We start from the raw sequence: 72,089 nt of genomic DNA, 5'->3' as shown, positions 1-72,089 counted from the left end.
ATTCCTAATTTTGGTACCCTGCAACTTTCTTCTTTTTCTCAAAAATTGTGCTAATTTGAAAGGACATGGCTCCAACAGACGCATTAAACTATTTTTTTCGCAATGAGCTAGATCACGCATTTCATTCGCTAATCAATCAATTCAAAAAGTTTACTGAAGTTGATGAAAGCAACTTTGAATAATGAACTCAACAAGTATTAAAATAAATTGTTCAAAAGTTCAGTCTCACTATCGGTCCCGAAACATAACTGACACTCAGTATATTTCTAATTTACAATTATAACCAAAAAAATAAACTCGCCCTGCCAGGTGAACGGCTCACGACCATCTCGCCCGGGTTATTTTTGCCCGGAATTTTGCTCCCTCGCGTGCCTTCCCAGAAACAACTGTGCCAACTTTTTGGAGTAACATTCGGGCAGCCTTTCTCGTCTTTTCCATCTCAGCTTCCCCATCTCTCTCCCTCTCTGGAAAGTTCCTGGAAATAACCCAACACACTGTCCGATGCCGGGGTGGAAAATAACATTGGGAGCTGCAACCGAACGTAAGATACACTCCGGATCCGTTTTTTTTCTCTCGTCTTCTTATTGTTGCTTGCCTCCTCTTGTTTCACTCGCTTTCAAAATGAGCAATCACGCATTCCCGAGTGAGAAGCAGTAAAAAAAAACTTCTGCTTCCCTCCGTCGGATGGGAAGAAGGGAGCCCTGGTCACCGCACCCCTGCTCAAAGGTATCGTCCACCAACCAACCAACCATCGAACCACCCATCTTTCGTCAGGCCTGGCTGGCTTTGGTATCAGTTTTTCCGTAGCCTTCAGCGGCCATAGCTAGGCTGAGTGGATCGATTTTGCTACCGCTGCTGCTGCTGTTGCTACCACTCCACCTCTTGCCCACTGGCAGCATCCGTTTCGGGATGGAATGATCCATTTCCAACAGGCTGCTGCTGCTGATGCGATGGTGGCCGTCCGGGATGGCAGAATCGATATACTCACGAACTGAATTGAATATTCATTTTGGTATCGTTCATGCCGCTCGGAGTATTTATTTGATAGGGCTGCTTTTTTTCGTTATCAGTGATTACAGTGTATAGAATTGACACTCATTGATTCTGCGTGTACTGTATATGCTGGCGATTGACGGCAGTTTACTCAATTTTACTGAACGTTCATTTATCACAATTTAACCCGATTCAATAAGATAACTTGCATGCATATTCCCTTTCGTATTTTTTTTTCTTTAAATGAAAAACTGACACGAAGATTATTTTAATCAAATTAGCAAACAAGTGCCCAGCAACACACAAAAATTTTGACTAAAAAGCTAGCAGGTACAGACTTTATTCTTAATTCATGATTATTTCACCCACCTGAATAACACTTAAACATTCTATCTCTTATAGTTTTTGAAATATATGACATTCCAGACTCCTGAAAAACTAATGTCTTACTCGTAACATTTGTGTGTGTAAATGCTCGGGATTGACATGTTTTTGACATGTTTCTAAAAATAATAAAAATAATTACTGAATTCTCTCGATTGATATGCGTTACAACATGTCAATCGAGAGAATCCAGTCATTTCTTTTAAGTTTGTTTGATATTTGAATTTTAACAATTTCCTAAGTTTTATTCTCTGGTCTATTTCTTCAGGTCTTATCATTTTTTAATTAATTCTTTTTCTAAAAAAGTTGAAAAAAATACAAAATTACAAAAAAATCCAACTCAACAACCATAAGACCTAAAAAATTTTACTCAGAGAATAAAATGTAGGAAAATGTTTAAGTTCACATTAAAAAAAATATCAAACTAATCAAACAAACTAAAAAGTTTCTCAAAAATGTATTTTTTTTTTTTATTCCGATAAAATTATATGAATTGCAAATACAATATCCAACAAGCCATCTCATATGTTTTTCTTAGAAAAATTACTACGAATATTCAATTCACAGCATCTCTGATTTTTCTTTATTTAGAAACTTTTCAAGAACCTGTCAATCCCGAGTACCAAACACTCCTTCATCGAAACCTGCTCTTTCTTTTGCGACCCTTCGCTAATCTATCTTTCTTTTTTTTTCCTGTGAGATTTCGAGGATTCTAAGAAGGAAGAAGGAAGAAGGAAGAAGGAAGAAGGAAGAAGGAAGAAGGAAGAAGGAAGAAGGAAGAAGGAAGAAGGAAGAAGGAAGAAGGAAGAAGGAAGAAGGAAGAAGGAAGAAGGAAGAAGGAAGAAGGAAGAAGGAAGAAGGAAGAAGGAAGAAGGAAGAAGGAAGAAGGAAGAAGGAAGAAGGAAGAAGGAAGAAGGAAGAAGGAAGAAGGAAGAAGGAAGAAGGAAGAAGGAAGAAGGAAGAAGGAAGAAGGAAGAAGGAAGAAGGAAGAAGGAAGAAGGAAGAAGGAAGAAGGAAGAAGGAAGAAGGAAGAAGGAAGAAGGAAGAAGGAAGAAGGAAGAAGGAAGAAGGAAGAAGGAAGAAGGAAGAAGGAAGAAGGAAGAAGGAAGAAGGAAGAAGGAAGAAGGAAGAAGGAAGAAGGAAGAAGGAAGAAGGAAGAAGGAAGAAGGAAGAAGGAAGAAGGAAGAAGGAAGAAGGAAGAAGGAAGAAGGAAGAAGGAAGAAGGAAGAATGAGGAATGAGGAATGAGGAATGAGGAATGAGGAATGAGGAATGAGGAATGAGGAATGAGGAATGAGGAATGAGGAATGAGGAATGAGGAATGAGGAATGAGGAATGAGGAATGAGGAATGAGGAATGAGGAATGAGGAATGAGGAATGAGGAATGAGGAATGAGGAATGAGGAATGAGGAATGAGGAATGAGGAATGAGGAATGAGGAATGAGGAATGAGGAATGAGGAATGAGGAATGAGGAATGAGGAATGAGGAATGAGGAATGAGGAATGAGGAATGAGGAATGAGGAATGAGGAATGAGGAATGAGGAATGAGGAATGAGGAATGAGGAATGAGGAATGAGGAATGAGGAATGAGGAATGAGGAATGAGGAATGAGGAATGAGGAATGAGGAATGAGGAATGAGGAATGAGGAATGAGGAATGAGGAATGAGGAATGAGGAATGAGGAATGAGGAATGAGGAATGAGGAATGAGGAATGAGGAATGAGGAATGAGGAATGAGGAATGAGGAATGAGGAATGAGGAATGAGGAATGAGGAATGAGGAATGAGGAATGAGGAATGAGGAATGAGGAATGAGGAATGAGGAATGAGGAATGAGGAATGAGGAATGAGGAATGAGGAATGAGGAATGAGGAATGAGGAATGAGGAATGAGGAATGAGGAATGAGGAATGAGGAATGAGGAATGAGGAATGAGGAATGAGGAATGAGGAATGAGGAATGAGGAATGAGGAATGAGGAATGAGGAATGAGGAATGAGGAATGAGGAATGAGGAATGAGGAATGAAGAATGAGGAATGATGAATGAGGATTCAATAATAAATGCCTTCATCAAAAATTAAAAAAAAACATTTTTTTAAAAGTCAATTGATTTTTTTTGTTGCTGTGACTCACAAGTTGTACGCTTTTCTTGCTGTTTAAGAGGTTCATATGAGACTTTTTCCAAACTTCTGGATTTTTTCCGTGGCTTTAAAACATGTGGCGATGGCTTCAAGTAAGCTTTTCTTTCTTTGGAAAATTCTTCTTAATGATTTTTGGAGATGGTATCCTTAATTTTTGTTTTGATATCCTGCAGTAGTTAGCCGGAAAGTACTACTTGATCCTGGGTTAACTGGAGTATTTTTTATATGTGGCTTAGGGTAAATTTTCGATTTTGAGTTTTTTCGCGATTCGGCACCAGAAAACCCTTAAGAATCGATTGAGACCCATCCAAGGTCCCTAAGTTGAAAGTTTCGCCCGTGAGATGGATTTTTGTACTAGGTCAATTCAAAAAGTTTATTTAAAAAAATTAACAAAGCAATTTATAATATTTTTATTCCGTGCGCTCAAACTAGTTTACTAGTGTGACAACATACCAGAGAAGAGATTTCATCCAACATGAAACCTTGAGAACAGATGTTTTCGTAGTTTAAACCTTGAACGCGTTTTTCTCGGAAGCTTGTTTTTTACCCTAAGCCTCCTTTTTCCCAGACGATCACATATGTTCATTTATAACCAAATTCGTCTGTAGATTTTGATTCCATAGCCTTGAACCAAACATAAAAATTGTTCTTTTTAACGCAGATTTCACTTTTGGAAAACGAATAGAAGTCGGATCGGCGGAATAAATGCTGTCAGATCAGACGTAATAGATAAAAAAAAATATGAAGACAGATGACAGATGAAGGAAAACAGCGGCTAGCGACGGATAACACTCTTTTTTTCCATTAATCAATCATTTTCACGTTAAAGTGGTGCCTGCGTGCAACGTGTACTAAATTTTAAGTTGGTAGATGTACGATGGCCAATTCTATATAATTCAAATGATGTTGCGAAGAAGATACCGTCGTCGAATTATGTAAAGGGTCTTTCAGATTAAACGCTCACGCAAAAAAAATCGTATAGCTCCTTATAGATTTTTTTTCGCTCCGCCGATGGCATTCCCCACTTCGGGACGATAATATTCGGCTACTCGTTCAGTCTTATCGGATGATTTGTAGTGTCAAGATATACAATTTACATGAACGTGTATTTTGAGTGATATCGTATTACACGAGCAACCGAAGCCTTAATGAAACTTTGTCCTCTTATGGTAAGAATTCTTTTGGGGGTACGTGAAGGACCGTTGCTTTGTTAATGAGCCACAAAATTTGAAGGAACGCAAAGAAGAAATAACTCGGATTTTCAACTGCATCGAAGTCGTAATGTTGTGCATGAAGAATTTTGTTCACCGTTCGAAACGCGTTTTCGAAAAAGGGGTGGGCACATCCTAAATTTCCTAATATAAGCTTTTTTTTCGTTTTTTAAAAATAAAAATCCGTTCACTTTTGTAGAAGTTATTAAAATTTGTGGCGTGAGCGTTTAATCTGAAAGACCCTGTATTTTAATGTCCAGTCTTCCAAGATCCAAAGTAGAAGATTCTGTAACTATTCTGTTTATGTAGTAATCTAAAATTCAATGTAGTCTAAATAAAATTGAATGTAATGTAGTTTCGTTGAACAAAAGTAGTGTAGCAAGAATTTGTTAAAATTAATTTATTAAATGTAGTCGCTCGTTTTGAAGTTTCGTATTCGTGAATAAATTTGCGCATAAATTTTAATTGTCGCGAAAGTTGTAGTGGAATATTTAGTTGTTCAAACAAGAAACACCCACAAAAACATATGCTCCATCCTTTAGAGGAACTTTTGGTTTCTCAATTCATTATAGGAATGAGAAAGCTGCTCACCACTGGACTATTCTGAACCAACCATAGATTACTGTCCTTCCTAGACCCAGAGATTGGCGCTCATGATTACTCGCTTACAAATATGGCGCGATATTTGAGCGGAACCAACGTCTACCTTTTTTCACGTTAAGTGTATTTCCTTAATCAGTTCTGCGTAACTCAAGAGGCTCGCAAGTCAATTTTGTCTAACATTGAGAACATTAGTATTGTAAACTGTTCTACAATCTTAATGCTCTCAATGTCGAACATCGTGCTAATATCAGTGACCTCAAAAAAACCAATATTCACAAATATTTAAACAAACAGATCGGTCGACAAATCTGTCCCTTAGAAAAAAATAACATTTCAAAATTTCAGCTGTTATGCAAGAAAAATGTAACATTCATTCTGTTTTCCATCAATCAAAGGTGCTCCCGACCTTCAGGAAGATCTGAGGCACGGTAAGTTTCAAAAGATCCATATTGGGCATCAATTTGCAATTGATTTTTCAGCCACTTATGTGCGACATGTTGTTTGGTGGAGAAAGTATTATTACTAACATCGATGACTTAGTGGTGGTAGATGGATAAAAGGAGCAGAATGATGCAGGTTTGGAAGAATAACTTTCAAATCTTCGTGAAATCAATGCAACACTCAACAACACACAACACACAACGATAGCTTTAATGTAAATCGTTACTTTATTCTCTCGATAATAGTATGAATTTTGACTGTAACTGAAATTAAATCCTATTTTGGAAATAAAAATCTATTACAAAAGTCACATATTTCGATGAGTCTGTACAATTCAGCAGCCATTCCTTCGAAACCCAAAACATCCCAACTGACAGCACTGCCCTTCTCGTATTGACGATAAGCTTTCCTCCCACCAAGGAGGGATGGTAACCAATGTTAACACACGCAACACCGGACTGAAATCAACAGTCGGCTGCAACCCCATGGACAACCGGTTATAACGAGTCGGGACTGTCGTCCGATGGAACGAGTTCGGGAGCTGAGGTCCACTGTTTGATTATAGCCACCCACGTATCCCATCCCATTCGAAACTCACACGCAACCCGGACGTACGAACGTAACGAGCAGCGTTTGGGGAGAAGTATCGGGAAATCCATTCCCAATCTGGGACTGATTGAGAACAGCAAGAGCACGTACGCACAACAGCTCTCGGCATCGATTCTGTGTAAACACAAACGAACACACACATATATTTTTGAATACGCGACACATAGCCTTGATGATGACGATGATTCTCTGTCAGGAAACCAATGTACAAGGCCACCCGAAAAAGCAACCCGTCCCAATGCTCTGATTCCCAGCAGCCAGGATCCCCGATTGAATGTGGTTCAACCCGGGGGTGAAAGTGGATGGCAGAGGGTGGCTGATATACCTGTGAACATTACCCCAAAAAATGGAACGCCAGGCAGGAGGATTGCACTCCATCCAGGGCTCGGCTCTGTGGCGGGAGAAAAATTAGCGAGACAAATAATACCGGGATGTTGGGGATCCGAGGCGGGGAGCGAAGGAGCGTGTGTGTGTGTGTGCACCGGTGTATTGGCGGAAAATTATGTGAAACATAAAAGCCCATTGGTAATGGTACTTCACCACCATTGCTGCCACTGATGAGCATGTGATGGGGTTGTGATGAGTCTGATCAACATATATCTCGTGTCATGTTGCCTGTCAGAATAAATGAATAATTTATGGATTTTCATTCCGTTTTGTCTCTTTTTTGTCACTTCGCAGGCAGCTTTTGCTGTCCGAAAAATAAACATCCGCCAATGTGGGCGACAGGGATTGCAACATTGAGTCTAAGCAGAGATGGCGTGGATGTGATGGATCGGAGTGCTGAAAGGTGATAAGGTGAACCCCTCTTTGTGCGGTGGAATCTGGTTACAAGGCCATTCTGGATCCACTTCATATTTTCCAATCTTCTTTATGGGGGTTTCGTGTTCTTCAGCCAAACAACATATTAACTCAGATGAGAGTTGTCTTGAAAACCAGTGAATATATGAACGATTTTCGGTGGTTCAGTTCGCTTCGATTGAAAAAGATGGCAGCGTTTCGCTCCATCCTCAAACAGTATTTATTAGAAAGATGCTAAAATTCCTAGAGTTATTACTCTTTAATTAAAAATTTGGTGGCACTGGAAAAGGTCGATTGTTTGCGTGGTTTTTTCGCAACTCTCGGAATCTTTCAAAAATTGATCTTTCACGTCCTCTAGAACATCAAAGACAAATGGAGAACGCTTTGTATAATGTAGCCTCCTCTGTCATTCAGTTTAATGCTCGAATATAATCTTCTATAAATAACTAACCTCGGGGCGCTGGTTGACTAACTAACCCACGTACCCAAGCAATTACCAATTACTACGCCAAGAATTCACTATCGAACACTAGGCGTCATGACACCGTCATACCCACCCTCACCCCACTAGAATTTGGCGAAAGATAAAAGGTAGCGCCACGCTCCGATTGCGCCACTACCAGCAGCGGACTGAATTCAAGCCGAGCGGAAATATAAAACCTTTGAAGTGAGAATGTTAATTAAATCAGAGTCAGCATGATGTCATATCAACAAATGGCGCCCGTCAGTGGAAGAGATGAGTGCCCGTCGTTATGTTGGTTCTCCTTGACGATGCGCTCGAAAGTTGATTCCGGTGCAATTACACCTCATTAGGCAGATAAAATTGGGCACCATCGAGAGGTATATGACGAAGTAATTACAACCACCACCGCCACCAGTAGCAGCAGAAACAACATTCGCTGAGATGAGAAGCGAGATTTTAATCAAACCATTGATAACATGAATCCATTATTGAATGTTGGTCCATTCAACGGCACGAATTTTAGGGAGCCGGGTGGCCGAGTGGCTGAAATTGAAGGGTGCTTACTGATGTTCTGGAAGCCGTTTTACGGCCTGTCGACGGTGATTAATGGGAAAAACGTTCGATCAATGATGTCGATGCTGTTCACGTTCAATCCGGGGCGGGCTGTCTTTGACACCTTCATTAATAGTGTTTCGCCTTCCGCCGCACTGCGCTTCAAAGATCCGATGACTGAGATGTAGCCCAAGCAAACCGTGGTGGTATGAGGGGGCATGTTTGCGCTGAAAATAGACCTTTTTGGAGTGTTGGAAACAAATCATGTACAGCAACAGTGTTTCAAGTGGCCCGAATGTGCGAGGAAGTCTTCGAAGATTGTCTTAATGTATTCTAATATGACCGTAATCTTTACAAATCTCCAAAAAAAAAACGGGAGGCGGTGTTCTATTAATCTATCTACAGTCGATCGCAAAATTGAGTATACAACTCGTGCTGGTTTGTTATTGTTGAGGTTTTCGGGGTTAAAAAATAAATAATTAAAAGCGACTTATATTCATCGTAAAATCGATCCATTTTACTACATTTCTACTTCATGTTTAAAATACAAACAAAAAATCTCCAATTAAGACGCTGCAAAATTGAGTGTACAGTTCAAGTTTGTCTTAAAACGAAAATTAAAATCAATATTTCTGAACGTTAATGGAGTCCAGCACTTTCTTAAAGCACCGAGGCGAGATTTCTGGTCACTGTAGACGGAAGTACCTCCAGTTTGTCAGTTTGCTTCGGGTCATTATTCTGTTGAAAGTAGTAATCACGAGGGAGACCGAATTTCGGAACGGGAAACTGCAGGTTACGTTCCAGGAAGATCAATTAAGCCATCTTGTCCATCGCCGAATCGATAAACATCATGGTTCCAGTTCCAGAAGCCGTCAATGTACCATGCATCATCTGACTACCGCCACCGTGTTTTACTGGGATAACCAAATGCTGAATCTGAAGCACCGATCCTGGTTTCCTCCACGCCATCTGTCTCCCATTCGATTCAAAGATATTGGTTTTCGGCTCATTTGTATAAAAAATCTTGTTCCAGAACTCCTTAGTTCTGTTTACATATGCCTTAGCAAACTGTAGTGGTTTTTTTCATATTCACCTTTGAGATGTAATACACGGTTAACATGGCCTCTCAGATTATTCCAGTATGCTGCTCTCCGGACAGTGTCTGCGCAGACAGGTCTTCCAATGATGCCGGCTACTTTGGTAGTCAATTTAGGAATGTTGGCTTTAGGGTTCTTTCGCAATGTTCGAACAATTACCCGTTCATCAGCAGCAGATAGGATCCGTTTGCGTTCTATACCGACAGATTTTCCATGGTTCCTTGGTACTTCCACTTGTTTATGATTTTCTTTGCTGTAGAGTGGGTTTTTCCGACAGCAGCTGCTATTTCCTGCGAAGTACGTGTAATAAAATCTATTTCTTTCCTCTAACTTGCCATTTTGATAAAAAAAAAAATCAAAAATCAATAAAAAACAACAACAATGCCCAAGCAATGGTTAAGTGTTGACTCCAGGGTCCGAAATCTTCGACGGTGAAAAATGAAGACCGACTCTACTCCCAGTACAAATCTGCCTCTTCACTCAACTGACTTCAATCCACATTTCCATTTCCCCCTGACACTAATTTTGTACCGCCGTATGCAATCTTATTGTACGTCCATATAAAGAGGAACGAAAACATGATTCTTGATGCAAAAAAGTAGTTACCCCATCAATGGACGGTTTATTTTCTACCCATCGTGAACTCAAACCAACGAACTTAGACATTTATCAAGTATGCTATAAAGGTCCTCGCGTTAGTATTGGTTAGTATTAGGCGTGCAAAATAGCGCACACGCAACACGCTATTTTATACGTGTGAGTAATTCTCATGTACGATACAAAAAAAACCTAGCTCACCTGTAGCGTTTGTCAAACCACGGTGAACTCAAACATCGATGCATGCATAAAGATACATATGGGAAAGAGAGAGAGGAACGAATTCGTTTTGGGGGAAGTCACTTCAAAATGCAATGAGGACAATTGGACTGGGAAGAATGAAATGATATAGTCGAGTCGGTAGAGGGAGATAGCGACTAAACGACCGACTGACTGTTCAGTCGTTTTGGCGGAGAAACAGTGTGAAGAAGCCAAAAGCCATTACTAACTGACTACGGATATAGTCAGTCGGTTAGTCAGCCGACTATCCTCAGTTGATTATGACTAGGCCGAGCCCTGGTTGACACCAATCACTGACGAAAAAAAGACGGGTGGGTAATGTCGGGGACATAACCGGAGTGACGTAGGACTATACAAAGGGGACAGCTTTTTCTAAATATATATTTTAAATATATTGTTTTATTTTCTTCTCCTACGTGAATACCTACTTATCTACCTGAAATATGGATTAGTTTACTGTTTACTCTTTATGAACATGTTGGGAGCTCTGAAAAGAACCTTTGGTGTTGAGTTTTTGCGTTTTTTTACAAACTTTCTCATTTTTTTCTCACTGTCTTATAGTTGATTCTTGATTTTTTCTGAAAGCTTTGTACTTATTAAATGTTCAACGCCGGGCATCTTTTGGCGTATGCACATATCGTACAATCAAAATGATGGCTGTGATAGGGAATGCATAGGTGGTCATCAGCTCATTCACTATCATATATTTCACTATTGAGCACATTACCGTACCTTAAACTGTGGTTTCGGAGACGAATAAATTGTAATTATTATTATATCTCCGCAAACAAAGTAAATAAAAATGAAAAAGAACTGAGGTTTTGGAGACGAACTCTACGATCTGTCGAGAAATAAACGAGCTATAAGCGTTCTGAGAAATCAACAGTAAATACAGGGACGAATGACCTTCGGATTGAAGTCCTTTAAAATAAGAACAGAGCAGCAGGAAATACATAGCTCATCATATTGCTCCTTAGTTATGTTTCTATACAATGCAGATGTAACGTCCGTCAATTTTCAACATCAGTTATCAACCAAAGAAAGCAGTTCTTGCTACCGAGAAAATTCGTTAAGGCCATCCTGCATACAATTTGAAGCCATTTTTTTGGTTTGAAAAACTGAATGATCAATTCAAAAGACCCCAGCCACCAATATGTTCAAAAACAAGCATAAACAAAATAATTCAGTTCATATTATATGTCATACTATGTCACTTTAGAATGCATTGGTATTGTGAATAACTTTTAATAACTCTTCTTTCAATGGTTTAATGGCCCTGAAAAGCGCCGTGTTTTACGGTGGCTGGTTTTGCCACCAAAGCAGTCTGTATCTGTATCTTCTACATGCTGCCGTTTTGCGATTGCGTTTGCCGCTCGCCACTCGCTGCAACTGCCTGTTGTTGTCTTAATGTCCACCGAACCGAATGTGGTCTGTTCTGAATGCGGGTTTTCTTATCGTCGCGAGCAGCTTTGCCAGCCAACTCGATCACTTCGGCGGCCGAAACTATATAACGCCGGCTAGGTGGACTGGTGCACTGGTACTAACGCGCTCGGCCTAGCTACCCTTGCGGAGCAATTGGCAGACCAACACGGTTCTAGCGGGATTTGGCCTTTCCCTTCACTTTTCCTCCTTTTCCATGTCCAGACATGGCTGCTTGTGTTGGTTTGTTGATGTGGTGTGGTGCAAAACGATGTGGTGTACGGTTTGGATGAGCATGATCGTTACGGAAGGAAGGAAGGTCTTGTATTATAGAGACTTTAAACTTTTGCAGTTCATTCGTCTCTAGCCTTGAGAAAGGCCCTTTGAAAACTCTACTCTACTCTACTTCAGCGCTACCACCTCCGCCCTCTTGCCTTGAGAAAGGCACTCGATCCCTCGCCGTCCAGCTCGTACAGCAACGATGTTGTCCAGTCGGTGTCCACACAAAGAATGATCGTTACGGCAGCGGAGCGGGGATTTTTAAGCTGACTGGCTGGCTTGAGAATTAGGCATGTGTGAGACTGCGACCAATGTTTCGTTCATATTTTTTCTTTTTCTTTTCCAATCGTGCTTCATTGTATTTCGTTTCTGCTCTGGTTGCCCGTTTTGGTCGGTAAGATTTGAGGAGCACAAAATTGACCAATCAAAAATGGGCACATAGTGCATTTGGACAATGCTTGATATTTCACAATTATTCAATTATTTATCTCATGAAAAATGAAATGTTATTTGTTATGATAGATGCGTAGATATATTTCTTATCAATTGATGCAAAAACTTATAAGCTTATAGTTATAAGCGTTCCAAATCTTGCATTTTTCCTACTTATTCAGTGCCTAGATTTTCATTTCACCCCCTATATTTTCCGGTTAGACGTACTCCTACGTCAAAAAGAACACTAACTCGCAACGATCTTACTTGCAAGGCTAATTTGTTCGGAGACATTTAAGGTGTACACTCAATTTTGCGATGCCTAGAATAGAGATTGTTTTCAATTTTTAGGAATAAACAATTAGGAAAAAAAATTTCTCGGAATTTTTTGCACGTACAACTAGTTAAATGTGTGAGTAATAAATATGCATCAAAAGAACCTCGAAAAAACACTCTATGCCAAATATTAGCTCAATCGGACGCAAAGCTTTCAAAGTTTGAGTTTTTGAAAAATCGAAAAATCACCCAAAAAAATTTTTTGATGCCAAATGTCTTAAAATTGCATGAAACAAGATCGAGATCGAAATTTTTTTTTGTCAAAAATCAACACTCTAGGCCTTTTTTGGAATACGAAACGAAGCTTATGGTTTAGAGTGGCAATAAAAATAGTTATCTCGATATTTCATTCGGAACTTGCTGCGAAATGTTTATTTGCACACAAAATAATAGCTCATTCGAACATCATTTATTAGTGTCACAGACGTTAAAATTTGAGTTTTTTGAAAAACGAAAGATCACCGAAAATCGGGGTTATCAAAAAAATATGTTGGTGTCAAATGTATTAAAATTCCATTACTCGTCGAGATTGACTGTTATGACGAAAAAAAAATTTTGTATGTAAAAAAAAATTATTTTGGCACTTGGTCCTTTTTCCGTCTGAAAAGTCGATTTTCGACAAAAAAAAATTGAGATAACCAAGAGTGTCGATTTTTGACGAATTTTTTTTTTTCGATATGACACTAGATCTCATGCAATTTTAAGAATTGGCATCAAATTTTTTTTTCGAAAACCCCGATTTCCTTTACTCCTCCCTTGGGTAATTTTCAATATTCAAAAAAAGTCGAACTTTGACCGCTTTACGCCAATCTCCCTTAAATCCGATTGAGCTAATATGTGGCATAGGGTGCTTTTTCGAGGTGGTAAATATTTTGTATAGGGTTTTGAAATTTCAGGGTCGATTTTTTCCCATACATTCATTGGCACCCTACGGTATATAAAGGGTGTGTCACATCAAATTGCATCACGGAAAAAACGCTGTAGAAATTCGCCCAGTACACCGATCCTTTTGAAAATTATAGACAATAAAATAAAAACTATTAAACAACTTTTGGCATTTTCTTTTTATTCATACTTCGAGCCCAAGCCAGTATGCTCGCATCTTCCTCTTTACCCCGTCCATAAGGTTCTGTACAACGTCAGGTTGTAGTTTTTTTTGAACAGAAATCCATTTTCTCTTGAAGTCCGCCTCCGATTTGACAACTTTTGGGTTCTTCCGGAGGACCTGCTTCATAATCGCCCAATATTTCTCTATTGGGCGAAGCTCCGGCGAAGCTTTGAATAGTGGCACGAAGCGAGATCCGGCCAGAAGATGGTCGGGCCCTCGTGCTGCTTCAATAGTGGTAGTAAGCGCTTCTGTAGGCACTCCTTAAGGTAAACCTGCCCGTTTACCGTGCCGGTCATCACGAAGGGGGCGCTCCGCTTTCCGCAAGAGCAGATCGCTTGCCACACCATGTACTTTTTGGCAAACTTGGATAGTTTCTGCTTGCGAATCTCCTCCGGAACGCTGAATTTTTCCTCTGTGGAGAAGAACAACAGGCCCGGCAGCTGACGAAAGTCCGCTTTGACGTAGGTTTCGTCGTCCATTACCAGGCAATGCGGCTTCGTCAGCATTTCGGTGTACAGCTTCCGGGCTCGCGTCTTCCTCACCATGTTTTGCCTTTCGTCGCGGTTAGGAGCCTTCTGAACCTTGTATGTACGCAGGCCCTCCCGCTGCTTGGTCCGCTGGACGAATGAACTTGACAAATTCAGCTTATTGGCGACATCCCGGACCGAACTTCTCGGATCACGTCTAAGCTGCTTAACTACGCGCTTGTGATCTTTTTCACTGACGGAGCATCCATTTTTGTCGTTCTTCACCTTCCGGTCGATGGTTAGGTTCTCGAAGTATCGTTTTAGTACTCTGCTGACCGTGGATTGGACGATTCCCAGCATCTTACCGATGTCCCGATGTGACAACTCCGGATTCTCGAAATGAGTACGCAGTATTAATTCACGACGCTCTTTTTCGTTCGACGACATTTTTCCAAATTTACGAAAAATTGACAGTGAAGCATGGCCAACGTGATCTATACACTCTTATCTGATTATAAGCGAAAGCTGAAGATATAATTCCTAAAAATTAAATTTCTACAGCGTTTTCTCCGTGATGCAATTTGATGTGACACACCCTTTACATAAAAATAGATTTCTGTCTGTCTGTCTGATTCTTATGGACTCGGAAACTACTAAACCGATCGACATGAAAATTGGTATGTAGGGGTTTTTGGGGTCGGGGATGGTTCTTATTATAGTTCGAGACCCCTCCCTACTCTCAAAGGGGGGGCTGCCATACAAATGCAATACAAATTTCTACATTACTTGAGATTGAATCGAGCAAATGTAACCAAATTTGGCATGTGGAGGTTTTAGAGTGGAATAAATGATTCTATGGTGATTAGATACTCCTCCCCCCTCTCCTGGGGGGGGAGGTGGCTGCTATACAAATGATACACAAATTTTTGCATCACTCGAGAACTAATCAAGCAAATGAAACCAAATTTGACATGTGAAGGTTTTAGGAGACAAAAAACGTTTCTTGAGTGGTTTGACATGTGCTGAGGAACTCGAGAACTAATCAATCAAATCAAATCAAATTTGGCATAAAGAGGTTTTAGGGATCGATAAACGTTTCTATGGTGATTCGAAGTTCTTCCCCTCTCTCTGAGGGGAGACTGCCATACAAATGCAACACAAATTTCTGCATAACTCGAGAACTGATAAAGCAAATGGAGCCAAATTTGGGATGTGAGAGTTTTTGTGTACGAGAAATGTTTTTATGAAAAATTCAATTCGCATGTGTTCTACAACTACATATTGACAAGCGTTGTTAGTCCATTTGATGTTTGCGGTAACGAAATTGATCTTCGTTCGAAAGTGGAAATGGATTTTAATGTGATGAAACGCACTCCTATATCGTCTTCCATCTATATATAAAAAAATGAATCACCAAATTTGTTGATAAGAGCAAAAATCGAGAAAGGAATTGTCCAATTTAGGTCTTTCTTCATTCTATCATATTTTCTGTATCAAACATTTATTCCATGTAACGGAGAAACATGTTATTTGTAAGTGGATGAAAAATCTTGCACGAGAATTGTGTCTGAAAATAATTTGACATTATAATGTAGAGTTTTGGTGAAAGTACTGAAAATAATTTTAAAGGGTAGATTAGAAGATCAATCAATGAACAATTGGATGTGATAATGAAAAATAATTTTTGGGCGGGACGAAGTTTGTCGGGTCAGCTAGTTCATTATTAATTTCAGAACATATTTAGAATTCGAAGAGTTTGAGTTCAAGGAATCCAGAAAACACGGGACGATGGACCGTTTCCAAACATACATTGCCCTGGAACGTAAACTTAAGAATTTGACTAGAGCAAAGAAACGTGGGTACTGACGAGAGTACGTCAATAGCCTATCGAGACAGACCGCTATGACCACTCTTTGGGAAACGGCTAGGAAAATGCAGGGTCGAAGCCACAGTAACGAAATGAGGAGTACTCGGATCGTTGGACCTACAGTTTTGCGAGAATGGTTTGTCCAGATTTCGTTCCAGCGCAAAATATCGTACGTGACATTTCGCTTCAAAGCGCATATTTTACAATGGTAGAGTTTTCATTTGCCCTTCTTTCGTGTAACAACTCTGCTCCTGGAGTGGTTAAGATAAAGTTCAATATATTGAAGAATCTTCCCGATTCTGTCAAAAGACGTATGCTGAACTTGTTCAACAAATTTCTAGAGCTAAACATTGTTCCGCGCGTCTAGAGACAAGTTAGAGTTATAGCCATACGAGAAAGCGGACTCGTTAGCTAAGCTCGAGGCCTTGGAAGGCACCATTTTTGAGCGACAAATAACCTATCATGATTTTTTTGTACTCCTCGTAGTTATGTACTCTCCAATTGGCAACACAATTGCAGTGAAGATAATATGGGTCGCTGGTTACATACAATTATTCCCATGCGTTTGTCGATGCATGATTCAAGGGATTGAATGTAGGTCGGGACTTCATTAGCGTAATGTCCCGCCTCATGTCTAATCATTACTTGTTAGATGCACATCTGTATCGCATTGGGATCGTTGATAGTAATATTTGCGTTTGTGGTGATGGTTATCATGACATCGAGCATGTGGTCTGGTCCTGTAGAAACTTTCATTCTGCCAGGGCTCACCTATCGGATTCACTCAGGACACTAGGAAGGCAATCTGACTTACCGGTTAGAGACATCTTAGCTAGTCGTGACCTCAACCTTATGCTTCCTCTTTACCAATTTATCAAAAGAAATGATATCTCTGTTTGATTCCTTCCCTCCTCATCAAACCAAACTACCCCACTTGCCCCATCCTAGTCCTAAATCCTAATCCTGTCCAATTAATCTAGTGTTAGATTTAGTTTTATTAAATTGTTAGTCTTAAGAAATTATATTTTAAGGTGAAATTTGTCTCTGTAAACATTAGATAATAATTGATTGAGTCTGATTAATAAACGTTTTGGGAAAAAAATCAATGATTTTGAAAATTAATTTATCTTTCTTCCAGTTGTTGGTGATAATAAGACTCTGCACTTTATTTATAATGAAATAGCCGGTCTTGGATTGAATCAAATAAATCATGTTTATAATCGACAGAAATGTTTATGTGATTTTTTGTTGACAAATATGACCGAAGATTTCTATGTGACTGAATCATTAACTCCATAATGGAAAAATTAGGCTTACCACACAGCTATCGAATGCTCTATATTTATAGATAACATCCGAAAACTATTTAATTATGAAGTCTCTGATTGCACTAAAGCAAACTACCAATCAATTAGGTGTAAGCTTAACTATATCAATTTGTTTAATTAGAAGTATTGAAACAGCAGTGACGACTTTTCACTCGACAATTTATCAAATTATAGAGAAGGAGATACCTACAAGACGAAAAAGAAAAAAAACATAAACCCTGAATATCCGGTTGGGTTTAATCATAACAAAAAAAAATAAAAAATAAAAAACAGAAGGTACATAAAATTTATAAGAAATACAATTCTCGAAAATGATTGAAACATTTGCAACCAGTTATCACGCATGCACGCATTAACTCATCCACTTTTATGGCTTTTCAATAAGTCATTGGAATCGGAAAGGTTCCCAAAAATGTGTAAACCTCCTTTTCTCGTACCAATAATTAAATCTGGCAATAGATCCGATGTAAGAAATTACCTGTGGAGTAGCAATTATTTCTTGCATTCCAAAACTCTTTGAAGCTAAAATAAACCAGCAACTCTTACAACAATTAGAAACAGGAATAACGAATAAGCAACAGATTTGTTCAAAGGACGTTCAACAACAACAAATTTGCTGGAAATTTCATCAATCACTTTGAATGCAATGGAGAATGGTAATCAAACTGAAGTGCTATACATTGACTTTAGTAAAGCTTTCAATCGTGTTGATATACCAATATTCCACCTTGTGTGTTCTTTACTTCTCTTTTCTCCGAAAAAAAGACGAAAAAACATATACATGTGGATTTTGTTTCAGTGTACTTTCCATCACAGAAAACGTTTGAACCACCTTTGGAATGTATGAGCTAAATGATGACGTTTAACTAACGAAATATCGAGTCAAGTTCTTTTCTCCACGCGGTCGTCCCGAGCCGGTACGTATTCTGCGCGGTCATCCAGATCCGCAAATAATTTTACTTCCTTTTTCTTTTGTTAAGATCTTTCTTAAGAAGACGATTTCGTACGGATAATGATATCAGTTGAATGGAAAACTCGCTCGCAATCTGTTTCGCAATTTTCGGAACTGATAGTCCCCCGGTGGAACTAGGACTATCTGTCAATTTGACCAGCTGTCTTTGAAGGACACCCCGATCGCTTAGCTGGTGAGATAGAACCACGTTTCTCGTACATCAGCACAATTCTAGTGACCGTATCTTTGTGAATCTTTTTGTGCTTTTTTTTGCAACAAATAACTTCCAATTTTGAACACGAAACTGAAATTTTGAGCACCAAAACTTCAAGAGCACTGAATGACAGCTAGACACAATGTTTGCATTCGAGAACGTTGCAGAGTACACACTGAAACTCTGTGGAACACACATAAATCGTAGCATCCGCTTGGGACTGGATGAACTTTTTTGCGTAATTTTTTACCCTTTTTCATAATTCATCACATCAAAAAAGAAAAGAGAAAATATGTTCAATGGCAATGCGATAAATAGACATAAATTGGAAAATTGTGGAGGAATTAACCTGATTTTCACCAGAAAAAATGAAAATTGTAAATTGGTAGAGGGTAAACTTCCACAGTTGAATTTGATCTTGTTGCATATTATGTGTCATATGCGGAGAGATATTTCCATATTTAATGACCATATGACTGAGAAATGCAAGTAATTTTTCCGTGATGTGATCATTTCTAAACAGATATTTGAAAAAAAAAATCGTTGAAAGCAAACATTTTATTGATCTCTCGTTTTGTTCGACCATCGATTAACTCTTTGGGGTCGGAGTTATTATCCCGTGAAAGAGATCCTCTTATCTTTTCACGCTAATATTTTTTTGTTTACACCGAGTACCGTTATCTATTATCTATAGAAACTGTGTAAAATTCGTGAATAGGTTTACTAGACATTAAAATTCGTCCAGAAAAAAATGTAAACTATGGTTGGCTGAGAGCAGACATACAACCGCGAAGGGTTAAATCATGAAGGTGGAAAAAGGTCCGGGTCCGAGATAATTCGAAGGATTTTTTCACACCGGGTTAGATGAAAGATCTCTATCTGCTCATGGTTTTAGGTATTCTGTTCAATTCTTTGTGATCTGATCCCTTTTTCGGTTGCACGAACTAGAAATCCGACACGATTTCAACTAAGTTTGGAAGACATTGTAGGGGTAGCGGGAGCAAATTGGTAATGGGGGGGGGGAAAGTGGTCACCTGCTTGTTTGGTAGTATAACTATTGACTATAGATGCCGTATTGATAGTCACCTTATGTTTGAAGAATTGAATGACTTTCGAGTCACCCATTCAGTAGAGCTGTCGCATGTCAAAATACAAATGAAAACAGAAGTTGCTCTCTCGATAGCCATTCAGTGCGCATGGTGTCTAAGGAATTTCTCGTAAAATTTAGTTTATTCAATCTGATATATTGGACAAATCATCAGTTTGGACGACTAATCACATATTCTAGGAAAAATGAACAGAAATTTTGTTTAATCTCAGCGATTAAATGGCATAGAAATTACATTGATGTTTGGGGGCAAAGTGGTCATAGGTGAATAACAATTTTCAATGTTCTGTTTACTAAAGCTGATATACCTCATTGCATTCTAATCTTGAAGAAGATCCTTTTATGGCTATGACCCGGGATAAATATGCCACTCCAACCAAACCAAGCCTAATTATACGGAACATTATGTGTTCCTTACTACGTTTTTGTATGCATGAGAACATTTAAATTGAGACTCTAGGTGAATAGGCCAAGCTTACTACTATTTTTTCATTTTTAAAGTAACACCGTTTACTATCTTGAAGAACAATTAGTTGAACTATAATATTATTTGAGAAACGGGAATTGAATCTGTATGTGGGCGCTGGAAATGGCCATATTCCTCAGGCTGACCACTATGCCCCCACTTTCCCTACAAGTAATACATCGATTATTTGCAAGCGGATGATCCACGAATTGATGGACATTTTTCTTGAGGCTAAGATTTATGCCAACAAATCAGCTACTCTTGATGAACCGAAAACCAACAAACGCGTCTAATGATACGCGGAGTCACCGACAGTTGCTGAAAAAAAGTCGCGTTGGTCATATGGATGATATTTTCTTTAAACTTTCAATGACACAACATTGACCACCAGACAACGCTATTCCACATAATTTTTGACCAAATTGCTGTGTTTTATATCATTTTTTATTCTAATGTTCTTGTTGAGGAACCTTGTACATTGCTATACTTTACAGAGCTTTTCATTCAATCATCATGAATATCAACAAACCATATGATGGTTATTCCATCATACCCGCAATTCGATGATGTGTTTCATTAACAAATTACACTATTACGAACGAGCGATGTATCCAGCCGAATTGAATTATTTATATGTCATCCTTTGCGCATTTCCAACAACAATGCCGCCTCCAATGACAGCGTTCCCTGGCGGCCGTTAGCCTCCTGAGAACGAGCTTCTCCGAGCGGAAATGCATGCCTTAATTACACCATTTGTCTTCCGACTAAAATGCAATTTCACAGGTCCCCAATAGTAACGATGTGCAGCATCTGAACACATATACAGTATGCCATCATCAGTACCTATAATAAACTAACGATCTTGTCTGCTTGTCGTTTTTTTCTCCTACCGTCTGTATTGCCACTCAACTATGGCTGCCACCGTCCGACTCTTCCCGTTGCGATACAATCCTTAATTTAATTTTTGATCATTTTCCTTCCATTCAAACTTGAGCATTCTGAAAGCGGACCGGACACTCGAGCCGGTCTGTGGGTCGAGACCACGGGCGTAAAATATTCTTGACAGCACAGCACCGACCGAAAGCAGATCAGACATATCGTGTTCACAGAATGTCACACTCATAAAGCACCGTTCTGGGCGGACAATTGTGTGAGAGCGGGAAAGCCCTTCCCAAATCCAGGGTCGAAGGGACAGTAGGAAACAGATGAAGCATTCCGTCAATTTAGCCCCAAAATAAATTCACCACAATATTGAACGAATGTTGGGGACTTTTCCAAGATACCGTGAACTGTCTGTTGAGTGAGAATACTTCTTCGGTCCAAGCGTCCAATGTAAACAAAACGATCATAATTAAAAACGAATCCTTCAGCTTCGCCCTCATTCCAGATAAAGTCTGGATAGAACCATGCTCATTTCGAGAGCACGGTCACGCCATTTCCTGGCAGAACTTTTGCGCCATGTCTGAATGATAAAAATTTCATTTGTTCCTGGCAGGCATTTCTCTTCATTTTGTTCTCCGGAGTAGCTCACCATCATACCGCTCCTCCCTTCACCCACTGGTCCACACTTTCGCAAACTGGCCCACATAGATCATGTCGCGCACACTTATTTTCCTGGCGGCAGCCCCAGCAGCAGCATGCCAACCATTCAATCCGCTACATTTCCAGTCATTTTCCACGCTCTGTGGCCCCTGAAGAATAGTGGAGATACTCTTGGAATCGTTTCCTCGAGCGCCCCCTACCGCTTGACAGCTGCACCGTCCCAGAGAAGGTAATTTGGTAATTTGTTGTAGAAACGTGATTTTAATGACATTCTTCCACTCGCAATCCTCCCCCTTACCACTCTCAGTGCTACTTGAATTGGCCCTCTTGTTCGCAATATTTCTTCATGTCTGTCTCTGCTGGTGCTCACAGACTCGTGCATCAACGCTTCGCGTTAAACTTCCGGTGTAGACTGGACCGTCTGCATTAGAAACCCATCTAGGAGGAACACGTTCAGATTGTTCCTTTATAAGTTGCCACTGAAGAGCCAAGCCCAGCAGCTGGTTATGATGGCACTCGAGCGAGGAAAACGCTCTTGCCGTTTAGGAGGGTCACATTTCGGGGGTTTCTAGTGGGCTTCAATGTAAAATCCGTGTCGCGTCCGGTTTGGTTCTGTTATATTCTTCCGAGATAGCTCACCGGCAGCCACTCAAAACGAAACTATGGCTGTGGAAATTTTATCCGTGTACATTGAGTTGGGTTTTCCTTCTCGAAGAATTACCACTCAGTCATATTACAAAACTGAGCAACGTATTTTAGTAAATATTAACGATGGATACAATGACATCCAATAGTGCGGGTGTTGTAATATTGTTGTGTGTACAATTCAGAATATGTGTATGCTTCAAACGGAAAAGCTGATATTAGAGTTATCGTTACGATATCAATTTTTAAGATGAAACTAATGCCTCTGATTGATGGCTTCTAATCTTTGTTGACACACAATGTGTCAATTGAGTTTCGGAACCCAAACTATATCCTAGCAAGTATTTTTTTTTTGGAGGCTAGAGACGAATGAACTGAAGAAGTTTAAAGTCTCTCTAATTCATCAAGCAAGGAAAGAAGGCAAACTTTCAGTCTCGTTCTGTATTCAAAGTAATGAATATTGCTTGTTCTTCCTTGTTTTGCGTCATCACATGTCTTCGTATAGGATCTCGCAGATGTCTCTGGCATTGCAATCATTGCATTGCAAACTGACACCATTGTATTAACCCTGTTGTGACGGAAAATAAGGATGTGACCCTCACTATCCGTGGCAACTATTGTGTTGCTATCATTATAGCACAATAGTGCATGATAACAATGCTGAATACATTCTTACAACTTCATTGTTTAATTTGATAATTATATAAGAGCTGATAAGCGAATGAAACAATTAAATTCTAAAAGTCATACCATACGCATCTTTTCTTTCCATCCGACCGATCGCTTTCGCGCTTATTTTATAACCCGAGAACACATAAATTGGTCCTTCGAGCCGGATCGCGGGAATATCCGTCGTGAACCGCGCAGTTTTTATCCATCGCTATCGCGTGTTTTGGCATTTTCGCCCGCAATCGTTTCCAATCCGCGAAACAGTGAGTGATCTGTTCCATGATGGAAAAGCTTATCCGTGAGAGAAAATCACTTGATCCACGACTCAAGCGTGTGTCCGATATGGTGGCAAAATTAGAGCCAGAAACGGCTGAAGAAATCGAGATAGAAACAGAACTCGACGTTCTCGGTGATATTTGGAGTGCCTATTGTTCAGTGCACAAAAGAATTTTGGACGTGAGTGATAACGACGAATTGTACGATGATGCTGTGCAGCATCAATGCCGTGTAGAAAAGGTTTATATCGCGTTGAAAAATCGGTTATCAAAAGTGCTAAAAGAGTTGAGAAATCACGATAACAACATGGGAGATCGATCGTCGTCGCCTAGTGCCATAATCAGCCAACTCTCACAGCAACATGCCGAGCTGCTGAATATGATGGCGGACAGAATGGCCTCTGGAGCGAACACGTCAACCATTGTTCACAATGATACAGCCATGCCACTGACGGATCTGAACCTGCCACGTATGAACTTGCCTGCGTTTAGTGGAAACTATTTAGAATGGCAGTCATTCATCGACCTCTTTAAGAGCATGGTCGATCAAAATCCATCGCTGAAGGATAGTCAGAAATTATACTTCCTCAAAACCAATCTCACCGGTGTCTCATCTTAAGATCGAAGATGCAAATTACGGACCAGCTTTGCAAAAGCTCCAATCACGCTACGATAAACCACTCGAGATAGCTCACAAACACATCGAACGCTTTCTCAATCAACCAGCCCTGACATCACCGTCTGCTCATGGATTGCGTTCGCTTCACGACGTCTCCGACGAGGTTGTTCGAGCTCTCCAAGCCATGCAAAGGGAGGACCGCGATACTTGGTTATTATTCATCCTCATTCAGAAATTGGATCACGAAACCAAGCAGCTTTGGTACCAGAAGGTTGCTGACATGCCCGAAGGGAACATAACCCTGAAGATGTTTCTCGCTTTCATCGATTCACATAGTTTCGCTCTGCAATCTGCGCAACCTGTTAAGCCGCGAACAATTGTGTCCAAGCCACCTGTGAAGCCACCGTATAGAGGAGCAACAACATTCGTTGCCACCAACATTTCTTCAAATTGCAACGTCTGTGCCAAATCAGCTCATCCGCTTTACCAGTGCGGTAAATTTGTTCATATGAGCTCAGAGGAGAAGCTTTCACTTATCAACTCACGAATGCTGTGTCGCAATTGCTTAAAAGAACATCGTGGTGAATCGTGCAGATCCGGGAATTGTCGGAAATGTGGCTTACTCCACCACACCCTGCTGCACGCTGCCCTCACGCCAACATCGCATGCTGTCCCCAATAGTGGTAGTCTGGCCGCACAATCATTGATTTCGGCCCTCGATGCTCCCACAGATTTCGATGCTTCCAACGTACTCCTCGCCACAGTGGCCATAAACGTACTGGACAAGCAAGGACGGCCACATGCATGTCGCGCTGTGCTTGATTGCGCATCTCAAGTAAGTTTTATCAGCCAGAGTTTTTGCAACGAACTTGGTCTCGAGTTGCAAGAAGCTGATATGAATCTCGAAGGTATCTCGGCTACACCTGCGCATGCAGACAAATGCGTGCCAATCGTCATAACATCCCGATGCACGGACTATCGCACCACAGTTCCGTGTATGGTGTTAGAAAGAATCACTAAAACGCTTCCTGTTAAACCAGCGAACATTGACGGTTGGCCCATGCCGCATTCAATCAACCTAGCCGACCCAGTGTTTCACCGTCCAGGTAAAATCAGCGTGCTCCTCGGCATTGAATTATTCTTCCAGTTGCTTGAGCCTGGAAAGATCATCCTGAGTCCTGATGGCGATCTACCAACCTTGCAGAACACCAAGCTAGGTTGGGTGGTTGCTGGTCGCTATCGTAAACCCACCATCTCACCATACACGAAGTCTTCGACGTGTTTGTTGACCACCTCTGACGATAACCTCAATCATCAGTTGCGTAGATTTTGGGAGTTAGAGGAATGCTGCACATCTACGCCCCACTTCAGCGAGGAGGAAAAATTGTGTGAAGATCACTTTCACAAACACACCACTCGTGACGACACTGGAAAATTTATTGTTCGCTTGCCGTTCCTTCATCCCCCGAGTCAACTTGGAGACTCCAGACAAACAGCCGAAAAGCGTTTGTTTCAAATCGAGAAAAAATTGCAAAGAAACCCGCACCTGAAACAGGAGTACCATGCATTTCTTCGGGAATATTGTGAACTTGGTCACACGACACTTGCCGAAGAAGCATCTCCGAGAGTTGCCGTATACCTCCCCCATCACTGTGTGGTTAAGGAGAATAGCTGCACCACGAAATGTCGCGTCGTGTTTGATGCCTCAGCCAAGACCACCACTGGCAAGTCACTGAATGATATGCTAATGTGTGGTCCCGTTCTGCAAGACTCAATAGTCGACATTCTTCTCCGATTCCGATTCCCGTCCGTTGTAATTATCGGCGACATTAAACAAATGTATCGCATGATCCAAATCCACGAAGCGGATCGTGATTTCCAGCGGATCCTTTGGCGATAGTCTAGCGACGATGTAGTAAAAGAATATCGCCTAAACACCGTCACTTACGGGACGAAAAGTGCTTCATATCTGGCGACATTTTGCAGCAGCTATTAGACGCGCATCGTAGGCAGTATCCAGTAGCTGTAGGAAAAGCGGAGAAAAACACGTATGTGGACGACATCTTAACGGGCGCTGAATCCGAAGAGGAAGCAATCCTACTACGTCAACAATTAACAACAATGTTTGCATCCGGTGGCTTTCATCTACGGAAGTGGGCATCGAACAGTACAGCTATTCTAAATGACATCCCGGCGAAAGACAGAGAGGTGAAATCATCCATCGAGATCAACGAGTCCCGTACCATCAAGGCCCTCGGCATCCACTGGCAGCCACGCAGCGACGAGTTCCAGTTCTCCAACACACCGAACAAGATCCTTCAGCCCACAAAGCGGATTATGCTCTCGCAAATCGCCAGCATATTCGACCCTCTTGGACTGCTGGCCCCAACTGAGGGTGGACTGGGATGAAACTCTCCCCGGTGAGTTTGTTCAAAATTGGTTTTCATTTGAGCAAAGCCTTTCCGATCTCAATTACTTACAGGTACCTCGACGAGTGAACGGCGTTCAACAACCGACCAGAATCTATCTGCACGGCTTCAGTGATGGGTGAGAGCGAGCCATGGGAGCGTGCGTCTACATTCGAGCTGCTGACGAAGGAGGAAACACATCATCACATCTGCTGTGCGCGAAATCTAAATTGGCGCCTATCGGAAATGGACGGACCACGTTACCTCGCCTGGAACTGTGTGCGGCGGTGATTTTGACCCGCCTGATGGCGAGCGTTATCACGGAAATCTCGACCCCTTTCATCGAAATACGAGCTTATTCGGACTCCACAGTGGCACTAGCATGGATTTATGGCGGTGCGTCGAGATGGAAGACGTTTGTTGCCAACCGCGTGGCTGAAATCACCACATTACTTCCGGCAATCAACTGGCAGCACGTGGACACCAACAACAATCCTGCAGACTTGATCTCGCGCGGTGCTCTACCAGCGCAAATTATTAACAATTCTCTCTGGTGGCACGGACCATGCTGGACAAGCACAACCAGTGACCACGTATCATCACAAGTCCTTCCCGCGCTCGACGTGACTCTGCAGAGACAAGTAGAGAGAGAACAACGTTCAATTGCCGTAGCATGTATAGCTACGTATGATAATGACTTCCTCGACGCGATGTTATCTCGGTACTACCCAAACCTTCAGCTTCTTATACGCATCACGGCCCGGATGTTACGTTTCAGTCATCGAGAATTTAGAACGACAAATCGTTTAACGCCAAAGGAAATTGACAACGCAATGAGAGTGTATGTGCGGCACGAACAGAGCCAGCACTACTGGAAGGAAATCTTTCAACTGGACAGTAAACGGGAAATCAACAATAACAGCTCGCTCCGTCAACTGCAACCGTTTCTGGACGAAAACCGTCTCCTCAGGGTGGGCGGTAGACTGCAGCTGTCAGAACTCAACTACGAGTCGAAGCATCCGATCCTGCTGACTAGCCACTCAACTCTCACCGCGCTTATTCTCCATCATGAGCATCGCGAGCAACTTCACTGTGGTCCGCAATCGTTACTAGCGGCGGTTCGACGGCGCTTTTGGATTGTTCGTGGAACGAGTGCAGCCCGGAAGACGTGTCGATCCTGCGTCGAATGTGTTCGTGCAAGACCAGTTCCATTGCATCAGATGATGGGTCAACTACCAGCGGATCGTCTGAAACCGAATCCGCCTTTCTTCATCACCGGCATTGACTATGCTGGACCGATTAGTTTCGTCAGTCGTCGAACACGTGGCGCCGTATCGAGCAAAGGATACATCGCACTGTTCATCTGTTTTTCGACACGAGCTGTACACCTTGAAGCTGTGTCGGATCTCACCACCTCTGCTTTCATTGCTGCTTTCACCCGCTTCAGTAGTCGATATGGGTTGCCTAACAAAATCTATTCGGACAACGCTACTAATCTACGAGGAGCAGCAGCCAAATTCCGCAGCAAAATTATACAAACAAATCAACACGGCTGAGCAGGACAACGTAGTTGCAGATTTTTTCTCCGACAAAGGCATTGAGTGGATATTCATTCCCGCTCGATCGCCTCACCACGTTTCTTTTTTTTCCTTTGGGAGGCGGGTGTAAAGGTGATGAAAGCTTTCTTCCGCAAGCTTGGAGGTGATGGTCATTTCACTTTCGAGGAACTGAGTACCGTTCTCGCACAAGTGGCGGCGTGCATGAATTCACGGCCAATTGCTCCACTATCAGATGATCCCAACGAGCCTCAGCCTCTCACACCAGCACACTTTCTCATCGGTCGACCGCTAAATACTGTTCCCGAGATTAACCAGTTGGAGCGTCGTATTGGATCCCTCAGCAGGTGGGAGTATGTGCAACGAGTTATCCAGGAATTCCGAGCTCGGTGGCAGACCGAGTACCTTTCAACACTCCAACGGATGACAAGATGGCAACGTGCAGCGCCGAACATTGCAGTGGGTGATGTTGTATTATTGGTCGCTGATAACGAGAAACCCAAGCAATGGCCTATGGGCCGCATTATCGACACCTTCCCTGGAGCCGATGGTCACGTTAGGGTGGTGGCTGTTAGAACAACCAACGGTATTACTAGGCGGGATGTTCGACGGATACGGCGAATCCCCTTGGAAGATGACGAGTACGTGCCAGGAAGAAATGGAGCAGAAATTTCTCATCGTAATTTGGTGGGCGGTTTATGTTGTGACGGAAAATAAGGATGTGACCCTCACTATCCGTGGCAACTATTGTGTTGCTATCATTATAGCACAATAGTGCATGATAACAATGCTGAATACATTCTTACAACTTCATTGTTTAATTTGATAATTATATAAGAGCTGATAAGCGAATGAAACAATTGAATTCTAAAAGCCATACCATACGCATCTTTTCTTTCCATCCGACCGATCGCTTTCGCGCTTATTTTATAACCCGAGAACACAAACCCCTTCCCGTATTATTTAATACGTCACACATCAAATAATTTCACTAGCCTGCTGAGCGTTCTAGCGCCCTATGTTATTCAAGTACCCACGAGTGAGACTCGATGTTGTACGGGAAAAGACAATTGCTACACAATTGTGTGGGGAATCACCAAGCTAGGCTATCGTTAGCTCACTAAGAAAATAAATGTTCTGGAATTTTGTCAGTGAGTTGGTTTCGCACGACGGTAGGAAAACTCTCTCTACAAAAGATGACAGCTTAGCAATATCAACAGACAGCGCTTCTGTTGAGAAGAGCGCAAAACGGAGGTAAATGTGTGTATATTTAGTTGCTTTAAGCCATCGATATATGAATATTTGTGTGCGTACGTGCGTGCTTCGTAACCCGTACGTAAAAATAGTGCATCTTCGCTACGCTCAAACCCCATTTGTATCTGCTCCCGTGTGCATTGGCCCTGTAACAATGCAACAATCGCCTAATTTTTTATGCTATGATTGACGATTGTTTGGTGTTACGAATTATTCAATCGTAATGATAAATATAAACAAGGAGAGGAGATAGCAGGAGGGAAATATTTGCGCTAGGGTATCAGTAATGAATCTTTGCTGTGGCCAATATTCAGCCTTTTTCCAAGCAGTGAACATTGTTTGTTTTCTGTCATCATAAAGATTTTGTTGGTGCCCTTGACATTGCATCAATGCATTGAACTGATGCTATGGTGGAGCAGGTGTTAAGGTTGTGCACCAGAAAATTATTTGGGGAACACTATGTTATTCAATAAGTTATAATAAGTTATAATTTTTTTTGGGTTCGCGTGCCAGTCGCAAAACTGCTTTCAACTAGGATTGCATTTGCGCTTATCTTGATCATAGTAAAGCAGTGCTACTCTTTTCGAGGTTATTGATATTAACAGATAGAGTTTATTTCGTTTATTTAGTCACCAGGAAAGTAAATGTCGTCCTGAAATTTTGTATGTGATTTGGTTTCGCTTTCCAGTAGCAAAACTTTCTCCACTAAGGATGACAGCTGCGCTTATCTCGAGCATGTATTGTTCTGCGAGCACAAGAATGAATCATCAAACAATTATCGTCAAATGATTGTACAATAAAAAAAAACATTCCAGGACGACCATACTGGTAGAATGGTTATCTCAAAATTTTCTTAGCATTATAAAATAATATCCGCAGTTAGAAACAAGCGACTTGAATTAAATTACAGCGTAGTTCTACCTCAACATTGCGGTCGTATCTTGAACATAATCTCCAATATCTTTGTTTAATTCTTTTATTCTATGGCTTTATAATACTTTCATTCTTTCATTATTCCCAAAGATAACGCGGAGAGTAATTTCGACGAATAGTACGTACGATAAATAATAGTGTATAAAGATTGTTTTCGGTTACCTTTTCAGGTTTCCGCATTCCGTCATCGCGATTGGAATTTACATACAAAGTACTTGCGATAAATAATAGAGATATGTATTGTAGATCTTTCTTATTGTAGAAGGGTTTCTTAGTGACCTTCCCAGGTTTCTCATAGATAACCTCCTTTGTCGGGTGTCGACATATATTACATATGTAATCATATGTAATCGTATCATATTCATTGCTATAATATTCTAAAGTATAGAATCGTACGTCCGGCATTGTATTACCCTGAATACCTTCGATTTTTGAGATTTCGTTTCGTCGAGTAGTTTAGAGTTGGCGTTTACAAAATCTCATCATTTACCGCAGTGAATCCAGATTTTTCTTAACCATTCTCACTAACAACTATCCCTTCCATGATAAACGCCTCTATAGAACCACGCTATAGAGGCGATCTTTCTGGCTTCAGGCGGCGAATATCATACCAACATTTCTTCCCTTCCCCTGTAAGGACGTGGCCGGCACCGTTTTTGACCATTTAAAGCTCGAATCACCGAAAATTGCACAACGAGATTGATTTGCTAGTCCCAAGCGTCATTCTGTGTGTTCTTTGTGCTATTTGCTTGGTTCAGGTCAATCACGGAGAGCAACTACGAATTGTACAGTCTACCCAAGCTCAAGCTCAAGCTCAAACTATATCCAAGTATTTATAAGGGATTTGTTGTACATAGACGAATTACAAAAAAAAAGTCTGTACAATATGGAGTCAGAGTTTTGAAGCACTCGACGGCCACACAACATGGACTTCTTAACGATAATGCACCAAATCATCGAGCCACCAATCGTACATCGATTTCTAGCTCGAAATCGAAATTGTATCCTCAATCATTTGCCGTATCCTCCTGATTTGGCACCATTATAACACCAAAATAAAACAATAAAAATAACATTTTTGACGGCATTGAGACTATTTGAAGTGTTTCAACCGTAGCGTTGAACACCATTCCTCGAAATGAACTAGAGTATGCAATTGAACAGCCTTTGAATCGATTTTGTACAATCGAATCGACAATTGTTCAAACAATTTGTTTTGAAGATTCTACCTGATGACGAACGATGTCACAATGGTAAATTTTTATCAACTATTGAAAAATAAATTTGGTCAAAATCGTGATTTTGGTAGATTCTAGTTGAAGATTCACCAGGAATTGTTCAAAATGATATTACAGCGAAATTAGAAAAGATACGAGTTAGGGCTTTAATTTGATTGATAGAAACAGTCAAGTTTATTATGTATTGTGTAAGTTTGGCTCCATTTGCTTGATTCTCTCTTGAGTTATGCAGAAGTTTGTGTATCGTTTGTGTGGCAGCCCTCTTCCCCTAAGAGAGCGGGTAGATGTGTCAAACCTCTTTTTTTAGATATTCAGTTCAATCAGCAAAATTATGTCAGTTTGGATAATGTTTATATAGATGCTGCTATCGAAATGTTGATCAATGTATATTTGTCAGTGAGTAAAATTTCACACAACACCGTGATTTCGTAATTTTAATTGCTAACATAAACAAAATTGTCAAAAAAAATCGATTCTTCCAGCTCTATCCAGTGTTTTTCGGATGTTTACAGTTTTTCCAAAAAATTTTTGAGTATTTTTGAGGAAAGCATGAAGAATCATGTGAGCACTTAAAACGGAATTCATTTACTCTTATAGCAGACGATTCTACAGACGTTTCATCGGAGAAGTCGTTAGGGATGATCGCACGCACGTTCCTTCGGAAAGACTGCACTCCATGTTAAGACTGCTTCCACGACTTGACGCTTGAGGTTATCGAAACTGACTCAGAAACATTTTACGAGACTGTGGTTGTCTGTTTTAATACGGAATACCACACAGGCAGGATATTCTTGTAGGATATTCTGTCGACAGGGCTAATAACATGACCGGTACCAAGAAGTCATTAAGAGCGTATATAAGGAAAGGCTGCCCAAGTTTGTTCAGTCTAAAATGTGTTTGCCATAGTACGGCAAAGCTGTGTAAGGATATTTACTCCTATCTTAGCTGTAGTCCTTTACGAAACAGTAAGTTTGATGAAAATCGAACTCTCTTAAAGTTGAAATCGTTGAAAATGCTGCACCCGTCAGCCACGCAGTGGATTTCCTTAGAAGGTGTTTTATTATACACTAGCTGACCCGGCAAACTTCGTCCCGCCCAAAATTTGTTTTTTTTATCAATACCTTCAAACATTCACGTATTCTTACTACACTAGAAGAAATCTTTCGTAACTGGATCTACCAAATCTTTAGTAGTCGATACATTGGTAGAATGCACACATTATTAGTACATTTTACTTGATAGCGTTAGTTAGAGTGTTGTCATATCTGAGAAATTGTGTAGAGCAAAGCTTGCAGTCGCCATTTCCCTCATGAAAGTAATACAATTCGGAGGTAAGCAGTTTGTTTTAAATAAAATATAATCATACATTTATATTTCTTCTCGGTCGCGAAGCTATTTTCGCCGAAAGGAAATGAAGGGCCACACCGAATATCTATCTCGACGGCACCGGCAACAAAATACTAACGCAGATATCCATTACCAACCTGCCAATCATCCAGCAGCAAAATGCTCCGAGCGTGGAAGTATACCCGTTTGCAAGTTGTGCAAGCGTAAACTTGTGCCCATACAAGTGCTTAAGTGTTCAGTTTTTTATGTTGGAATTTTATTCGATGGAAATAAATGAACAAAATATAACCTCTATATCGTCATTATTGTATTGTATAATAAACGAATGCAACCCGATATCAATAAATTGGGCGTTGGCACGAAATCCCGAAAGAAGGATCGAAGTTGGCGCGATATTCTGGTACATGTTTTGACACTTGTATTTACTAATTTACTCGCGTAAAATATACGAATTAATAGTACGGTAGAAAATGACTAACGAATTGGTATTAATTACTAAAGAATTTGTAATACATACTAATTATTCCTCTCAGTGTATGAGCAAGTTCATGGGTCCAATCGCAGAACTGTTCATTGATTGATCTTCTATTCGACCCTGTTGAATTTACCTTTTACTATAAAATTCCTAGTATTTCTAACAAAACTTATCATTATAATACACTCATACCTCGCTACACGGCCGCTCTTTATATGGCATTTCACTATAACTATAACGGCCCTCTTCAATTAAGGCATGTTTTCGATTTACGGTCTAAAATGTTTCGCGACGTCGATATACGAGGGTCACTATTTATATTTCGGGAATAGGAACAAAAACAAATAGTTAAGCTGCGAATATATTTTTATTGTTTTTCAAAGTACTCGCCACGATGATCGATACACTTTTGCATGCGCTTAAACCAATTTTCAAAGCATTTATTCCAATCGACACGAGCCTTTTTTTTTTTGAGCGATTGTCAAATTATGTGGGATCCAACGTGAACATAATTTTCGCACAACTAAGTGTTCATGTAAAATCGCATATATACTGGTGGAACTAATGCTTAGGGATGCCTCAATCTCACATCAGGTTACATGACGATCTTGCTTAATCATTTCGTGCACAGCATCGATGTTTTCTGGCACTACAGTCGATTTTGGACGACCTTCACGAAACTCGTCGGACAGCGAACTACGACCACGATTGAATTCACTATACCAGCGATACACAGTGGTTTTTGATGGAGCTTCATCGCCAAAAGTCAAATTAAGTTGATTGACGCACTCTTGTTGTGATAATCCACGTCGAAAGTCGTAAAAAATCATCGCACGAAAATGTTCACGATTCAGTTCCATTTTTTTTACCGAGACCAAACTTTCAACTAAATATAAAATAAACAAATAGCGTCCATATGACAAAATGTTCTGAGTACGTATGTCGTCAAAAATGTCAAACTTTACGATGGAATCGTCAGATGGACTCACATGACATCAGTGTTGCCAATTCCCGAAATATAAATAGTGACCCTCGTACAAATGATTCTTTATACGGCTTTTCGCTTTGCGGCCAAGTTTCATGGAACGTATCTAGGCCGTAAAGCGAGGTATGGGTATACCAGATTATTTTCAAACACAATTCTCGTTCAAGATTTTTCAACCACTTGCAAATAACATGTTTCTCCGTTACATGGAATAAATGTTTTATACAGAAAATATGATAGAATAAAGACAGCCCTAAATCGGACAATTCCTTCACATCCACACATCCGGCGATCCTTTTTTTTTTTGTGTAGATAGAAGAAGATATAGGAGTGCGTTTCATCACATTAAATTCCATTTCCAGTTTCGAACAAAGATCAATTTCGCTAGCGCAAACATCAAACGGACTAACAGCACTTGTCACTATGTAATTCTGATTCTGCCGCATCACTCAGCAACCGTTGAATGATTGTTTTCAGGATACAATTTGAACAAAACAAGACAAAGTAATATTACAGGAACAAAAACTATGTGAGGAAAGCTTCCAAAAATTATTCCAATCTTCCAGAAATTATGTAGACATCAGGATTAGTAAGAATGACACAGAATGTAAAACAAAAGTATAATGTTAATGTTGATCACAAACAGATTGAGGAAATTTGAAAATGCTACGATACTTACGTATTGACGCCACCGGAGCGCAATTTTTTTATGAGTTAATTTTTGACATAGAACTACGTTTTACATTAAGGGTGCCAAATCAGAAAACAGGTCACGTTTTTATGAAATAAAGTTAACGTTAATAACTATTTTTGCTGCGAACGGATTTTAACGATTTGCATACCAATCGAATCGGAAATTTTATAAGATTTGTTCGATATGCTATACATTACAATCCCATAGTCTGTATATGGTTTAAATTGATGAAAATTGGAAGCATTCCCATTTCCCCATAGATTTCTTCTGTCCAGTTGTGTGCTTTCCCGAACAGAGCTGTCAATAACGGGCAACTTATGCAGCTGCTAGAATAGAAACAACGAAAGGGGATAGCGAAAAGAGAATATTTGCGAATTAAACTCCACCCTTAAATAGTAAGTAAGCTGTCGCTAACGTATAAGTATTGCATCTCCTCTGAGGAAAATTCTCAGAATCTTTATGTGCCAGAAACAACAAAGGTCGCTTGTACTGTTCGTTTCGTGTTCTATGTTTCCTCTCGAGCTGTGAACGCTAGCGAATATTTCACTTGAAGTGCATCTGGCATTGCAAGATAAGTGTGCCAATGATTAAAGGTCGCTTCTAGCCATCAGTGTTTGGCTTTGTGTGTGTTGTTTGATTTCGTTGCGCGAAACTTAGAACTTGTTCATTTCCTGCACATGTGAATAGCACACCTTCGATACTTTTAGTTGCCATTCGTATTTGCTCTCGTGCGCATCGGCTCTGTTCTGATGCAACACGCTCCTAGCTTTGTTGATGGTTTTGACCGAGAGTCGAGAAACGATTTTTCATAAACGGTCATTGTCGCGATGTTTCATTTTTATCGCTGCAACTGTGTGCATCTGTTAGACGCGTGTTTGATGCTTGTTGAATGGCGATGCACAGAACTCAGTGCAATGCGTACATTGATATAAAGAAACAACTGGCGACACATGATCAATTAGTGTATTATTCTCGCCAAGGCAAGGAAAAATCGTTTCTTCTGGAAATGACTCTACAAAACGACGCAAGCCAACTTTTCAACTTTTTACTAAAGAGTTATTTATGAATTTTCGACTTTTTCGCAAATAATATCCGAAATAATAAACCAACAAATTTCAAAAAAAGAAATATTGCGTAGTTCTGCGTCCTAAGCGGTCGTGTCTCGGATATAACCCCTTGAATTTTTTGACGTAGGACTACGTCTAACCGGAAGATATAGGGGGTGAAATGGAAATCTAGGCACTGAACAAGTAGGAAAAAATGCAAGATTTGGAACGCTTATAACTCGAGCATTTCTCAATAGATCGCAAAGGTTTTTGCATCAATTGATAGGAAATATATCTACGCATCTATCATAACGAATAACATTTCATTTTTCTTGAGATAAATAATTGAATAATTGTGAAATATCGAGCATTGTCCAAATACACTATGTGCCCATTTTTGATTGGTCCATTTTGTGCTCCTCAAATCGTACCGACCAAAACGGGCAACCAGAGCAGCAGCGAAATAGAATGAAGCACGATTGGAAAGGAAAAAGAAAAAAATGAGGGAAACATTGGTCGCAGTCTCACACATGCGTAATTCTCGAGCCAGCCAGTCAGCTTAAAAATCCCCTCTCCGCTGCCGTAACGATCATTCTCATCCGAACCGTACACCACATCGTTTCGCATCACCTCACATCAACAAACCAACACAAGCAGCCATGTCTGGACATGGTAAAGGAGGAAAAGTGAAGGGAAAGGCAAAATCCCGCTCAAACCGTGGTGGTCTGCAATTTCCCGTAGGTGTATCCGCCAATTGCACCGGAAAAGGTAGCTAGGTCGAGCGCGTTAGTACCTGTGTACCAGTCCACCTAGCCGGCGTTATATAGTTTCGGCCGCCGGAGTGATCGAGTTGGCTGGCAAAGCTGCACGCGACGATAAGAAAACCTGCATTCGGAACATAACACATTCGGTTCGGCGGACATCAAGACAACAGGCAGTTGCAGCGAATGGCGAGTGGCAAACGCAATCGCAAAACGGCATCAGGTAGCAGAAGAAAAAACAGGAAGTGGGTTATATCTATGGTATAACCGCAAGGGTGACGTAGGACTATCGTTGATTTAGAGATCATTTGTTTGAAGTTGAATCTGAATTCATTCTGAATGAATGAATATTTGGAGAACTTCGAAAACGAGAGCGTTACGTTGGAGCCACAAGGTTTTATGCATCCAATATTGGATACGGAAATATCCTACTGATGGGGAAGAATAATCTTCAGAAGCTATCCTGTTAATTGCGATTGATTGAAAAATCACAAAACCAAATGTATTTGGTCACAGTGTTTCTTGGATAGAAAACATTAATATAAACTCTTTCACATGAATGTAATTTTAAATTCCCAGAGGAACTGGCAGATTATTTTCAGTAACGATTAGATATTTCCACATTTTCCTCGATACTGGAAGCCCACCAGTGGTTAATGCTAACTCGATAACCATCTGTTAATAGCACTTGATTGAAACATATTTGGTCACAGTGTTACATGGATAGAAAACATTCAATTAAACTCTTTCACATGAATATATTTTGAAAATTCCCAGAGGAACTGGCAGATTATTTTCAGTAACGATTAGTTATTTCCACATTTTCCTCGATACTGGAAGCCCACCAGTGGTTAATGCCAACTCGATAACCACCTGTTAATAGCACTTGATTGAAACATATTTGGTCACAGTGTAACATGGATAGAAAACATTCAATTAAACTCTTTCACATGAATATATTTTGAAAATTCCCAGAGGAACTGGCAGATTATTTTCCAGCAATGATTAGATCTTTCCGGAACTTTCCCGATGCTGAATGGCATCCTAACGGAAAGAGTTCTGCACGTGTATGTGTCGATCCTTTGCCGTCCACCTCCTCCAGCACGTTAGGCAACGATGTTGTCTTGTCGATGTCCTCACGAAAAATGAATGTGTCTCACCACCAGAATATCGCTTAAGTATGCTTTTTGTGTGTGATTGAATCGAGAGAAGGTGTGGTTTACGATGGCAATTTGGAAGGCAAACTAGAGGGGAATGAACTCTCTGAGCTCGGAACTTTCGGCGACTGAGCAATAATCGCTTGCGGGCGCATACAATATTGGATACGGAAATATCCTACTGATGGGGAAGAATAATCTTCTGAAGCTATCCTGTTAATTGCGATTGATTGAAAAACCACAAAACCAAATGTATTTGGTCACAGTGTTACATGGATAGAAAACATTCAATTAAACTCTTTCACATGAATATATTTTGAAAATTCCCAAAGGAACTGGCAGATTATTTTCAGTAACGATTAGATATTTCCACATTTTCCTCGATACTGGAAGCCCACCAGTGGTTAATGCCAACTCGATAACCACCTGTTAATAGCACTTGATTGAAACATATTTGGTCACAGTGTAACATGGATAGAAAACATTCAATTAAACTCTTTCACATGAATATATTTTGAAAATTCCCAGAGGAACTGGCAGATTATTTTCCAGCAATGATTAGATCTTTCCGGAACTTTCCTGATGCTGAATGGCATCCTAACGGAAAGAGTTCTGCGCGTGTATGTGTCGATCCTTCGCCGTCCACCTCCTCCAGCACGTTAGGCAACGATGTTGTCTTGTCGATGTCCTCACGAAAAATGAATGTGTCTCACCACCAGAATATCGCTTAAGTATGCTTTTTGTGTGTGATTGAATCGAGAGAAGGTGTGGTTTACGATGGCAATTTGGAAGGCAAACTAGAGGGGAATGAACTCTCTGAGCTCGGAACTTTCGGCGACTGAGCAATAATCGATTGCGGGCGCATACAATATTGGATACGGAAATATCCTACTGATGGGGAAGAATAATCTTCTGAAGCTATCCTATTAATTGCGATTGATTGAAAAACCACAAAACCAAATGTATTTGGTCACAGTGTTACATGGATAGAAAACATTCAATTAAACTCTTTCACATGAATATATTTTGAAAATTCCCAAAGGAACTGGCAGATTATTTTCAGTAACGATTAGTTATTTCCACATTTTCCTCGATACTGGAAGCCCACCAGTGGTTAATGCTAACTCGATAACCACCTGTTAATAGCACTTGATTGAAACATATTTGGTCACAGTGTAACATGGATAGAAAACATTCAATTAAACTCTTTCACATGAATATATTTTGAAAATTCCCAAAGGAACTGGCAGATTATATTCAGTAACGATTAGATATTTCCACATTTTCCTCGATACTGGAAGCCCACCAGTGGTTAATGCCAACTCGATAACCACCTGTTAATAGCACTTGATTGAAACATACTTGGTCACAGTGTAACATGGATAGAAAACTTCAATTAAACTCTTTCACATGAATATATTTTGAAAATTCCCAAAGGAACTGCCAGATTATGTTCCAGCAATGATTAGATCTTTCCGGAACTTTCTCGATGCTGAATGGCATCCTAACGGAAAGAGTTCTGCGCGTGTGTGTGTCGATCCTTCGCCGTCCACCTCCTCCAGCACGTTAGGCAACGATGTTGTCTTGTCGATGTCCTCACGAAAAATGAATGTGTCTCACCACCAGAATATCGCTTAAGTATGCTTTTTGTGTGTGATTGAATCGAGAGAAGGTGTGGTTTACGATGGCAATTTGGAAGGCAAACTAGAGGGGAATGAACTCTCTGAGCTTGGAACTTTCGGCGACTGAGCAATAATCGATTGCGGGCGCATACAATATTGGATACGGAAATATCCTACTGATGGGGAAGAATAATCTTCTGAAGCTATCCTGTTAATTGCGATTGATTGAAAAACCACAAAACCAAATGTATTTGGTCACAGTGTTACATGGATAGAAAACATTCAATTAAACTCTTTCACATGAATATATTTTGAAAATTCCCAAAGGAACTGGCAGATTATTTTCAGTAACGATTAGATATTTCCATATTTTCCTCGATACTGGAAGCCCACCAGTGGTTAATGCCAACTCGATAACCACCTGTTAATAGCACTTGATTGAAACATATTTGGTCACAGTGTTACATGGATAGAAAACATTCAATTAAACTCTTTCACATGAATATATTTTGAAAATTCCCAAAGGAACTGGCAAATTATTTTCAGTAACGATTAGATATTTCCACATTTTCCTCGATACTGGAAGCCCACCAGTGGTTAATGCCAACTCGATAACCACCTGTTAATAGCCGCGCGTGTATGTGTGTGTAGCGATGTCTTCCCAGGGAACCGTTTGTGGCATCACTCTCCTCCTGATAGATTCCCTTCTGGCCTAGGGTGCACAAACAGGCTCTTGGTGACACCGTTCATCCGCGCTTTCATGATAAATAAAGAGCTTCACCGCAACAGCGACAACATGCTCCAATCGCTGTTCAATTAGAACTGAGTGGATTTCCGAGCGCCGCTCGCTTATATACCGATTGGTGATTTCAATAGCCTGTTTTGAAAGCAATTTTAAGACTATTGAAACAAGTTTTTGGATCAAAAAGTAACAAGTATATAACGCGTAGACATTTTATCTTTCGAATGAAGTGTTTATCATACCATTTCGTTCAGTTGTTTAGGAGCTATTAACGCTCAAAATCTCGGTCTCCGGCGTAACGCTTTCGTTTTCGAAACTTTGATTTTACACCCCGGTATAGAAATGAAAGACGTAGTCCTACGTCAAAAGTTTGTTCTTTATACAAACTGCTTTGGTGGCAAATCCAGAACAAGGCGGCATCGAGGGCGTTCGAAATAGTTTTTTTCAAAACCACGAGTACTAAGTATTCTAAATTGGAACCATTCCATAAAACAAGGCGCTTTTCAGGGCCATTAAACCTTCCAAAAAAGAGTTTAGGAAATACAGTTCTTTCTAAAACAATATCCAAAATAATAATAAAACACAAATTGATTTTTTCATAATTTGTTTGACAGGATCTGATGATTATGTGAATTTTGCAGTTGTTCTGAACTTATTGATAGTTGGGGACTTTCCTGATTATTCAATTTTCACCAATTCTTAAATTGTTTCCAGATTGAAAGTACAGTAATCTACAATTAGTTCGACATTTAGCTAATTGGACGGACATGTAATGCGACTTATTTAGTTGGACATTTTTGTAAACATAGAGATCCAAATTATGACCCCACATTGAAAGTCGACACTGTACCACTGTCATCGCAAATGTTCAATTACAGGTTAAAATTACCTCCAATCCGGCACTGAGTGGTGGTAATGCGACGTGCCATTGAATGTAATTTACTGTAAAATATGTCACAAGCTGGATGGGAAGAAATTTTCCAACTGTGAAAGCTGTGGCGAGTGACAACAAATCGCTAAACAGGAAGGTTTAGCCGAACAAGATGGGGATATCGAGTGATAACAAAACAATAAACTCTTTAGACTTTTTGTGTTCCTGAAAAGGACCCTTTTTAGTCTGTATGTGAATCCAACGAGCGAACAAATCGTAATGAATGTATTTTTTTGCCATCGCTCTCTTTTAACGCTCATTCGTTCGTCTCGTTGGACCCGCCCCTTTGGCTGAGTCTGCCGATTTGTCTCTATCCTGTGAGTGTGTACCGCTAGAGTATAAAACACGCGGACCCCAAAAAATATCTTAGCGTAAGAACACACTGGACGGCTTCCCCGCGCGGATTTTGCAATGACAGACCGCCGCGGGGCCTCGATAATGGAATGTGAATGAGATAAAACACACAAGGCGGAGCGGGTACGGCCGGTTCTAAAGTCACTGTTGTAAGGTTCCTCATTCTTTGCGGTGGCTCGATGGAGATGATGCGCCGCAACGGTTTTGTGATAGTATTAGTGTTTATGCGGTGCACATGAAGCAAGGTAATAGTTAATGTACTATCGGTGAGCCAATACGTGAAAATCACTCTGCGGTCATGTAGCTGCGGATTCTCGAATACTACCCAAATTATCGAGAAATGCAATATTTCAGACGTGTGCGATCAACTTCTTTCTCCCTCTCGCTCAGGTAAACATCCCTCTTCCGTTTTCCACCATTCTGTCTTTATATACCTCCCCTCTAATCCGCTTACTGTCCAAACAGTTGTACCTTGTACCATAGACTAGTCTTGCATCCGTCTATAAAAATATGATAATGGCCGCTAGTGAAGCCGTCGAAAGCCGCTGAATGTGTTTTTCATCGAGCTCCTGCTGCGACTTGTCATTGCGAGAATCGCGCGGGAGAGCCGTCTAGTGTGTTTCCACGCTTATTTTCTTTCAAACCGTAAACCCGTGTGGTTGTACGGCATCGGCATCGTGTACTCAACAAAGGAGGAAAAGAGAAGGGAAAGGCAAAATCTCGCTCGAACCGTGGTGGTCTGCAATTTCCCGTAGGTGTATCCGCCAATTGCACCGGAAAAGGTAGCTAGGTCGAGCGCGTTAGTACCTGTGTACCAGTCCACCTAGCCGGCGTTATATAGTTTCGGCCGCCGGAGTGATCGAGTTGGCTGGCAAAGCTGCACGCGACGATAAGAAAACCTGCATTCGGAACATAACACATTCGGTTCGGCGGACATCAGGACAACAGGCAGTTGCAGCGAATGGCGAGTGGCAAACGCAATCGCAAAACGGCATCAGGTAGCAGAAGAAAAAAGTTTGTTCTTTATACAAACTGCTTTGGTGGCAAATCCAGAACAAGGCGGCATCGAGGGCGTTCGAAATAGTTTTTTTCAAAACCACGAGTACTAAAAATCTAAATTGGTCTAAATTGGAACTATTCCATAAAACAAGGCGCTTTTCAGGGCCATTAAACCTTCCAAAAAAGAGTTTAGGAAATAAAGTTCAATGCTTTCTAAAACATTATCCAAAATAATAATAAAACACAAATTGATGTTTTCATAATTAGTTTGCCAGGATCTGATGAGTATGTGAATTTGGCAGTTGTTCTGAGCTTATTGATAGTTGGGGACTTTCCTGATTATTCAATTTTCACCAATTCTTAAATTGTTTCCAGATTGAAAGTACAGTAATCTACAATTAGTTCGACATTTAGCTAAATGGACGGACATGTAATGCGACTTATTTAGTTGGACATTTTTGTAAACATAGAGATCCAAATTATGATCCCACATTGAAAGTCGACACTGTACCACTGTCATCGCAAATGTTCAATTACAGGTTAAAATTACCTCCAATCCGGCACTGAGTGGTGGTAATGCGACGTGCCATTGAATGTAATTTACTGTAAAATATGTCACAAGCTGGATGGGAAGAAATTTTCCAACTGTGAAAGCTGTGGCGAGTGACAACAAATCGCTAAACAGGAAGGTTTAGCCGAACAAGATGGGAATATCGAGTGATAACAAAAACACAACACCAAAGGTTCTTTTCAGAACCATTAACATGTTCATAAAGAGTAAACAGTAAACTAATCCATTTTTCAGGTAGATAGGTAGGTATTCACGTAGGTGAAGAAAATAAAACAATATATTTAAAATATATATTTAACAAAAGCTGTCCCCTTTGCATAGTCCTACGTCACTCCGGTTATGTCCCCGACATTACCCACCCGTCTTTTTTGCTATAAAATTTATTCTGAGGGTAAAGTAATAGGGGGTAAGGTCCCCATCTAACGAGGATGAGGAACTGAGACGGCCCCAATCGGCCCCAAAGTAACGCAATCTGAGTCGGCCGCCGACTCGCTGTCAGAAGCGGCGGCCTCTCGCAAGCAAACCTGTCTCCACAAATTGTTAGATGAGATTTTCGCTCCCATGACATAGTCCTCACAATAAATTTCACTACGACATAATAAATTCATATTGAAAATAACGCTCCGGTGGCAGTAATACGTAAGTACCAATGCTACATACTGGCACTGTCACTGTATACCCTAATTTGTATTGTTAAAAAAATGACGTAATTGGAACTGACGTATTGATGAAACTCTAAGTACCGATTTTGGAGAGAACGTTATATCACGGTAAAATGTACGTACTATCGAGTGATGTAATATCGAAGTTCCCCTGTATAAAAATTGTTTTTCGTGAGTTGTATATAATCGAGTCAATCGAGTATAATTGTGTAAAATCGAATCATGTATAATCGGCTCAATGCAACAGTTCGAGTTAAGATAAGATAAAAAAAATAGGATAGGATAGGATAGGATAGGATAGGATAGGATAGGATAGGATAGGATAGGATAGGATAGGATAGGATAGGATAGGATAGGATAGGATAGGATAGGATAGGATAGGATAGGATAGGATAGGATAGGATAGGATAGGATAGGATAGGATAGGATAGGATAGGATAGGATAGGATAGGAAAGGATAGGATAGGATAGGATAGGATAGGATAGGATAGGATAGGATAGGATAGGATAGGATAGGATAGGATAGGATAGGATAGGATAGGATAGGATAGGATAGGATAGGATAGGATAGGATAGGATAGGATAGGATAGGATAGGATAGGATAGGATAGGATAGGATAGGATAGGATAGGATAGGATAGGATAGGATAGGATAGGATAGGATAGGATAGGATAGGATAGGATAGGATAGGATAGGATAGGATAGGATAGGATAGGATAGGATAGGATAGGATAGGATAGGATAGGATAGGATAGGATAGGATAGGATAGGATAGGATAGGATAGGATAGGATAGGATAGGATAGGATAGGATAGGATAGGATAGGATAGGATAGGATAGGATAGGATAGGATAGGATAGGATAGGATAGGATAGGATAGGATAGGATAGGATAGGATAGGATAGGATAGGATAGGATAGGATAGGATAGGATAGGATAGGATAGGATAGGATAGGATAGGATAGGATAGGATAGGATAGGATAGGATAGGATAGGATAGGATAGGATAGGATAGGATAGGATAGGATAGGATAGGATAAGATTCGAACATAAGGGTTCGAATCCCGTGTCCTTCAGTTATATTTGTTCAGATCAGTAACGCGGCTTCAAAAGCTCATGGGGCTAGATGACGCATTATCTAATTCAATCTTGGAAACACATCGCATCTTGCGTAGCATAATAATGTATCAAAGCACGATAAAAGGAGTTTTTATTCCAAACAAACGTTATTCCCACTTTGCATCGCCATTTCCAACGCCGGCGGCACCAATCGGTGCGCCCACAATCCTTTGTGTGGGCTAGTGAATTTAAACAACATTCCCAATTCAAAGCCGGGATGTAAAAATACATACACCCCTCCTTTCCGGTAACATTTTCTGTGTCCCTCCTCCAGGGGCATGTTCGGAATGGTAGCGAGTAACGGTTCGCAACGGATGGGTGAAACAATTTTTCTAAATCAAATCAAATTATTTTGCGCGCTCTCGGGTAGCGTCACGATGCTGATCCTGCGATAAAATAAAGCCCCAGCGTGTGCACCAGTGTGCACCAGAAGACTAACAAAGGACGAGATGAGTTGTGGGTAATAGAAAATAAATTTATGCAAACAATGCGGAGAATTGCACGAACGCGAAATCGAGCAAAAAGGCTGCTCCGATAATGGTGTCGGGGGGATAACCGAGGGGAGATCCCATAATGGGAAAGATGGTACCGTTATTGTAGTTGTTTATTTATAACAAACACTTGTGGTCTATTATAGGAACCGTACAGAGGATACGTAAACATCTGTCAATTACGTGACGGAGTGAATTGAATTTCTATTATCGGGATGTTTGTTCCCACTGTGCAGCGGCGGACTTGTATCCTTCTTGCAGCTTCCAGAGCATCCGAGGTTAATGTAACGCGTGGACCACCAATATGTTGTTCTCGGATTATCATCCCTTTCGTCGTTGACCATTCACATTGTATATGTGAGAGTGTGCATCAGCGAAAACTGTTTCTGACAATCGCGCTTCAGTGCCCGTGGGATGGAGTGGGCGGTTTGAGTGCAGCAAATAGCGATGATTGAAATGGTCCATCGCATTGTTTCAGCGCTGTGTTGTGTAGTGGGTGTCGTGCATCAGCTTCAGTTGGAAGTAGGGGGAAACTGGTGGGTATTGTCATTGAAAGTTCTGCACTACACGGCTGCATAAACAGACGCAATTGTAGAAGCTTAATTGCTTTCCAAAAGCAAAAAAAAAACACACAACATCGTTCGCAATTTGATAGGAGCTGGTTGTTGTCAGAGCAAACTCAACAACTTCAGCAGTAATTACACTACAATTATGAATAAATTTCATCCTCCAATAAGTGGCGGCCCACATTAAAGTGTCGAGAACACAAACAGCTTCGCACCTGAGTTCCGGAAGAAAAAATTAAGGATTATGTATTCCGAGGGGAACAATCCATTTGTCTCCCGACGCGTTCCTTCTGTTGGCATAATTTCTCGTTGGAATTTCGCAAAGTCATTGCAATATTTCTTTCCTGATGGCTCTGGCCCGTATTCCATATTTCATCCTCTCTGCCGGAACGCAACGGGCGAAGAAAACGATTGTGTGTGTGGTCTTTGACTTTTGAGATCTGTCACTGACAGCAGTTTGTTCTAGCTCGGGGTAAATAAATATAAAACTAGACGCGGGGAGAAGCATTCCAAGTTGTTGTTATTTTTCGAGTAAGCTTTTCTTCGCTCTTCTGCTATTGATCCTTTGAGGGATGATGCTATTTATTGAGTTTTATTAGTTTTGTGTGCTGAAATATAAAGAAGCATTTCTACCTTTCTCCCGGACTCGAAAGTCAATCGATTCTTGTAATGTTTTATGACCCAGGAGGAGATAGTTTCAGGATTTCTCAATTCAATCTATATTGCAAGGTTCAATCGTGGAAGAGTTGTTATTCCGCAAGGTCCTGAAAATTTTCGATATAACACTATGTAGGAGTTTACTTTTTCAAAGGTGATAATCACGCACAAACTGCGACTTGGGTGGATAAAGTTGACTTTTATCTCATTCACACAAAGCTGAGGAAGGAGTTGAAATTGACGGATTTCATGCCAACCCGTTCTCAGCACCATCTCAGATAGCAGTGTTTGTGGGTGTAAAGACATTTTTCATTTTAGCAACTTTGCATACTTGAAATCTTCAAAAAAAAATTGTTCTTGATGTTGTACAAAAAAAATTATAATTCAAGAACTATAATATCTACAAAATTCTAGTCGAAGAATGAAATATAGGAAGTTGTTTATATTTTCATAAAAAATGCTGAAAAAAATTAAAGGGAAAATTACACTGAAAACAAGTATTTTAAAAATTGAAATTCATGTTTCTCACAAAGGTATTTTCTAAATGCACAAAAAAAATGTGATTAGCCCTCAAAATTTCCAACAAGTCAGCCATACACTGAGCACTTTTACAGGTGAAAAGTTTTCTAACAACTACTTTTTCTTGTTTTCTTTGAAAAAAATACTACTGTTACCGATGAAGTAACAAGACGGGGTTTCCAAAACCTGAATACTTCTTTATTAAGACGTATTAAATTTTCCTGTAACGATTTACATTGATTTCAATAATAGTTCATAGCAGTGGTTAATTCAACTCACATTGGTGCCCGTCTATTCAATGCAGTCCGAAATTACTGCCGGACGGTAACTGCTTTCTTAGCTGTGACCTAGTTCGCACTGCGGGTTTTATTTTATGAGAAACTAAAATGATTATTCATCAATTGTTAATCATACCTGATTAGGAAATCAATTCTTAAGAATATAATCTATATGATCGTTATATGATCGATTGTTCGTCACTTTTCGCAATCAGTGGCTCACTAAAGCCACTTAAGAGTTTAATTTAGAAAACTTCTGCCTATTGCGCTTGAATATAACTGAATTTTTTACACCTGTACGTTAAGAGCTATCACATGCAGTCGACTCGAGGTTCAATAGCACAATGCCATTTTCACACAATAGTACGCAAGTGCTATGACCTCTTCCGTAGCGTTATTGTGTGCGTATTTGATCGAGTTGACCTACGCTGATGACCGATCGATGGCGATCCTTTGGGATCAAGAAGACTGTTTTGTGAAAAGGGCGCAACACTCCCCCTCAGTACGCTGGAACCGGCTCCGGTGTTCAGCTTACTCTCGTTGACTCCGACGTCCAGGATCGCAAGCTTTACTGCAGGTCGCTCGTAGTAGCGATTGTTTGTCCTCACCACGGCACTACGAACCTGTCCGTCCTTGCTGCTGACAGTTGTACCAACTACTCGTCCCATAGGCCAGCAGTTCCGAGGATGATCCGGATCGGCGATCACGACAACATCTCCAACCTGGAGAGGTTTCACTGGTTGATGCCACTTCGTACGTCGACAGATGGTGGGAAGATATTCTTTTACCCATCTTCCCCAAAATATGTTGGCATATATCTGCGAAGCTTTCCAGTTTTTCCGGAGCGTAGCGGGGTCATCGTTGAGTGATACCAAAGACTTTTTTCCACTGGAGGAGCCAACAAGGAAATGGTTTGGTGTCAATGCGAACGTAGAATCATTATCGATGGGGATGTATGTTAATGGCCTCGAATTTATGATGTTTTCTATCTCCAACAGCGTGTTACGCAGAACCTCATCGGTGGGGTTACGTGGTAGTTGGATCTTGTTCAGTATTTTCTTAACTGACTGAACGAGCCTTTCCCAACTACCGCCCATATGGGGCGAACACGGTGGGTTAAACGTCCATTTGGTGGTCGGGGATGTAAATTCTTTGATCAGCTTGTTCTGGTCAACCCTTCTGTACGCCTTCTGCAGCTCGTGATTAGATCCAATGAAGTTCGTTCCTTGGTCGCTAAAGAACTCCAGAGGTGTTCCTCGTCGTGACTTGAAGTTCTGGATTGCCATAATACACGAGTCGGTGGTGAGTGAATGTACAATCTCAATGTGCACTGCACGAGTTACTAAGCAGGTGATCAATACACCCCACCTTTTCTCCACACGTCGTCCAACGGCCACAGTAATAGGACCAAAGTAGTCTATACCTGCATATGAAAATGGTCTGATGAACGCAGCAAGCCTGGCATCCGGTAAATCAGCCATCAGTGGGGCAGCTGGTTGGGCCTGGTTATTCTTACAGTCCTGACAGATTCTTCGCACCTTATGACAGACTCTTCTCAGCTTTGCGATTTGATATTTTTGTCGGAGCTCATTGACCACCGTTTCGTGGTTGAGGTTGTGGTACTGTAGATGCGTCGATAAAATCAGCAGCTTGGTGATGTGGTGGTCTGGTGGAAGTATGATCGGGCAACCTGCATCCTGGCCAACATACTCGCACGCCCCGGTTCTGCCACGCATGCGTAGGAGACTGCGCTCATCAATGAAGGGGGAGAATTTGTAGATTGAACTGCTCTTTGGAATTCGATATTTATCTGGATGTTCTCTCGCCTTAGTGAGTATAGCGATTTCTTCGAGAAAACAAGATTCGTGCGCTTGCCGGAAGAGGTACGTTTCTGCCGCTATTAACTCCTTCTGGGTAAGTTCTCCAAGCGAAAGCTCCCTCTTAAGTTTCCTGGCTTGAAGGTTTTGACGATATCTCATAATGTATGCCACATGGCGAAGCAATCTTCTCCAGCTCGAGAAGTTCTCGACATTTACCAATGGTTGGTTGGCAACATGGAAACCTACGGAATGTTTCAGCTCCTCTGAAGTTTACCAATATGTGTAGGCATGGTCGGCCATTCATCGCTGAATTTCCAAAGAAAATCGGACCCACGGAACCATCGGCTAGTAGGAGAGAGGTTTGGGGTCTTCTGCCACTTCGTTCCATCATCTGCCGGATTCAACCTTGAGGGTACCCAGCGCCAGTCGTTGACATCCGTTTTTTCCAGTATTTCTCCGACTCTGAAGCCCACATATTGACTGTACTGGCGGTGATTGTAACGTAGCCAGCACAAAACATCCCTCGCGTCGGTCCAAAAGAAGCGTCGTTGTATTGGGATCCGATGTGCTTCTTGAATAGAATCTGCTAAACGAGTGCCGATTACCCCACTCTGCAGTTCTAGTCTGGGTATCGAAGTCAGCTTGGTCGGTGCAACTCTTGTTTTAGCCGCAACGAATGCACATTCGTTGATACCTTTTTCTTCATACCGCAAGTATGCAACCGCAGCGATGCCATTCTTATTGGCATCAACGAAGACATGCAATTGGACTTTATTTTCGTTGGATGACGATGTCAGAAGTCGATAGCATCTAGGAATGGACACAGTTTCTATCTTGGATACCACTTCCAGCCATATTTTCCATTTCGTAAGTAGATCTTCGTTGATGCACTCGTCTCATCCTATTCCCTGGTGCCAAATATCCTGGATCATGATTTTCAAATACATCAGCAAATGGGCGAGAAATCCCAACGGGTCGAAAATGCACATCAATACCCGTAGAACTTCTCTCTTTGTAGGTGCACGTTGACCAGATAGCAGATCTTCATCAGGTTTATTCGGCAGCTTGAAGGTGATGGTATCCGTTGTTGTGTCCCACCACATGCCGAATACCTTTTCCGTCGAAAAATGAGACACAACGTTCAAATCTTTCTCCGATGTTTCCGCTGCACTCAATGCTGCTAAAACTTTCGCAGAATTCGATCGCCAGCCTCTTATCTCGAATCCGCCCTGCGCGTGGATATGCTTCACGTTAGTTGCCAGATCTATCGCTTCTTGGACGGTCTCGACACTGCTAAGCATGTCGTCCACATAGTGGTCGTTTATGATAGCGTCGACGGCCTCTGGGAATTGCTTGACAAAACGGCTTGCATTGCAGTTCTTGACGAATTGTGCACAGCTCGGTGAGCAGCTCGCACCAAAAGTCATCACCTGCATGACATAGACTGAAGGTTTCGATTCAGGGCATCCGTTGTACCATAAAAACCGTTGGCAATGCTGATCATCAGCATGTATCTTAATTTGGTGAAACATTTCACGAATGTCTCCCGTCATGGCCGTGCGGAATTCTCTGAAGCAAAATAGCACGTGTAGCAGCGAAGAGAGCTGATCAGGCCCTTTACAAAGAAATGAATTCAGGGATACTCCTTGAACAACCGCAGCGGCATCCCAAACGATGCGCAATTTGCCTGGCTTGTTCGGGTTTAGAACGACAAATATCGGCAAGTACCATACACGGTCACGTTTGACGCTTTCTTCCTGATCGGTCAGCTCCCGAATGTAGCCTTTCTGCACATAATCATCAATTTTCGCTTTCAAAGATGCACCTAGCACGGGGTTCCTAGCCATCTGGTTTTCCAGACACTGGCTTCTAATGGGTGGGCCAAATGTATTTTTTTTTCCAATTCGTTTATTTATAAGGCTCAATCACATAAGCTTTGCGGAGCCGCTAACTCAAGTTTTGTTTTTACAAAAATTTCATCTTAAATCTATGTTTAGTAGGTTTCGACCGATTACTCGCGGTTTACTCGAGGTTAGAGGGGCAACAATTTTTGTGGGACGGGTCAGGTTAGGGATATGGATATGAGGTATCATTGTCTCAACCGAGGGTTGCCGCACGCACTGTAGCATTGTGCATAATGACCAGAGATAGCATCTGGTGTTCGACTAGCTGTCGAGGGTGGGCGACGGTGAGATGAGGGGACAAGACAAACAAACTAATAACGAAAAAGAAAAAAAAACACAAAAGCATTAAATTCTTATACTGGACCGTTTCACAAACATATAGATCAACTGCATATAGCAGATGTCGCGAGTTCCCAACACGTCTCTAACAGGAACATAGGGTTGTCTTCCTTGGACCTCAAGGGCATTCAAAAATTACTCTCTGGCTGCGTCATTATCCATACATTGCCAAACTGCGTGATCGATGTCATCGTAACCGTTTCCACACCGACAGACATTGTTTTGAACAAGATTTATTCTGTGGAGGTGCACATCTAGCGAGTAGTGGTTGGACATAAGTCTACTCATTACACGAATGAAGTCACGACTTACGTCCAAACCTTTGAACCACGCTCTCGAAGAAACATTTGGAATAATTGAATATAACCACCGCCCAAGACTTCCAGTGTCTCTATCGGTTTGCCAACTCATGAGGGAACTCTGACGCAGTAATTGGAAAAATTCATCGTATGAAATCTGTCTATCAAACAATTCGCCTTCCTGGGCACCCACCTTTGCTAGAGTGTCCGCCTTCTCATTGCCAGGAATTGAGCAATGAGAGGGGACCCATACAAAGGTTATCTTATAAGATCTTTCGATCAGTGCACTCATCTGCAGCCTCACTTTTGTTAGGAAATAAGATGGGTGCCTACTAGTTCTCATCGACTGGAGAGCCTCAAGCGAACTGAGACTATCCGAGAAAATGAAGTAATGGTCTGCAGGCTTGTTGGAGATCATCCCCAATACGAAGTCGATTGCTGCCACCTCAGCAACATAAATGGAACAAGGTTCCTGCAGTTTACGGAAGGCGCTCGAATTTTCATTGAAAACACCGAAGCCAGTGGATCCATTGAGGCGAGACCCATCAGTGAAGTATCTTTTCATGCAATTGACTTTTGAGTACTTTCGGTTAAAAATACGGGGAATGTAAGTTGATCGAAGCTGATCTGAGATTCCAAGTATTGCTTGTTTCATCGACAGATCGTATTCAATTGAGGAACTGCTGATGGTGAAGTGAGCACGGTCTGGAGTAAACGATGGAAGACAAATATCTGACGAAATATAGTGGTGGTAAATTCTCATAAACCGAGATTGGATATTTAGATGAAGATTTTTTTCAAAGTTTTCAATCAAAAGTGTGTTCGTGACCCCGCATTTCACCAGTATTCTGAGAGAAAGTTCCCAGAATCGGTTCTGTAGAGGAGTTACTCCTGCCAGAACCTCGAGACTCATGTTATGCGTTGAGTGCATACAGCCAAGAGCTATACGCAGACAATGATATTGAATTCGTTCCAGTTTAAGAAGGTGACTTTTAGCTGCTGAGAGAAAGCAGAAAGAGCCATACTCCAGAATGGACAGAATAGTTGTTTTATAAAGTGTTATGAGATCTCCCGGATTAGCTCCCCACCACGTGCCGCAAATCGAGCGGAGGAAGTTGACCGTCTTTTGACATTTTTGCTTCAAATACGTAATGTGGGTATTCCAAGTGCATTTTGAATCAAACCAGACACCAAGGTACTTGAAAGTCAATGATTGGGTAATGCTTCTGCCCAAAAGCTTAAGTTGCAATTGGGCTGGGAACCGCTTTCGAGTAAACACTACCAGTTCGGTTTTCTGCGGCGAGAATTCGATCCCTAAGTTCCTTGCCCAAGAAGACAAGTTATCTAAGGAATTTTGCAATGGTCTTTGCAAATTTTCGGCATGGAGACCTCTGACGGAAACCACACCATCATCTGCAAGCTGTCTAAGCGTGCATTGTTCTGCCAAACAACTGTCAATATCTTTCACATAAAAATTATAAAGAAGGGGGCTCAGACATGAGCCTTGGGTTAGACCCATATAACTATTTCTGGAAGTTGTCAGTTGTCCAAGGGTAAAGTTCATTCGCTTTTCTGACAACAAATTGTACAAAAAATTATTCAAAATTCCAGGAAGTCCACATCTGTCCAGATTGTCTGACAGAATTTCTATGGTAACCGAATCAAAAGCTCCCTTAATATCCAAGAATACTGAAGCCAATTGCTCCTTGTGCGCAAAGGCCAGTTGAATATCTGTAGAAAGCAACGCTAGACAATCGTTTGTTCCTTTGCTCTTGCGAAACCCAAATTGTGTACTTGATAGCAAATTATTTGTCTCGATCCATTGATCGAGTCTTCGAGGGATCATTTTCTCCAACAATTTTCTAATGCACGAGAGCATAGCAATCGGACGGTATGAGTTATGATCAGACGCTGGTTTGCCAGGCTTTTGAATTGCTATTACTTTGACCTGTCTCCATTCGGGTGGCACAATATTGTTTTCTAGTAGGGTATTGAATAAGTCTAGCAAGCGTCTTTTCGCGATATCGGGAAGATTTTTTAGAAGAACGAATTTAATCATATCGCTTCCGGGTGAAGAGTTGTTCGATGAAAGAAGAGCCATAGAAAATTCCAGCATTGAGAATGGTCCGTCCAGAGGTCCACTGCTCGGAGACGTTTCTCGAAGAGTATGTTGGGCTGGAACTGACAGACCTTTTTCGCGAAATCGAATATCCATCGGTTGGAGTATTCTTCACTCTCGTTGGTAGATGAGCGGTTACGCATGTTGCGAGCTACCCTCCACAAGGTACGTATTGAGGTTTCACGAGAAAGACCTTCAATGAAATTGCGCCAGTAACCGCGTTTTTTTGCTTTAATTAATTGTTTCAGCTGTATTTCAAGCTTTGAATATTCCTCGAAGTGTGTGGATGTTCCATGTCTACGAAAAGCTTTGCAGCATCAGATTTTTTCAAATACAATTTTGTGCATTCATCGTCCCAGCCAGGAGTGGCTGGTTTTCTTTTAAACGGAGCACTTGGAACTTTTCTTTTTTGTGCTTCCAGTGAGCTTTTATACATCAAATCGACAAATAATCGATATTCTTCCAATGGTGGAAGTATATCTATTGATTCGACACCAATTGTTACCGCCGTTGCAAATTTTTGCCAGTCGATGTTCCTTGTTAGATCAAATGGAACTCGAGATGGTTCAGTGGATTGCGGGCTACACTTGATTGATATATTGATTGGCAAGTGATCGCTACCATGGGGATCATTGATGACCTTCCACTGACAATCTAATGATAACGAGCTTGAGCAAAAAGAAAGGTCGAGACGACTTTCTCGAGCCGGAGGTTTTGGAATTAGTGTCGCTTCACCAGTGTTCAAGATAGTCAAGTTGAAATCGTCACATAAATCGTAAAAAATAGCCGCTCTGGCGTCATCATAAGGATCACCCCACCCAGTACCATGAGAGTTCATATCACCCAGAATTAGAACTGGGGATGAGAGAATCGAGACTAGATTCCAAAGTTGACTACGGCTAATGTTAGTATTTAGAGGAACGTATACTGAAGCTATGCAAAGTTCTTTATTCTTTGCAGTTATTTGACACGCGACAATTTCGACGTCTGATAGAGCTGGGAGAGGAATTTTATAGAAAGAGTAGCACTTTTTGATCCCCAAAAGTACTCCTCCATAAGAATCATTTCTATCCAGGCGAATAATGTTAAAATCGTGGAAGTTGAGTTCAGTGTCAGAAGAAAGCCATGTTTCAGAGAGGGCAAATATATCACAATCACAATTTTGAAGTAAAAATTTGAACGAATCTAGTTTTGGCACGAGACTACGGCAGTTCCATTGTAGCACATTGATCATATCTTCTACTACGCTAGGGGAATTATCCATCGAATGATATGATTGATGCAAGGAGGGGCCATGAAGCAGTCAATTGCTTAAGATAAGACTTTAAAGATGGAAGCAAGGCAGAAATAAAGCTTCTGAGGGGGTCTTGAATTTTTAACGTGTTTAGTATGAAGTCCACAATGTCCGAATAAGCTATCAATCCTCGATTAAACGCGAATTTTCTACGAGAAGTTCGAGGAGCAGCGTTTTTATTTCTCTCTTCTCTGGGTAATGACGTAAAATCCTTGCTGCAACCAGGAACTGGCTGAGAAGGAGCCTTCGGATTCGTTTTTTTATTACTATTACCCTTGGAATTAGACAATCTTCCGAGGGTCACTTTAGGTTTCTTACGGAGCACCGTTGGTGAAGAGAGCTTTCTTTTTGATGATTCATCCTTTATTGAAGATTCTGGTGCAGCCGAAGTATGACCCTCATCAGAATCAGAGTCCGATTCTTGAGATGACAAAACCGAAAATTGGTTTTCATCTTGAGCGACTGATGCGGTCTTTAGCATTTCAGCATAAGTCCGCTTGGAGCGTCCAGCGATAGAACGCTTCACTTTATCGGAGTGCTGTTTGTACCTCGGGCACTCCTGTAGAGGGTGAGGATTCTCGCCACAGTGGATACATTTTTCCACTGTTTGTGTGCAAGAATCCTCACTATGTTTCTCGCCACATTTACCGCAGCGAAATTTGTTGCCGCAGTGGCTAAACGAGTGTCCCAACTTTTTACAGTTGGTACAATTATAAACCCGTGGTACAAACAGGCGCACTGGGAAAAAAATATTTTCTACTTTCACATAGTTTGGGAGAACAGAACCTGCGAAAGTAATCCGAAAAGAGTGCGAGGGCTTATAAACTTTTTTGTTTTCTTCCAAAGATGCTGAATGCAGGTTTCTAACATCCAGGATCTTTACAAGATCACCTATCATCGAGTTTTTGAAAGAACCCGAAGCTTTTTTCAACTCATCGACACTCAGACTCGCGTCGGTTACTACGCCTTCTATTTCCACCTCTCGAGAAGGGATGTAGATGTGTTATTCCCTGTTAAAAACTTCGTGGTCAACAATCTTGTTGGCCACATCAAAAGTCAGTGCTTCTACACGCAGTTTATCCGGTCTCTCTTTATGTATCGAGACGCCCGAAAATTGACGCAGCAAATCTCTTGAAATATCAAGAGTTCTCAACGATTTTCCCTTGGGCCGAAAGAAAACAACCCATGGTCCCTTTGAGGTCGATTGATAATAGCGCGTCCGCGCAACAATGGCATCGGTAGATGTCATAACGGTTGCGCAAACGGTGCGCAACCGTCTATGAAAAAAAACACACACACACACACACGCACGCGCGCTCAAAAACTCAACTTAAAACTAACTTAGACTAATAATTGACTGAAAATATATAAATATATATATATCTCAAAAAAAAAAAAAAAAAATCTTCCAAAAAAAAAACAAAATACTAATTTGCGGTGTCCGAACAACCTTGAACACCCCTATTCGAAGCTATACAACGCCGCACGCTACGAGGTAAACACAATAGCGTGACGGCAAAAGTTGTTGTTTATTATACTTCTCTATGATGAAATCGATGCCGCTGGAACCAATTCACAGATCGCCGGTCCGGCGTTGCCGGAGAGGTGCTGCTTCCTCGCTGTTCCGGGTATTAACGGCACTTATCTTGCCACGAACGGTCAAAGAAAAAAAAGCCAAAGGCACTTTGGCGGAGGGGGAAAAAAAACTTCACCAGCTTCGATTTGTAGCAGAGACGCGAACAATAAGCGTCCGGCTCTTTCAACTATCGATTGAGGAATGTGGGCCAAATGTATGTTGTCCATTCCCAAAAGTATTCTTGGACGTTCCCGGTCATATGACTCGATCGGCAGACCAGCTAAATAGTGGTAATGTTGCGATAAATCTTCGATTAACATCGTCTGTTCAGGTAGCTGCAAGCTTCCAACGGTGTGCACCTTTTGCAAAGTATTCCGCTTCAATTTGTTTGGTGCAGAAATGTCGACGGCACATTTTATTGATTCTCCTTCGTAACGACCCTGACCTGCGGTCCATTTAATGCAGAGAGGGTTCTTCTCTCCACCGATATCGAGCTCTTCCCATAGACTGTGCTCCATCAGAGAACAAGTTGGCCCGCTATCTAGAAACGCGTAGGTCGTGATCGATTTCCCGTTTCCATGAACGATGACCTTCACATACTTGAACAGCACTGCTCCAAGGCAACACTGATGTGCATTGCACGACGGATCTGCTTTCGACGACTGAGACGAAGGTGTCTTATGCTTGGCTTCGTCATGCAACAACTGATGGTGAAGATATGAAGAGCAACATTATACAGATAGTCCTTCAGCTTACATGCTTTCACTGTTGCACAAAGATTCTGCACTGCCACTCCAAAATCAATAACACTATCCAAATCATCCGCTGTAGGTTTCGGCATCGTATTAATTCGGATTTCCAAAGAGAGTTTCGAGACGTTTGATAATTGCAGGAATATTCTCGGGATGAAGCAACAAGCTTTTGACAGCGATAAGCGCCCGGTCTTGTAGACTGCGTTCTAATCGATCCATCCGATCCGATCGATCCGTAGCGTCATTGCGTGCGTATTTGTTCGAGTTGACGGTTTAAGGAGCATGCTCGATCAACTCAACTGTTTTAATAATAATGTGGAAAATTTATTCATATATATTATATATTCATCTATATATATAAAAATGGATTTCTGTCTGTCTGTCTGATTCTTATGGACTCGGAAACTACTGAACCGATCGACATGAAAATTGGTATGTATGGGGTTTTTGAGGTCAGGGAAGGTTCTTATGATATTTCCAGACCCATCCCCCCTTTCTAAGGGGGGGCTGTCATACAAATGAAACAAAAATTTCTTTATTACTCGAGAGTTAAACAAGCAAACGAAACCAAATTTGGCATGTGGAGGTTTTAGGGTGTAACAAATATTTTTACGGTGCTTAGACACTCCACCCCCCTCTTTAAGGGGCGGCTGCCATACAAATGAAACACAAATTTCTGCATTACTCGAGAATTAATCAAGCAAACAAAATCAAATTTGGCATGTGGAGGTTTTAGGGTGTAATAAATATTTTTTACGGTGGTTAGACACTCCACCCCCCTCTCTAAGGGGGGGGGCGTCGGAGGAGTCTGCCATACAAATGAAACACAAATTTCTCCATAACTCGAGAATGAATCAAGTAAATGAAACCAAATTTGGCATGTGGACGTTTTAGGTGGCAAAAAATGTCTCTATGGTGGTTAGACACTCCACCCCCCTCTCTAAGTGGGGGCTGCCATACGAATCAAACACTAATTTCTACATTACTCGAGAATGAATCAAGCAAATGGAACCGAATAAGGCATATGGAGGTTTTAGGGTGCAAAAAATGTTTCTATGGTGGTTAAATACTCCTCCCCTTTCTCTTAGGTGGGGGCTGCCATACAAATGAAAAACAAATTTATTCATAACTCGAAATCTAATCAAGCAAATGGAGCCAAATTTGGCATCTGAAGATTTTAGGGGGCACGAAACGTTTCTATGGTGAATGGACACTCCTCCCCCTCTCTAAGGGGAGAAGAGGGGAGGGATCTGTCTTTTTTCTATCATATTTTCTGTATCAAACTTTTATTCTATGTAACGGAGAAACATGTTAATTGCAAGTGTTTGAAAAATATTGAACGAGAACTGTGTCTGAAAATATGCTGATATTATAATGATGAGTTTTGGTAGAAGTACTAGAAATGTTTTAGTAAAAGGTAAATTCAACGGGGTCGATTTGAAAATCAATCAATGAACAGTTCTGTGATTGGACTCATGAACTTGTGTTTAGTAAGAAAACGTAAGTGTTTGAAGGTATTGATTTTTTTTTATTGCTATTGATAGCAAAAAACAAATTTTGGGCGGTACGAAGTTTGCCGGGTCAGCTAGTATATTATATAAAAGGCGATTTTGGACTGGTCAGCTTGTTTACCAAATCAAAACCCTGTCAAGAACTTATGAGGAGTGTTCGTACGAATAGTAGACGCAGCTTACAAGCAGTATTAGTGATTTGAGCTTAAACGAGCATCATGCATATTTCTTCTGCCTAGAACGAGATACACACTACAACCTGGCGCTGCTTGGTCTGTACCACCACGAATGGGTTATTTGAGCTGATTGAGAACTAAATTCATGTGAAACTGACGTTTATTTCGTAAAGGGGTGAGAGTTTTTCCATCTGGATTTTTCGCGCCTGGACACAACCATAAAGTTCAAATGGCCAGTCTTATGAATGAAGATAGTTATCATATCCCATACTATATACTTCAATTCAACCGTCTTCTTACAGATCGCTGGTAACTCAGAAAAATGGAATGGTTCTATAGGTCTGAAACGCAGTGTATGTCTTAACGACTGCAAGAGTTCATAGACAAAAAGCGATGCAGCGTTTTACTTAAAACCTCACTGAGTTTTGTTGACAAAAAGTGGTTTTTATCCAATAAAATCATTCTTGTCTTTATATTTATTTTCTTCGGGTAGAATCAAAAATAGTATTATTTTTTTAAAAATGTACAACCTGCGAAACAACTGTAATTTAAGAAATTACAGTGTACCGTTTTGTCTCAAATTCCGAACACTTAAGCTATGATGCCTATTGAACAGTGTCAACGCAGAATTCGCCGAGCTGGCAACCCTATCCACCGGCATTACTGAAGGGGCGAATCGGCTGTCAATGAGCTGAACGGTTGCAAGCAAGGCGGGCGATTTCAAGCGGAATGTCAAAATCATTTCCGCTTGCCAACGACAATCTCATTTCGGATTAGAAGACGAGTGTATAAAGACGTGTTAAACAAAAGTTAGAAATAGTGAAATTAAAAGAAAAGTGGGCGAACCAATTTTTTTTGAAGCAGGTAACAAAATTATCCTAAATTATAAAAACAAATATTAAAATAAATTGTCTATTCAGATTCAAGCTATCAAAAGGGTCACAGCCGACTTTTCACTACAATCTCGACAATCTTCAAAAAAATTGAGGTTATGGATGAGAACTCTCAACATTCGGTCGTGATGGATGGTGTGAGCATTGTGGAGCCCACCACGGAATCCGGGAACCAGCAATCGAGCTGTACCGAATGCCGACGGCCGGACAGCGCGGAAAATATGGTCCAGTGTGACAATTGTGATGGTTGGCAGCATTACACGTGTGCGGGAGTGGACGACAGCGTTGCGGATCGTTCGTGGGTGTGTGCCCTTTGTGCTGGACATCAGCAGCAAGATGATGTTGCCTCCAATCGAAGCGAATCCAGTCGCTGCAGTGCAACATCGGCATTTTCGGTGAGTTTGGGCCAGTTGGTGGAGAAGCAACAAGCGGAGCGAGCTCGTGCGGACTTAGCGCTGCAGCGTCGCCATCTTGAGGAGCAGCAGCAGCTCATTGACAACGTGCTAGGTGGAGAGGCAGTCAGCGGAGAGGCCTCAGGAGGCTGCGATAATTGCGTTTCTTCACGGGAAGTGAATTCCGAAACGTTTTCGGGTGAGCGTAAACGACCTCCAACTACACCTAACCCCGAAGCTCCCATATCATCGTCCGTGCGTCGCTCAACGCCATTGTTGGGTGTATCACGACTAAACGAACCGCCTATGGTTTCAATTCCATCTGATGTGCTGGACGAACTCGCTCTAAACCCTCGGCAGGAGGTACAGGACCCACATGCTGCTTTATCGGAACTACGGAATCGCGTCGAACGGTGTGAAAGGCGAGCAAATCCGACCCCGGAAGAACTGGACGCACTACGTGTCCAATTAGAGAGGTGCCGAGAACTTCTGGAGGGATTCCAATCCGGAAACGATGGGAGCAGAAACCGATCGTCGAACATAAACCAACCGGCAGCGGGTCAACTGTCAACGCTGGCGGCGAGCAAGCCGCTTTTGGAAAAGCAGATCGGTGCGATCCCGAAGGCGAGTCGTAAGTTACCACCTGTTCTGGAAGGTGATCAGCCAAGAGGACATTCAGCAACTGGACTGGAGGAAAGTACTGACCCTCTTTGGCCATTGAGGGATGTGGTAAGCCAGAATAATCCGCCCGTGGTAAGTCGGAAAGCCGCATCGATCGAAATGCGCCCCGAACATATGGAACCCCCAGGTAAGCGTCAAGCCTTGAGCCATTTGAGTAAATTTCCATCACATAATAGCTCCACGACCATTATAAATAAAGATACCCGTGAGCAGTCGCGAATTGACGCGCGCCCGGGAGAATTGTATATGCCTCCAACAATATCTTTTAATCAGTCGCGAGAATCACTCGCGCGTCCAAATGAATCAATAATGATTAATCGAAAAATATATCAAACCGAACACCGCTCGACCGGTGAACAAACGCGTGAAACTCCCCCGCGTACGGTTGATTTGTCTCAGTACCCTCGTCAGTCAGATAATTTTCAAATAAATCAAGTGATGCCTCCCTCACGATCAGTTAGTGCTCCCTCACAACAACAGCTAGCAGCAAGACAGTCCCTGGCAAAGGAACTTCCTCGATTCTCCGGTGATCCCGCCGACTGGCCGATTTTTATTTCCAATTATCGTTATACAACGGAAGCCTGTGGTTTTTCGGATGGTGAAAACATGCTTCGTCTGCAACGGTGCTTGACCGGACCAGCGCTTGAAACGGTGCGCAGCCGGTTGGTGTTGCCAGCAGCGGTTCCCCAGGTGATCGAGACACTCCGGATGCGGTTTGGACGTCCAGAATTGCTCATCAACGCATTGTTGCGTAAGGTGAGAGAAATCCCAGCACCAAGGTCAGACAGATTGGAAGGGTTGATCGACTTCGGGATGGCCGTGCAGGCTTTATGCGACCACATCGAAGCGGCGAATGAACGCGCTCATCTTTCAAATCCATCGCTTCTGCAGGAGCTTGTAGCAAAGCTTCCCGCTGATCAACGAATGATGTGGGCGGGATATAAACGAGGATTCCAACACGTAGACTTGAAAACTTTCGGTGATTATATGGCGTCAGTGGTACAAGACGCGACCAGTGTGGTTAGCTTCGAGCCCGAGGTTAAGAAGAACAGCGCTCGCGACCGCCTGAAGAACAAAGGATTTGTGAACACCCATGCAACAGATAAACCAACCAATTCCAGCGATTCTCCGAAGAAACCAATAGAGTCAGCTAAACGTTCCGACTGCTTGCACTGTAACCAAGATGGACACCGGGTGCGCGAATGTGGCGCGTTCAAGCAGCTGACTGTCGACGATCGTTGGAGAAGAGTCCGTGCATTGCAACTGTGCCAGAACTGCCTGTTCAACCATGGCCGACGTGCGTGTCGGGGACGGAAGACCTGCGACATCGAAGGCTGTCAGTTTCGCCATCATCCGCTCCTACATTCGCCTAGTGGACCTCCGAAGTTGATAGCACCGAAGGTTCAGGTGGCCGAAAATCATACACACCACCACTCGAATGCTTCTACACTGTTCCGGATCATTCCTGTAACGGTGTATGGGAAAGATGGGTCACTCAACACGTTCGCATTCTTGGACGAGGGTTCTGATCTAACGTTGGTGGAGAATGATCTGGCTACGACGTTAGGAGTAAATGGCACTCCACATCCACTTTGTCTTCGATGGACTGGGGACACTTCCCGAATAGAAAATGATTCTAGGCAAATTACAATCGAGATCGCTGGAATCGGGCAAACCAAACTACACAAGCTTGTGAACGCAAGGACCGTCAATAACCTTGGTCTTCCTCGTCAGAGTTTCCAGATGAAAGAAGCAGTGCGGTTGTACCCACATCTTAAGGGCATCCCGGTTAGCAGCTATCAGAACGTGAAACCAAAGATTCTCATCGGTATCGACAACCTGAGGCTGGCACTTCCTTTGAAGATACGAGAAGGTGATGGTGCGGCCCCAGTAGCGGTTAAAACCAGACTAGGCTGGTGCGTCTACGGGCCGCGAGGAAACGGCAAGCGCGAATCATACAGTTTCCACGTTTGCAAATGTTCCTGCGATGAGGATCTTCAGGCAACTGTGAAAGAATTTTTCGAAATTGAAAGTGCAGGAGTTATTCCGCCTGAGCCGTCACTTTCAAAGGAAGATCAGCGGGCATTAACCATCATTGAAACAACGACAAAACGATGTGGTAACCGCTTCGAAACGGGATTGGTCTGGAAAGAAGATCATGTGGAATTTCCAGATAGCTACCCGATGGCTCTTCGACGTTTGGAGTGCCTCGAGCGTCGGATGAGTCGCGATCCGGAGTTGAAGGAGAACCTTCACCGGCAAATGCGCGAATATGAAGCCAAGGGATATGCTCACAAGGCCATACCTGAGGAACTTGAAGCCGCCAATCCAAGGAGGATATGGTATCTCCCGGTAGGAGCGGTGGTTAACCCCAAGAAACCGGGGAAAATCCGTATGGTCTGGGACGCGGCTGCGAAAGTAAACGGTGTGTCTCTGAACGGCGCGCTACTCAAAGGTCCGGATCAACTCTCCTCGTTACCTGGAGTTCTCTTCCGTTTCCGTTTGTATTGCATAGCGGTCAGCTCAGACGTTAAGGAAATGTTTCACCAGCTTAGAATCCGCGATGAAGATAAAATTTCTCAACTATTTTTATGGCGTAACAATCCATCGGAGAAGCCCACTGTATACATGATGGACGTCGCGACATTTGGAAGCACCTGCTCGCCTGCTTCGGCGCAGTTTATTAAAAACCGTAACGCAGAGCAATATGCGGAATTACATCCGGAAGCAGCGAAGGCGATAGTTCATGACCACTATGTGGATGATTATCTGGCGAGTTTCAGCTCAGTGGAGGAGGCAGCGAAAGTAGCAAGCGACGTGCGATACATTCACGGTAAAGCAGGCTTCAACCTACACAACTGGAGATCGAACAGCAGCATACTTCTACAGAAATTAGGCGAAATCCAGCAAGAAGCAGTCAAGCAGCTGAATCTGGTGGAAGGAGGAAATACGGAAAGGGTCCTCGGTATGCTTTGGAGTCCTACAACCGACGAATTGAGTTTCTCCACTCAGATGAACGACGAGATGCAAATACTGATCCGTACAGATACACGTCCAACGAAAAGGCAGGTGTTACGATGCGTAATGACCTTATTCGATCCTTTGGGACTACTTTCGCCGTTTATCATTCACGGCAAAGTTCTGATCCAGGACCTGTGGCGAGAAGGTACGGACTGGGATGAGAAGGTCAGCGACGCAGTTTACGTGAAATGGCAGAGGTGGATAAAAATGATCGAATATATTTCCGATATCCGCATCCCAAGATGCTACTTCAGTGGTGCTACACGAATAACATATCAGAATTCCGAAGTTCACGTGTTTGTGGACGCTAGCGAAGTGGCCTATTCCTGTGCGGTTTATTTGCGCACGTTCAACGAAGAGGAGAATCCGCAGTGCTGTCTGATCGCCGCCAAATCGAAGGTAGCGCCTCTGAAACCCTGGTCTATTCCCAGACTGGAATTACAGGCATGTGTTCTAGGCACACGATGGGCGAAATTTGTTGTAGGCCATCTCGACGTTCCCGTAACCAAGGTCACGTATTGGACAGACTCCAGAACCGCACTGGCCTGGATCAAATCAGATCCTCGGAATTATCGACAATTCGTTTCCTTCCGAGTAGGCGAAATTCTGGAACAGACAACAGCGACTCAATGGAAGTGGGTACCATCGAAATCCAATCCTGCGGACGAAGCGACGAAATGGGGAAGTGGTCCGTACTTCAATCAAGACAGCAAATGGTTCCGAGGACCCAATTTTCTGTGGCTAGCGGAAGAAGAGTGGCCCCGTGTTAAAGAGCCAGTGGTGGCTACTGCAGAAGAAATGCGAGCGTCGATTCTTCATCACTGTACGATAGAGACAACCATAGATTTCCACCGGTTCTCTACCTGGGAGAGACTGCAACATGCCACAGCATATGTCTTGCGATTCCTGAATAACGCGTCCAAGAAGCAGCCGAAATACTCCGGATCACTACAACAGGCGGAACTGCATGCTGCCGAAGAAATCATCATCAAATTAACTCAACGTGAAGCTTACACAGATGAAGTTGCTGCATTGTCGAATAAAGCTCTGAATAAATCGGGACAGGAGGTCATCGGGAAGAACAGTTCCATATACAACCTTATGCCGTTCCTGGACGATCGTGGCCTGCTACGCGAGCGTGGCAGAATTGAGGCAGCTGAAAGTGTACCACATGAAGTGCGACATCCGCTGATCCTTCCGAGGAAGCATCACGTCACTGAACTCCTGGTAAACAGATATCATCGCCGCTACAGACACGGGAACGCAGAAACTGTAGTGAATGAGTTACGTCAGCTTTACACGATTCCACGACTTCGTTTAGTAGTGAAGAAAGCAAAACGCGATTGCGCGCTCTGCAAAATTCGTCGGACTCGACCAATGATTCCACCAATGGCGCCGCTTCCGGTTGCGCGTCTGGCCCATCACGAACGACCATTCACCTATACGGGGCTGGACTATTTCGGGCCGCTGCTGGTGAAGCTGGGAAGGTCTATAGTTAAACGATGGATAGCACTCTTCACCTGTCTGACAGTGCGCGCTGTCCACTTGGAAGTCGCTTACACTCTATCAACAGAGTCATGTATCTCCTGCGTTCGTCGATTCGTGGGACGACGGGGATCGCCGGTAGAATTCTTCAGCGACAATGGAACGAATTTCAAAGGAGCCGAACGAGTACTGCAGCACCAGATAAACCAGGGACTGTCCTCGACATTCACCAGTGCCAACACGAAATGGAGCTTTATACCACCGGGAGCTCCACACATGGGAGGAGCTTGGGAACGCTTGGTGCAATCAGTAAAGGCGGCTATGGCTGAAGCGTACATAAAAGGGAAGCTAGATGACGAGGGGCTGCAGACACTGGTCGTGGAGGCTGAAAATATAGTAAACTCAAGGCCTCTGACGTATCTACCACTCGAGTCTGAGATGGCAGAGGCACTCACACCAAACCACTTTTTGTTGTTGAGTTCAAACGGGGTAAAGCGACGAGGCGAAGATGTGGCTCTGGGTCAGTTGAACGACCTAGTACGCCGACAAATTCTGGGAAAATCCTGGGAACTGATACAACGTCAGTTGGAGACATTTTGGCAGCGCTGGCTAGTCGAGTACCTGCCCGTGATTCGCCGACAAGCCAAATGGTTCGACGAAGTCCGAGCGTTGGAACCGGGTGACGTGGTAGTGGTAGCGGAACCTACAAAGCGAAGTGGATGGGAGAGAGGACGAATCATCCGTATGATTCCTAATCCGGATGGCCGGTGCCGTAGAGCAGTGGTGCAAATCGGAGGAAAATCTTCAGTGCGACCGGTGACTCGGTTGGCGTTGCTCGACGTGGTAAATAGATGTGGAGTTCCGGAGGACTCCGGACTACACCCGGGGGAGACTGTCAACGCAGAATTCGCCGAGCTGGCAACCCTATCCACCGGCATTACTGAAGGGGCGAATCGGCTGTCAATGAGCTGAACGGTTGCAAGCAAGGCGGGCGATTTCAAGCGGAATGTCAAAATCATTTCCGCTTGCCAACGACAATCTCATTTCGGATTAGAAGACGAGTGTATAAAGACGTGTTAAACAAAAGTTAGAAATAGTGAAATTAAAAGAAAAGTGGGCGAACCAATTTTTTTTGAAGCAGGTAACAAAATTATCCTAAATTATAAAAACAAATATTAAAATAAATTGTCTATTCAGATTCAAGCTATCAAAAGGGTCACAGCCGACTTTTCACTACAATCTCGACAAACAGTGTCTTATTACTCAAAACTGTACTTTTTCGCGAAATCAATTTGATTTTTGGATACAATAGAGCCTTCTTTTTCATTTGACTTTAAAAAAAAAAAGATTTACAAATACATATTCATGGTGAAAAACTAAAAATATGATTAATCACATTTGTCTCATATTCCGAATACCATTTTTGTGACTGTCTCAAATTCCGAACAGCTAATATGTAATTTTTATGAGAAAAAACATAACTATTGAACTACTGAACCGATTTATATGATCGGTATATTAAACTAAAGCTATTCTTTTTTTGAAAAATGCTATACTCGCAAAAAAATTTGATTCTGTTTTTGTAATCACTGATTGAATTGTTTTTTATCGGTTGCATGATACAGGGACCAAGGGCGCTGTATTTTTTATATTTTTTTTCTTTAAAGCTGAAGGTTTTTTTACTTTCCATGTGCAAAAATAAGAGATCTGATTATTTTTTTCGTTTTTGAAAATAGGAACATGAGAAATCCAATTTTTCTGCAAGTACAATATTTTTTCAAAGAAGCCGGCTTATTACTTTTAATTTGATATGTGGATTATCTAAATCGGTTCAGTAGTTTAAAAGATATGAATTTAAAAAAAGTCATTTTCGGAAAAAGGGGAAAATTTGTTTTTCATATCAACGGTTAACTTTAAAAAATAATATTTCAAAAACGATAAAAATCACATCTCTGATTTTTGGTTTCTGGTGTAAGAAAAACCTCAAACCCGTCCAAATTCCGAACACTACTTGAATGCTAATTTAAATCAAAATTTCTGCATAAAGATCATTTTTTCCATCCATTTATAGTAGATTCTTACCTTTTATAGCACTCAACATGAAAACAGCAAACAAAAAAGATAAAACGTCTACAAAAAGTCACAGGAGGGTTGTATCCGAGACCGCATAGTTGACGCAGGATTCCGTTAGGCTATCTGTTGATTTTGGATATGTTTGAAGAATTACATCGTAAAAATATTTAATAACGATTTGGTGGCCCCGAAAAGGGCCATTTTGTTTGGTTGTTGGGTATTGATTGTTAACTCCACCAGTGTTTACCGAGTGATGATGACAGAAGGATGGTAAACAGTCGTTGAATGGTGCGTATCAAATAAAAGATACCGAAGTGGAACGAGATATGATGAAAACTGCCCTCTGTGATCCTAGATGAGATGGATCCTGTGTTATATATGTATGAAATAAATGAAAAAAAACCTCACCAATGGAATATAAGATAATTACCAATACCGAACACAATTATCAATTTTTCTTTAATATAGAGAAAACTTATTTGAAATGGATTTCTTTTATTTTTTTTACTTTCTGAGTGTTTATTCAACCCAATGCGAATTTTAATTGGACAACAACACCTAATATTATATGCAGAGCATATGGGAAATCACTTTTTCTAATATTTCTTCACTTTTCCAATTTTTCTGCCGTAATCACTTTCCTTGGGTGAAAATGAACACAAGAAGCTTAAACCTAATTACCATTTCTCGAGCGGGTTTTAATTTTTGAAAATTAAAATAGATCGTTTCATATATCAAGTCATTTTCCACACAACTGCTACCATATACAATTTTATACTCACACTTGTGCTAAATTTTTCACAATGAACGATTGAAATTGAAATATGAAATTTCACCAAGCAACCAACATTCAAGTTCCAAATTAAAATTTTATTTGCTAAAATTTGTCGTATCACTAACCTTACTTGCAATATAAAAATGTCCCCAACATGCATAAATTTGCAATGTCGATTTCCCCAGATGATTTAAAATCTCTGTTAAAGAACACATTTCGGTGGGAAAAAAAACTCCCCCTACTTTCATGTATTTACAATATCGATTTCCCCCAGGCAGCTTGGTTTTGATGTCTCTGTTAGGGATCCGCCGCATGTGTCGTCAATTTCAACCAATCAGAAGTGGGTATTTCCGTTAAGATAGGGGTTGAGATTTTTCGATTGTTCGATAGTTAGTTTCATGACAAATATTATTTTCTTTAATATAAACAATTGTTATGGTGTGCTGAAATCGATTGACGCAACAATCTCATCAATCCATCATGAAATGATTGAGCAATAAGCGTTAGAAATTGGACAATTTTCACGATGTGCTCGATTTTCAATTTTCAATCTGTATCCCAATATGTTCCCGAAAAACGTAATTCTACGTAAAAACTGAAAAATTCACGATGCTTGTTTTTACGGAATTTTCTGACGCAAACATTTTATCACTGGTTTTGACAGTCACATTTTTTGCAAATGCTTGGTATTATAAATTATAGGTTGTATCGATACCTGTAAATGATGCTAAAAAGAGGCCTATAACCCAAAGAATGTCAGAGTTTTGATTATTCAATTATTTATCACATTAATGTTCAGTAAATTTTCATTGAAAAATGAAGTATTCGGAACTTGAATCATGCGTGGAATTTTGATTCATATTTCGAACACTCCTTTAATACTAGTTTTAATGCTTGTTTTTTACGGGATTTGCTAACGCAAATATTTTATCATTACTTTTGACTGTAATTTTTTTGAAAATGTTTAATATTATAAATTATATGCTATATCGATACCTGTAAATGGTGTCAAAATGAAGCCTATACGCCAAAGGATTCTATTATTTATGCCATAAAAGATTAGTGAATTTACATTCAAGAATGAAGCGTTCGGAATTTGAATCATGCGAAGCAACTTGATTTATATTTCGAACACTACTTGAATACTAATTTTAATGAAAATTTCTGCATAAAATATCTTTTTTTTTTGTCCATTAATTGTAGATTCCTACCTTTTCTAGCACTTAACATGGAAACAGCTAACAAAATAGTTGAGAAAACTACAAAATATGAAAAATTAAAAATGCTTGTATTTTTACGGAATTTGCTAACGCAAACATTTTATCATTAGTTTTGACTGTCATTTTTTTGCAAATGCTTATTATTATAAATTATAGGCTGTATCGATGCCTGTAAATGATGTTAAAATGAAGCATAGGGTAGGGCGGGGCTAGTTGGTCAGTGACGATATCTTGGAATCAGAGCGTCCAAAAAAATAGCGATCTATGGATGAAAAATAGCAAATTGCTGATACAAAAAAATAAGCAAATTGGAAAAACTTTTTATTAAGTAGGCTATAAAATACGGACATGGTTCCGATTTTACCAAAAATCATTCACGGTTAGCGCATTATAAAATGTGTTCTAAAACGTGATAATAAGCATGAAACAAATCGGCTCAAACGTAAAACAAAGGTTTATTGTACGTATTAGCTTTGAGTGTTAATGTGTAATCGCTTTAAAAATTATTTTTATTTAATTTTCGTGAATATTCTTTTTCATATATAGAGGGGCTAGTTGGTCACACAAATTGCTCGCTTGAGAGCAACGCATATAAAATTTTCAGGTATGCCGTGTTTCATTACGCAGGCTATAAACAAATATAGAAAGCATATGTTTCACTACTAAGCCCAGTGTATTTGAATCGAGACAACCACCACATAAACCACTTGCAATATAATTGTCATATATATTTTTTTTTGCCGTAAAATTTTCATTAAATTTATATTTATTTATATTAACGCTAACATTGAATATCAGAAATGCATTGAGTAATGTAGCATACCTGGAGGATATTTCTATATACTTTGGGGCGAACGGTACAAATGTCAACAGAACAAATGCAAGCGGTAGTGCGTCGCAGGGATGCCAGGTGATTTTTTCAAAAGTCTTGACATGGTACGAGAAAATGTCTTCACCATAATGTCGGAGGAAAAGGACTGTCCACATACCACGTGGACAACTTTAGGGGGGGAGGGGGTAATATAATGTTCACGCTTGTCCACGGAGAGGGGCGAGGGGGTGTAGACTGAGTCCACGTGGACCAGAAGAATAATTTTTTTCTTAAATACAATCACCTGACATTCAAAATTAAATAAAATCTGTTAGACATTAAGAATTTCAAAACTCTCCGTATTTATCAATTAGCCGTCTGAAAATGCTGCCCAGTCAAACGTATAAATATTTTTCTCAAATCATTGAACTTTTTCAGTATTTTAAAATTACACGTGTAAATGACCAAACTATTTCCTATGATTGAACTTTTCTAGTTGTGGGGTATGCCCAAAAGCCCAAAACTATAAAAATTAAACAATATCATAATGGTTGAGGTTACATGATATGAGTAAATGGTTTTACATCAAATAGAATTTTCTATACATATTGTTATATCTCGAGAACAGTTAGTCTTAAGATAATAATGTGTATATAGTTTTCCCTACAGAATTTTGTGTAAAATAAATTTTTCAAAGTATTTTTATTCGTCAATTACTACAAATCATTATATACATTTGTATGAGATTGTCCACTCACTTTTGATCATCAAATTTAAAACAAATGAGCCAGTATTCCAATAAAATATATGTGGAATTAGGTAGCTGATTCGGATTAATTCAGGAAATTATAGAGGTTAGCATTTGACGAAAAAAAAAACCTTCTCCACATATGGTCAATTCTCAACTAGGACAGAGTTGTCCTACTTTATCTTTTCTTTTCTTGCAATTGTTTTTTTCTGAATAAAAATAATCTATGCATATGGAATTGTTGTTTGTTTGTGTGCGCATCAAATACCCGGAAAGTTCGGCACTGAAGGAGCTCATATTATGACACAATATACAATCCACTTCAAGGATTGTTGCTGCTACTGCCAACACCTTAGGAAGTTTTAAGATTTCCAGTTGGAATAAGCACAATTTTGAAATAAAGTTGTGAACGTAAATTCACTTTCTAGTATTGAACATGTTGCCCAAGATCAATTTTTGGAATGCTGTGCTTTATATTCGGATTCGTATCGTTCAACTGTATATTACGCGTTTCTGTGTTGGCAAAGCCTTTATATACGAGTGATAGGGTGCAACTAGTAAAATTTGTAACAAAATAAACTTATTAAATTATTCTAAATAATAAGAAAACACACATTCTTCGGCATAAGCTTCGAGTAACCGGTCGTGTGCTGTGAGCGTCTCCGTTGAAGCATTGTTTTCGGTTACCGTTGGCTGTTATTTTTTTTTTGTCGCCCGGGTGTGCTTTTTTCGCGCGTTTTCGGACTGTTCGAGATATCGTGGAACGCAGTGTGAACTCGGAATTGGTGAGAAAGGCTGAATCGTCAAAGCCTGGCAAGGCCAGCCGGCTTTCAGTTATCGCCGATTTGTCGCCATCGCAATCGAAGTCGGACATCGGTGGTCAGTTGCACGTACACAATACCAGCGCGATTCGCTGCTAACTTACAGCAGTGTGAAGGAGAGCATCACTTCTTAGTGGTGTGTGATAGTGCCAAGCGC

General features: G+C 41.2%; 4 protein-coding genes across 4 annotated transcripts; 3 read left to right on the top strand and 1 right to left on the bottom strand.

Annotated features, from left to right (window-relative positions):
• Positions 1–24,040: 24,040 nt before the first annotated feature.
• LOC129780240 (uncharacterized) lies at positions 24,041–25,756 on the top strand. The gene has a single exon (XM_055788291.1). It carries the CDS (start codon positions 24,041–24,043, stop codon positions 25,754–25,756), a length of 1,716 nt encoding a protein of 571 aa, XP_055644266.1.
• Positions 25,757–26,416: 660 nt separating this feature from the next.
• LOC129780235 (uncharacterized) lies at positions 26,417–27,820 on the top strand. Its single transcript, XM_055788274.1, has one exon. The coding sequence runs from the start codon at positions 26,417–26,419 to the stop codon at positions 27,818–27,820; it is 1,404 nt and encodes a 467-aa protein (XP_055644249.1).
• A 19,776-nt stretch (positions 27,821–47,596) lies between these two features.
• LOC129780229 (uncharacterized) lies at positions 47,597–49,201 on the bottom strand. The gene has a single exon (XM_055788266.1). It carries the CDS (start codon positions 49,199–49,201, stop codon positions 47,597–47,599), a length of 1,605 nt encoding a protein of 534 aa, XP_055644241.1.
• A 10,802-nt stretch (positions 49,202–60,003) lies between these two features.
• On the top strand, positions 60,004–66,456 carry LOC129780226 (uncharacterized). Its single transcript, XM_055788264.1, has one exon. The coding sequence runs from the start codon at positions 60,004–60,006 to the stop codon at positions 66,454–66,456; it is 6,453 nt and encodes a 2,150-aa protein (XP_055644239.1).
• The last annotated feature ends 5,633 nt before the right edge of the window (positions 66,457–72,089 follow it).

The sequence above is a fragment of the Toxorhynchites rutilus genome, chromosome 3 (genome assembly GCF_029784135.1).
Source record: "Toxorhynchites rutilus septentrionalis strain SRP chromosome 3, ASM2978413v1, whole genome shotgun sequence".
NCBI lineage: Eukaryota > Metazoa > Arthropoda > Insecta > Diptera > Culicidae > Toxorhynchites > Toxorhynchites rutilus.
The sequence above is the reverse complement of the archived record's forward strand: the minus strand, read 5'-3'. Positions and strand labels throughout refer to the sequence as shown.

Excerpts from the sequence above, each read along its gene's own strand:
- LOC129780235 (XM_055788274.1), top strand. The coding sequence starts at position 26,417 with ATGGGAGCGTGCGTCTACATTCGAGCTGCTGACGAAGGAGGAAACACA.
- LOC129780226 (XM_055788264.1), top strand. The coding sequence starts at position 60,004 with ATGGATGAGAACTCTCAACATTCGGTCGTGATGGATGGTGTGAGCATT.
- LOC129780229 (XM_055788266.1), bottom strand. The coding sequence starts at position 49,201 with ATGAGATATCGTCAAAACCTTCAAGCCAGGAAACTTAAGAGGGAGCTT.
- LOC129780240 (XM_055788291.1), top strand. The coding sequence starts at position 24,041 with ATGCAAAGGGAGGACCGCGATACTTGGTTATTATTCATCCTCATTCAG.